At 37.0% G+C, this 53,796-nt stretch overlaps 1 protein-coding gene and 1 pseudogene across 2 annotated transcripts; one reads left to right on the forward strand and one right to left on the reverse strand.

Moving 5' to 3' along the window:
• Positions 1-11,993: 11,993 nt before the first annotated feature.
• On the forward strand, positions 11,994-13,187 carry LOC308355085 (peroxisomal membrane protein PEX13-like; annotated as a pseudogene). Its single transcript has one exon. The product of its transcript is annotated as a peroxisomal membrane protein PEX13-like (transcript).
• Positions 13,188-18,693: 5,506 nt separating this feature from the next.
• On the reverse strand, positions 18,694-31,294 carry TFAM (transcription factor A, mitochondrial). The gene is made up of 7 exons (XM_080822818.1): positions 31,049-31,294; positions 30,412-30,530; positions 28,890-28,960; positions 28,330-28,479; positions 24,893-24,988; positions 22,396-22,452; positions 18,694-21,906 (listed from the first exon to the last, which is right to left on the reverse strand). The coding sequence occupies exons 1-7, from the start codon at positions 31,147-31,149 to the stop codon at positions 21,760-21,762; spliced, it is 741 nt and encodes a 246-aa protein (XP_080678944.1). The 5' UTR covers positions 31,150-31,294; the 3' UTR covers positions 18,694-21,759.
• Between the last annotated feature and the right edge of the window lie 22,502 nt (positions 31,295-53,796).

The raw sequence follows: 53,796 nt of genomic DNA on the forward strand, positions 1-53,796 counted from the left end.
GAGGCAAAGGCAGAGGCTTAACTCACTGAGCCACCCAGGCACCCCTATAAATTGTGTTCTGATAGTAATTATAATGATCCCACAATCCAGATTTAAGTACTTAAAAGCCTGTGGACACAGGAAATTTAAAAGCTCAATCCAAATTTATATCCATATGTTTGTTTCCTTTAAGTATGATAGGGTAATAAAAGACATTTAAGGATGAGAATATATTTACATTAATAGTATAAAATTCTATGGAGGGTGTGGAATGGAAAGGAATAATAGGAAATTTCCCAGTAATGTTATCATATTACACTATGGTTTTTAATCCCCATTATATACATTTAAGAATCATTCCTATGACTTTTATGTTTTTATATATTTTATATATTTATATATTTATATTTTTATTTATTTTTTTAATTTTTTTATTTTAATAAACATATAATGTATTTTTATCCCCAGGGGTACAGGTCTGTGAATTGTCAGGTTTACACATTATTTTTATATTTTTAAATCAGTATTTATGATATGCTAGAAATTTAATACTTCATAGCTCTTTAAAATTATAAAATCCTATATATTAATTTTAAAATGTGAATGTGACAATTAAAAAAATAAAAGTAAACAGTTTGTACACCCTTTCTTTCAGATCCAATTCTTAGAGGTTGCTCATTAATTGGCCTGGGGTGTGCAGGAATACCATGGTTTTTAAAGTTCCCCCGGTTATTCTAGTGTGTAGCCCAAACTGACAATAGTTGTAGTCTAAAAACCGCAGTCTCTCTCAATAGGATAACACTGAACAAGGAGCAGGAAAAATGAAAGTTGCATTGTTTACCACTTGCTTGAGAGTGCGAGTTGTCTGGCAAGTAATGATTTGCAAGGTTTAGAAAAATATCAGATCAATAGTCCTTATAGAACTTGAGCACAAAAATGTTAACTGGTACCTATGGCTGATAACTTTCATGCTTTGCAATGAAGAAATGCTATTATTTGCAAGGGACTGTGCCAACCATTGTAAGTAAATGACATTATCTTACCTGTAGATAATCCCAGGCCTGGAACACTAAATCTTAGCAGGTATGGTGACAAATAAAAACCCCAGACGGTAGTAACTCAATTATACATTAACTGACCATTGCCCCTGGGCTCATCCATTAGCCTTTTCTCATAGCAGTATTTCTTTTTGCTTACTGTCCCAAATCTCAAGTCTGTAATTTAACTGTTTTCTACTTCCCTATTCTCCTCTATTCTTGTTTCTGCCTTATCTATTTCATCTTCTCTCTCTTATTTCTTGTTATGATTTATAGTATAGTGTTAAAAGATAGGACTAGCATTTGGCCTTGGGGGCCAAATTCCACAATTCATTAGCCATGTGACCTAGGAAAATAATGTAAAATGAGGGTCATCATTACATTGTACAGTGAGCTGAATGATACCAACTCCAGAAGAAAATGCTCACATCCTAATCCCTAGGACCTGTGAATATCACCTAACATGGCGATAGATGTGATTAAGTTAAAGATCTTGAGAGTTATCTGAGTGGACCCAGGTTATCTGAGCGGACCTTAAATGCAATCACATGTGTGCCTGTGAGGGAAAGACAGAGGGAATTTTGAGACATACACAGAAGGAAAGGTGATAAGCAGAGAGAGAGACACAACACCACAGGCCAAAGAATGCAACAGCTCCCAGAAGCTGGAAAAAGCAATGAACATATTCTCCCCTTCAGTCTTTGGAGGAATTATAGCCCAGCTAAACCACTGATTTCAAATTTCTGGGTCCCAATACCATTACGGAATAAATTTCTCTTTAAGTCACAGAGGGCAATTTGTTACAGCAGCAATGTTGCTTCCCTCCCAAGCCAAAGAATAAGTTCAAGGATGTACAAATGTTTTGTGAACAGAAGTGCTATACAAATACAAGCTCTTACTGGTCACTTTTACAAGGACCACCAAGACTGTGCAAATAGCCATCATCATGAATGAGTCCTCATGGAACAGGGGTAAGAGTGGTTCCTGGGGCTTTCCTGTGTCTTTGTATGCCCCTCCCCTTAATCCTTCTCTTCCCATAAAGCTTAGTATTTCTTTCGGTGGTTGTGTGGATATTGCTAATAGTAGCAAGTTCCAAAGAAAATGAAGTAGAACCACCTTAGCTATGTCTCTGAAATCTTGCCAGCAATTACTCTTCTCTTTATTCCAAGATCTTATGTTAGCCCAGAATTTAGAGCAGATTTTCTCAATAGCAGCAAGATTGACACTAGGGATAAGACAATTCTTTGTTGTGGGGAATAGCCTGCATATTGTATGTTTAGCAGCAGCCTTGTCCTTTATCCATTAAATGCCTATAGTATTGCCCCATCAAAATCTCTCAGACAAAAAAGGCCAAATATTCTGAGGGCCAAAATGCCAGTCCTCCCACCCATCCCCACCAGGTCAAGAACAACTTATTTAAAGAATGATCAGGGGCGCCTGGGTGGCTCAGTGGGTTAAAGCCTCTGCCTTCAGCTCAGGTCATGATCCCAGGGTCCTGGGATCGAGCCCCGCATTGGCCTCTCTGCTCTGCAGGGAGCCTGCTTCCTCCTCTCTCTCTGCCTGCCTCTCTGCCTACTTGTGATCTCTGTCAAATAAATAAATAAAATCTTAAAAAAAAAAAAAAGAATGATCACACAGATGGGATCTGGTAGGGCTCTACTCCTGGTAGATAACCTGGTAGATAGTCTAAATCTCCGTTCACAATATATAAAATCTCTCCTAGACCTAAAGAAAGGATATATCTCCTGGTAGCCTACTGATTCATCATTAAGTTAGTCTTTTTGATCATTTCATCAGTGTTTTTTAAAGTATGATCAATATTCCATTTGTGGCAGAATCATTTGAGCTTCTTGTTGATCTACTGAGACACCCAGAAATTAGCATTACATGTTTGTTGATGATTCTTTAATTTGTTAAAGACTGGTTTTGATGAACTTCAGAAGCTGAGTGGATGCTGTTCTTTGTTTCTCTATCTTTGTTCTATAATCTGATCCTGGTTCTCCCAACAAAATTCTTCACACATACTGTCAGTTGAACTCCCAATTTTAGATACTACAACCTAGCTTCTGCCTATAGTGACATCTCAGATCCTATATCCTCACTCATAGTACTGATGTATCACCTGTCTGTCCCCAGTAGTACAATCTCCTTAGGTGTACTCTCAGACTTCCTTAGATGCACTCTCAGACTTCCTTAGATGCACATTCAGGTCTCTAGATTGAGAGTTGGCTAAACTACTCCTTAATATTGCTGCCTCAGCAACCTTTTTGTGTGGCCAAGTAACCTCAAGATGGCATTAGCCCTTCTGTTAAGCTCTTGCCCTAGATAGTTAACAGCCCACAGAATCACAAGTAAATATAAGTTCCTGATATGACTCTCTCAGCGACCCTTGTAATAAGCATTCTCCTCCACCTCCCAGGATCTTCCCCTTGTGTGCCGAGCTAAGACTTCAGCTAAGACTCCCAGAATTTTACCAAAATCTACCTTTTTCTGGTTTGAGTTAACCAATCTGAACTTAGCCTGGGAACCCCAAAGCACTCCACCTAAGTATCCAAATAAACGTATATTCTCAGGTTCTGCCTTGCTCTCTCTCTACCTGCACTCTGCCTTCACCTCCCTGCCTGACCCCTCTAGGTATGCAGAGTACTTCCTCCAGGACCTGTGACTAATAAACTTCTATATTTCACTTTCTCTTATAGTCTTTTGTTGAAGTCCCCTGGTCTACCATTTGATACCCCAGAGCTCTACTTAACAAATGCTAATTTAACAAAGTCACAACACTATGATTATACAAATTAACCCTTGACTCTATCACAGTGTAGCAACTCTCAATCCTCCCAACTTTACCATTTTTGTGTATATGCTTACAACCTAAATCCTGGCCTTGTTTTGCCTCTTTAACTCTAGAAAAACAATAGCCTAGACAGGCAAGAAAGCCACTGATCTAGGCAGAGAAATGGCCAAGTTGAAGGAAACAGATCCTCCAGTATTCCCCATCTTGGTTGCCCCAAAAACCTTGGGGATAATATTTGATATCTTTTTCTGCCTTATCTCTCATATTACATGATTTCATTTATATGAAATGTTCAGAATAAACAAATATACTATGTAACATTAATTATCAAATCCTATGGGTTCAACCTTTTAAATATCTCTTTAATCACCCTCATTCTCTCCATCCTATATAGGGCCTTTAGATGTGCTGTTTCTTCTATCTTTCTAGCTACATTGCAGCCACTTCACTGTTAGGTTAACCCATAATCGTACTCCAAAATGCATCAAAAACAAACTTACATATCTGCCAAATGCAATTTAATATATAGATGTCATTGATAAGACAAAACAATGGAAATATCAAAACACACCAATTTTACCACAGATTCAGTGCAATCTTTCAGGATCCCAGCTGACTTCTTTGCATAACTTGACAGACTGATACTAAAATTCACATGGAAATGCAAGGGGATTCAGAGTAGCCAAACCAATCTTGAAAAAACTGAACAAAGTTGAAGAATTCACAATTCACAGTTATAAAACTTACTACAAGGCTACAGTAATTAAGACAGTATGGTACTGCCATAAAGACAGACATACAGATGAATCTAATAGAACTGAGACTTAAAAAAATATATATATGTATCTATATTCAATTGATTTTTCACAAGGATATCAAGACAACTCGATGGGGCTAAAATAGTCTTTTCAACAAATAGATATCCACATGCAAAAGAATGAAGCAGATTGCCACCTTGCAGCATACACAAAAATTAACTCCCTGTGTAATCCTAACATAAAAATTAAAAATGGATTATATAATCTAAATGTAAGAACCAAACTATAAAACACTTAGAAGAAAATGGAGTAAATATTCACAAACTTGGATTTGGCAATTGTTTCTTAGTTATGACACTAAAAGTATAAGAAACAAAAGAAAAAAATAAGCTGGGCATCATCAAAATTAAAACTTGTGCTGCAAAATGATATCATCAATGAAGTAAAAAGACAACTCCCAGAATGGGAGATAATATTTGCAATTCATGTATCTTATAAGGGACCTCTATCTAGACTATATACTCTTTATAGTAAAAAGATAACTAACCCAATTTTATATAGGACAAAAGATCTGAATAGACATTTCTCTAGAGGAAATACACAAATCACTAGTAAACACATGCAAAAAATGCTCAATCATTAGTCATTATGCAAACACAAGTTAACATCACAAGGATGGCTATAGAATAAAAGACATAAAAATAAGTGTTATATAGAGAACAGATTGGTGGTTTCCAGAGGTGGGGGTTGGGGGTACCCTAAGTGGGTAAAAGGTAAAAACTTCTAGTTATAAAATAAATAAGCCCTAGAGATGTAATGTGCAGCATGATGACTATAGTTAATAGTGTATTGTGTATCTGAAAGTTACTGAGAACAGATAGATCTTCATATCACAAGAAAAAATCTTTATAACTATGTGTGATAACAGATGTTAACTAGACTTATTGTGGTAATCATTTTGCAATGTACACACACAACAAATATTATGTTGTACACCTGAAAAAATTTAATATTACATGTCAATTATGTCTCAATTTTTTAAAAGGAGTGTTAAGGATGTGGAGAAATTAGAACTCTCATATATTGCTGGTGGAAATGTAAAGTGGCACAACCACTTTGGATAACAGTCTAGAGTTTGTCACAGGGTTAAAAATAGTTATCAAATGACCCAGCATTTCCTAGGTATATACTCAAGAAAAACAAACATCCACACAACAATTTATACACAAATGTCTGTCATGTGTTACTCATAATAACCCCAAAATGTTATTCGTAATAGTCTAAATAGGTCAGTTGATTAACGAATAAATAAAATGTGGTATACTTATGGAATGGAATAACCAATGGAATGTTATTTGGCCATATACAAGCCAAAACAGGGATGAATCTCGAAAATACCATGCTGAGTGAAAGAAGCCAGTCCCAAAAGACTACATATTACATGATTTCATTTATATGAAATGTTCATACTAGACAAATACACAAAGTAAATTAATGGTTGTGGTAGCCTAGGGCTGAGGGTGGGGGATGGTCATGGTTTCTTTTAAGAATGACAGAAACATTCTAAAATTAGATTGTGATACTTGCATAACTCTGAATATACTAAATAAAAACTCCAGTTGCATGCTTTAAATTGTATAATATGCAGACTATATCTCAGTAAAGCTTAAAATGCATCAACAAAAAAAATAAGATTTAAATTTCAAAAGTGCATCATCTTAAAATGTGAACATTCCTTCAAATATGAATTCCTCCTATATCATATGATAGTTGGATGGTCAACTGTCAGCATCTCAGATGTATATTTGACCTCCCCACCACAGATTAAGTCTCATATTCTCCAGGTTATTTAGCACACTCCAGCCATACTATTCTCCTGTCTATTCCCTAAATGCACCATCCTTTTTTCCTGCCACCATTTTAAGGAATCAGTCATAAGTGTACATGCAGACTTGTGACTATGACAGCAGGGATGAGATCAAAGAGAAACATATTCATATGGTAAAAAGAAAATTGTAGATACCTTTGGGGTATAAAATATTAAAAGTGAGCTCTGAAATAACAGATAAACATACTTGTCTTTTGAAATTTTGTAGCTTTATTTAATCTAATTATTGACTTTTTTGAAATTTTGTTCTTCAGATTTCAAAATGATGGGATAACTAGGAATGAGGGTGCTGGAGTCCCAGTATCTATATATCTAGATTCAAATTGTGGCTCTGCCACTTTATCATCTTCTCTCTTTTTTTTTTTTTTTATGTTCAGTTAGCCACTGGATAGTACAATAGTATATATATGTAGTACATATAGTATCATTAATTTTTGATGTAGTGTTCAATGATTCATTAGTTACATATAGCACCCAGTTTACATCATAACACATGCCCTCCTTAAGACCGATCTTAAGAAAGTTACTCAACATCTGGTAACTCAGTTTTTCTCATCTGCAAAAAATGAAAATGATAGTACCTACCTCATCAGGTTGTATTAAAGACTAAGTAACTTCATATAGAATGCTTACAATACCATATAACAGTAAGCATTCAATAATTAACTAAAATGAAAGACAGTACAATATAATGGTTAAGAGGCAACCCACAGAATGGGAGAAGATATTTGCAAATGACCCTAGACAAAGGGCTGATATCCAAGATCTATAAAGAACTCCTCAAACTCAACACACACAAAACAGGTAACCACATCAAAAAATGGGCAGAAGACAAGAACAGACACTTCTCCAAAGAAGACATACAAATAGCTAACAGACACATGAAAAAATGCTCATCATCATTAGCCATCAGGGAGATTCAAACCAAAACCACATTGAGATACCACCTTACACCAGTCAGAATGGCCAAAATTGACAAGACAGTAACCAACAAGTGGTGGAGAGGATGTGGAGAAAGGGGAAACCTCTTACACTGTTGGTGGGAATGCAAGTTGGTGCAGCCACTTTGGAAAACAGTGTGAAGATTCCTTAAGAAATTAAAAACAGAGCTTCCCTATGACCCTATAATTGCACTATTGGGTATTTACCCCAAAGATTCTGATGTAGTGAAAAGAAGGGCCACCTGTACCCCAATGCTCATAGCAACAATGGCCATAGTTGCCAAACTGTGGAAAGAACCAAGATGCCCTTCAATGGATGAATGGATAAAGAAGATATGGTACATATATACAATGGAGTATTATGCCTCCATCAGAAAGGATGAATACCCAACTTTTGTATCAACATGGACAGGACTGGAGTAGTTTATGCTGAGTGAAATAAGTCAAGCAGGCAGAGTCAAGTATCATATGGTTTCACTTACTTGTGGAGCTTAAGGAATAACATGGAGGACATTGGGAGATGGAAAGGAGAAGTGAGTTGGGGGAAATCAGAGGGGGAGACAAATCATGAGAGACAGTGGACTCTGAGAAGCAAACTGAGGGTTTTTGAGGGGAGGGGGTGGAATTGGGTGAGCCTAGTGGTGGATACTGAGGAGGGAACATATTGCATAGAGCACTGGGTGGGTGTGGTGCATAAACAATGAATGTTGGAACACTGAAAAAAATTAAATAAAGTAGATAAAACTCAGTTGTGAATCTTTTTTTTAAATGAGGAACGAAATTAGGACAAGTTGTATACTTGAAATTAATGTAATATTGTGTGTCAAATACACCAAAACAAACAAAAAAACAGATCATCGTGTGGTTTAATAATCCTCATTCTTTTGCCTTTCTAATACTAAATTTGAGTTTCCATACTTTTTATACCAGTGGTAACATATTTTTTTCATGTAATATTTTCATTAGAATAGTTTAAATTTTATACTTTTTGTGATAATTACTTCTTTGCCCAGTGATTTTAGACATCTTTTTTCTAATTCCCAATGACATGGAGTTTTCTAGGTTTTATTGTTGGTGTTGCTATTGATTTCTAACATAATTGCATTTTGAGGTTTTTTTTTTAAGTTTTTTTTTTTTTTTTTTTGACAGGCAGAGATCACAAGTAGGCGGAGAGGCAGACGGCAAGAGAGAGAGGTGGAAGCAGGCTCCCCGCTGAACAGAGAGCCCGAAGTGGGGCTCGATCTCAGGACACTGGGATCATGACCTGAGCCAAAGGCAGAGGCTTTAACCCACTGAGCCACCCAGGCACCCCCGCGTAATTGCGTTTTGATCGGAAATGTGGCTTATATGAAGCCAATGGCATGTAAATTAGATAAATTATATTATTTGTCTAGTGTGAAGAGAGTTTTCAGAAAATTTTTTAAATAAATGTTCTATTTGTGCTTGAAAAAAAAAGATCAAATAATGTTTGAATCTTGCCCAATTTCTTAAGAGCTCTGGGGATATGAAATCTTTTTCATAGTTTTTTTTTTCCCTTTCCTTAAAATACCTGTGCATATTTCAGTTCTGCACTTAAAAATTATTTAAGGGGAGCCTGGGTGACTCAATTGGTTAAGTGTCTGCCTTTGGCTCAGGTCCTGATCTCAGGGTCCTGGGATGGAGCCTGCTTAGCAGGGAGTCTGTTTCTACCCTTTCCCTTTGCCCCTTCCCACCCCCTGCTTGTGGTTGTTCACACTCTCTCAAATAAATAAAATCTTTTTAAAAATTACTTAAGTAATGTATAGAAATTAAAACATCAGAAAATGGAAACACCCCCATTTCCATCCCTTAGGCTATCTATTCCACTTTTCAGGTTTCAGTTTTGATTATAGCTCTGAATAACAATTGTACCACTTTTATTTACATATAAGTAAAAGATGAAAATTTTAATCACTTATAGTAACGCCACTCCCTTCCTCCAATATTGTAATTTTAATTCTTCTACTGCTGAATAACTTTAAAAGACACTTAAAAATATTTTTCTCAACCAATTTTAGAAAATACCTTCACTTCCTCCTGAATTACCAGTTATACTATTACTTTAATAGTTTTCTTCCTAGAAATTGATCCATTTCACTTGTTGGCATAAAATTGTTCATAATATTTCTCTATAATCCTTTTATTTTCTGTATAGTCATTAGTAAAGTTCCCTCTTTCATTTCAGATTCCAGTCATTTCAATCTTTTTTCATAGGTTGATCCAGCCAAGTTTGTCAATTTTGTTGATCAGTTCAAATAATGACCTTTGGGATTCATTGATTTTTCTCTATTGTTTTTCTATTATCTATTTTAATTTCTGCTCTAAATCTTATTTTATTCCATCCACTTGCTTTGGCTTCTAGTCTTAAGCTGAAAGGTTATGTTGTTGATTTGTGATCTCCTATAATGCAGGCAATAGAAGATAAACATATTATCCCTCTGAAGCATTGCTTTAGCTATATCCCATTACGGTGGGTTGTCTTCATTTTCATTCATCCCAATGTATTTTCTATTTCTCTTGTGATTTATTTTGACACATTGGTTATTTAGGAATGGATGTTTAAATTCCACATATTTATATATTTCCCAAATTACCTTATTTTTCATTGTGATTATTTTGCATGATTTTTAAAATCTTTTTAAATTTACTGAGGTTTGTCTTATGACCTAACATATTGCCTAACCTGAAGAATGATCCATATGCCCTTAAACAGGAAGCAAGTATGTCTGACTATACATGGGATAAAGGAAAAACTCCTCAACTTGATTCTGTGACTTAAACAGCATTAAGCCTACTGGCCAGGATTTGATTTGGGGGTTCAACACCAGTGGAGGGGCTATCTCTTTCACAGGGAATTCACTTCTTACTACATGTGTTTAAAAGTAACCTGTGGTTAGCTAGAAACAGTATTTATCAGCCTCTTTCACATCATGGCATACCAAAAAACGGTTTTATTTATAAGGCATACTGGAGTAAACGGAAGCAGCTCCTTGTACAACCTGGCTTTTCCAACCAACAGCATAACTACACAGAGGTGAAAGGAATACCTAAGCACACTCATAACTAGAGTGACCATATGCTCCAGGCTACTTGTTGTCCAGGTATAACTACTAATTCTTGCTTTTTCAAAAACCCTCCAGCTGGGATAATGGACTATATTTACTCTACCTATAACCTATCCAGGTAATATCAGCCACTACTACCAGGTTGGGTAGCCAAAATACAGCACTACTTCCACCAAATGGTTCTCAACCCCAGCTGCACATTATTTTACCAAGACAACTTATAAAAAGCCAGCACTCAGTTCTACCCTCCAGATTTTGACTCTAGGCATCTGCATGTTTAAAAGTTCTAGGGTTGATTCTTTCGAGTAAGGATTAAGAGTCATAGCACCTAGTTTGGATAGAGCCAACCATGCAGTATCTTATCATTCTACTTTCCTTAACTTAAGCAAAATAAGGAGAAACAAACTCTAGTCTGTCCATTTTATTCCTCTCCTGCTCCAACCCAACCCCAATTTCTCTCCAAACCTTAAGAGATAACCTTTGTTACTAGCCCCCACTACCAGAACTGGTGAGACCTCCATTTATTTTTCACTCACTTTATGTGGTTGGTTTATGTTGGCACCAATGAACACCTTTTGGTCACTACCCATCTCCTATCTTCCAAAAATACCTAGAACTTGCTACTCTATTGATGGTACTGTTTCTTGTTTTCTAATATTGCTATTTTTGTCTACCTGTTTTGCATTACTTTAGCCACTTTAATGGATTTCGGAAAAGGAAAAGGAAAGAAGGCTTCATCTCATCATTTTCAAAACTTTTTTTCATCATTTGGTTTTTATAGGGAGCAATGTCTAGTTCTAATTATTTTCCTAAAGTACACTTTTTTGTTCTTAATACTCAGCAACAAACTTCATCAGCAATCAATTCCCATTTTCCATTAAAAAAAAAGGGACAAATCCCTTCTGAATCCAGATAACACTGTCAATAATAGTATTGGTTAAAAGTTGTGACATGTCTATCTCAACATCCAAATTGTCATTCAGGCTCTTATTACAGAGGACAAGTAGGAGCTTTGCAAAAGTAAAAACTGAGGGTGAGGAGATAGCTTTGGATAAATATCCTGAGTTGTTTAGGTCTAACTTATATCTGATACTAAGTTTACATTACACATAATCAGATGTTGTTAATGTCAAAATTAACAGAAAATGATGCTTTTAACAAATCTCCACTAACCTCATATAAGTACCTTTGTGGTCAGAAAATAAATTCCGAAGTCATAAAAACTACTGGCCTCTACCACCAGTCAAACTAAGTATCTGCCACTAGTAAAATTCTTGCTCACCTTAGTTACACAACTGCTGAGAAACTGTTCTGACTGGTGACAGGGGGAAAAAAAATCCAAAATTGGTACCAAATGCTCATAATGTTTCAACAATTTCTGAAGGATTAATAAACAAATTTGGACCCCTTATCACTTAATCCCACCAAATTCAATGCACAAAATTCCAGTATAAACAAGTAATTTAAATAGAACCTCCCAGCACAGACTGGGAGCTGAGTGGAGGAGGAGGAGATGGCTTCCCAGACTCCTCCCCCGACCCCCAAACCCAGGGAGACCTGCAGAGTTCCTGGAGCTTGGCCAGGATGAAGACCTGGCCCCACTTTCCAATCTGCTGATTTGGGTCCTACTTTACTGATAAGACCTGGACAACCACCACTTACCAGAATGCCCCACCTATTCTTCCAAGGCCATCACAGCAGACAGGAAGCAGCAATGTGAATACTTTCAGACCTGCTTACAGTTTATTTTCTTCAAGATATGGTGCTTGTGGAAATGCATTTTATGGAAGCTATAGCCCTCATAGTTATGGAGATAATGGGCTTGGCTATAACCGCCTCTGTGTGATGATCTGCCACCCAGTAGATTTGTTCAGCAAGCTGAAGAAAGCAGCAGAGGTGTGTTTCAGTCCACTGAAGTATTGTGCATGTATTTTGCCTCTGTGAGTATGATGATGGATGCTACCTTTTCAGCTGTCTGTATGTTTCAGGGCTGTATTGGATATAGCAAATCACTTTTCCCAATTAAAATATATATTTCACAAAGGTTTTTTCAGCTTTTCCATTAGTTAGGACTATAAGGTACCTTTACAAACAGTTGCAGTGGATGGTAGTTTAAGAAGAGGCTCTGAATGAGGACCTTTGGGCAGAAAGTGAAGGAACTGTGGCTTGCCTTGATGATGAGGGCAGAGTAGCTAACTCAGCAAAATCTCGGCCAATGTTCTTATTCTTTGTGATTATTCTTGGTAGTCCTTACCTCATCTGGAAAATGCTGCCTACCCATAATGATGAAGTAACAATACAAACTGGGCAAGTGGTGAGGATGACCACATAGTTGCTAGAGAATATGATTTTGTTGCTATATCTGAAGAAATTTCTTTCCATGCTGGCAATATGCTAAACTTAACCTCTCAAAGAACAGCAACCCAAAGTGCATGGTTGGCTTCTGGCTAGTCTTGATGGTCAAACAAGACTTACACCTTGTAATGATGTCAAAAGTCTTGGTAAAAGAGGTACAGAAGCAGTGGAATCCAGCAAAATTTCCAAGCAGCAACAATCTTTTACCAGTGCAACACTAATTAAAGTAGCCACAGCTGCTGATTCTTTGAATGAACTGGAATCTGCCTTTGAATCTGTTTTTGTTGAAACTAGTAAGGTTCCAGTTGCATCTGATCCCACTGGGAAAGGTGGAGACAAACAAGATCTTTGATATCTTTCATGTTTGCCTGCAACTGAACTATACTTTTGAAAAATTCTTTCAAAGAAATTAATCTACAATCCAAATAACACATTTGTTAATGGCTAGTCCAGGTGTTTTACTGCTAGAAATTATGAAAGTTGAACACTAGTGTGTTGGTCTAGTGACCTGGTTACATTTTACAAGTTGTTTCACCTAGATTTTAAGATTATGGAGACTGCTACCATTTCCATCTTAATTTGAAAGTAAGATTGATGAACTATAGAACACACTGTTTGCTACAGTAGGGGTCTTTAATGCTTTTTAAAATTAGAGCTTAATTGGTTTGGAATCCTTAGAAATCGAGTGATAACATAAACATGAGAACAACAAAAGGCTACTTTTTTTTTTACAACTTTAAACTGAAGAAAAATGTTCTGATCTGTGTTAAATAAATAAATAAACAAACAAACAGAACCTTAGAGATGGCTATAACCAAATCAAGTTTTTTAATGTTAAGGCTGCTGTTTGGCAGCCTTAAATAGGTCACTGTGTCAAACTATAACAAATAAAAGGTCACTGTGTCAAAACTAGTGAGGTCAAAACTATACACTCCCTCCCTTCTTCCCATATTTTATTTTTTTTAAATATTTTATCTAGGGGGAGGAGTCAAGATGGCGGAGAAGTAGCAGGCTGAGACGACATCAGGTAGCAGGAGATCAGCTAGATGTCTTATCAAACCATTGCAAACACCTACAAATCCAACAGGAGATCAAAGAGAAGAAGAACAGCAATTCTAGAAACAGAAAATTGACAACTTTCTGAAAGGTAGGACCGGTGGAAAAGTGAATCCAAAGTGACGGGAAGCGGCAAGCGGTGGAGCAACGGAGCACAAAATCAGGATTTTTAAAAGTCTGCTCCACGGAGGGACATCACTCCAGAGGCTAAACCAGGGGGAAGCCCACGCGGGGTCAGCATAACCCCAGGTCCCGCGGGGTCACAGAAGGACCGGGGGGGTGTCTGAGTGTCGCAGAGCTCGCAGGTATTAGAGCGGGGAAGCTGGCTACAGCGACAAACCGGAGTGAGCTCTCAGCTCCGGGTTACCTTGAGCCGGTCACAGGCTGGGTGGGCTCAGAGCGCGGCTGGAGGCCATGGAGACGGAAGCTACCGGGCGCTTTTCTCCAGGTGAAAGCAATTGAGCGCTTTCCTCCAGGCGTGACTGGAGGCCAGGGAGGCGGGGGCAGTTGGGCGTTTTTTTCTGAGGCGCACTGAGGAGCCGGACTCGGAGCTCTCGGCTCCTCCGGGCGGGAGATTGGGAGGCCGCCATCTTCATTCCCGTCCTCCGGAACTCTACGGAAAGCACTCAGGGAACAAAAGCTCCCAAAAGCAAACCCGAGCAGATTACTTAGCCCGGCCCCTGGTAAAGGTAGTGCAATTCCGCCTGGGGCAAAGACACTTGAGAATCACCACAACAGGCCCCTCCCCCAGAAGATCAACAAGAAACCCAGCCAAGACCAACTTCACTCACCAAGAACATAGGAATTCTATAGGAGGAGAAAGCAAATCTTATCTGGACAAAATGACAAGGCAGAAAAACTCACCATAAAAAAAAGAACAAGAGGCAGTACTGAAGGCTGGAGACCTAATCAATACGGACATTGGTAATATGACAGATCTAGAGTTCAGAATGACGATTCTCAAGGTTCTAGCCGGGCTCGAAAAAGGCATAGAAGATATTAGAGAAACCCTCTCCAGAGAGATAAAAGCCCTTTCTGGAGAAATAAAAGAACTAAAATCTAACCAAGTTGAAATAAAAAAAGCTATTAATGAGGTGCAATCAAAAATGGAAGCTCTCACTGCTAGGATAAATGAGGCAGAAGAAAGAATTAGTGACATAGAAGACCAAATGACAGAGAATAAAGAAGCTGAGCAAAAGAGAGACAAACAAATACTGGACCACGAGGAGAGAATTCGAGAGATAAGCGACACCATAAGACAACACAACGTTAGAATAATTGGGATTCCAGAAGAAGAAGAAAGAGAGAGGGGAGCAGAAGGTATATTGGAGACAATTATTGGAGAGAATTTCCCTAATATGGCCAATATCCTTGATGAACACAGATGTGAAAATTCTCACCAAAATACTGGCCAGTAGGATCCAACAGTACATTAAAAGGATTATTCACCACGACCAAGTGGGATTTATTCCAGGGCTGCAAGGTTGGTTCAACACCCGCAAATCCATCAATGTGATACAATACATTAATAAAAGAAAGAATAAGAACCATATGATACTCTCAATAGATGCCGAAAAAGCATTTGACAAAGTGCAGCATCCCTTCCTGATTAAAACTCTTCAAAGTGTAGGGATAGAAGGCACATACCTCAATATTATCAAAGCCATCTATGAAAAACCCACTGCAAATATCATTCTCAATGGAGAAAAACTGAAAACTTTTCCGCTAAGGTCAGGAACACGGCAGGGATGTCCGTTATCACCACTGCTGTTCAACATAGTACTAGAAGTCCTAGCCTCAGCAATCAGACAACAAAAAGAAATTAAAGGCATCCAAATTGGCAAAGAAGAAGTCAAACTATCACTCTTTGCAGATGATATGATACTATATGTGGAAAACCCAAAAGGCTCCACTCCAAAACTGCTAGAACTTATACAGGAATTCAGTAAAGTGTCAGGATATAAAGTCAATGCACAGAAATCAGTCGCATTTCTTTACACTAACAACAAGACAGAAGAAAGAGAAATTGAGGGGTCAGTCCCATTTACAACTGCACCCAAAACCATAAGATACCTAGGAATAAATCTAACCAAAGAGGCAAAGAATCTGTACTCAGAAAACTATAAAGTACTCATGAAAGAAATTGAGGAAGACACAAAGAAATGGAAAAATATTCCATGCTCATGGATTGGAAGAACAAATATTGTGAAAATGTCTATTCTACCTAAAGCAATCTACACATTTAATGCAATCCCTATCAAAATCCCATCCATTTTTTTTCAAAGAAATAGAACAAATAATCCTAAAATTTATATGGAACCAGAAAAGACCTCAAATAGTGAAAGGAATATTGAAAAAGAAAGCCAAAGTCGGTGGCATCACAATTCCAGACTTCAAGCTCTATTACAAAGCTGTCATCATCAAGACAGTATGGTACTGGCACAAAAACAGACATATAGATCAATGGAACAGAATAGAGAGCCCAGAAATAGACCCTCAACTCTATGGTCAACTAATCTCCGACAAAGCAGGAAAGAATATCCAATGGAAAAAAGACAGCCTCTTCAACAAATGGTGCTGGGAAAATTGGACAGCCACATGCAGAAAAATGAAATTGGACCATTTCCTTATACCACACACGAAAATAGACTCAAAATGAAGAACCTCAATGTGAGAAAGGAATCCATCAAAATCCTTGAGGAGAACGCAGGCAGCAACCTCTTTGACCTCAACCGCAGCAACTTCTTCCTAGGTGCATCGCCAAAGGCAACAGAAGCAAGGGCAAAAATGAACTATTGGGATTTCATCAAGATCAAAAGCTTTTGCACAGCAAAGGAAACAGTGAACAAAACCAAAAGACAACTGACAGAATGGGAGAAGATATTTGCAAACGACGTATCAGATAAAGGGCTAGTATCCAAAATCTATAAAGAGCTTAGCAAACTCAACACCCAAAGAACAAAGAATCCAATCAAGAAATGGGCAGAGGACATGAACAGACATTTCTGCAAAGAAGACATCCAGATGACCAACAGACACATGAAAAAGTGCTCCACATCACTCGGCATCAGGGAAATACAAATCAAAACCACAATGAGATACCACCTCACACCAGTCAGAATGGCTAAAATTAACAAGTCGAGAAATGACAGATGCTGGCGAGGATGCGGAGAGAGGGGAACCCTCCTACACTGTTGGTGGGAATGCAAGCTGGTGCAACCACTCTGGAAAACAGTGTGGAGGTTCCTCAAAAAGTTGAAAATAGAGCTACCCTATGACCCAGCGATTGCACTACTGGGTATATATCCTAAAGATACAAACGTGGTGCTCCGAAGGGGCACGTGCACCCCAATGTTTATAGCAGCAATGTCCATAATAGCCAAACTATGGAAAGAACCTAGATGTCCATCAACAGATGAATGGATAAAGAAGATGTGGTATATATACACAATGGAATACAATGCAGCCATCGAAAGAAATGAAATTTTGCCATTTGCGACGATGTGGATGGAACTAGAGGGTATTATGCTTAGCGAAATAAGTCAGTCGGAGAAAGACAACTATCATATGATCTCCCTGATATGAGGAAGTGGAGATGCAATGTGGGGGGGTTGGGGAGGTAGGAAAAGAAAAAATGAAAGAAGATGGGATTGGGAGGGAGACAAACCATAAAAGACTCAGTCTCAAAAAACAGACTGAGGTTGCTGGGGGGAGGGGGGACGGGAGAGGTGGTGGGGATATGGACATTGGGGAGGGTATGTGCTATGATGAGTGCTGTGAAATGTGTAAACCTGGCTATTCAGACCTGTACCCCTGGGATAAAAATACATTATATGTTTATTAAAATAAATTAATTAAAAAATATTTTATCTATTTGACAGATAGAGGTACAGTGAGAGAGGAAACACAAGCGGGGGTAGCGGGACAGTGAGAAGCAGGCTCCCTGCTGAGCAAGGGGTCTACGGCCATACCACCCTGAACACGCCCAATATCGTCTGATATTGGAAGCTAAGCAGGGTTGGGCCTGGTTAGTACTTGGATCAGAGGCTTTCTACCCATATTTTAAATAGGATTTGTGGGGAAGGTGAAATGAAACTGGATAAATTCTAAATTCAGTCAATACAAGCAAAAAAGAATAAATTCCAATATTTTGTTGCATATCACCTAAGTTAATCAGAAACCATTTTATATAAAGGTGTTTCAAATGATGTTAAAGTGAAAAAAATGTTTAGCTTATTTAAAATTCATGTTTAGGGTCAATTTTAAATATTTAGTTCTTTAGTCAGTAAATTTTTAAAAAAATATTTTAAAGTGTATTAGAAATGGTTTTCTGTTTTATATATTTGCTATTAAATATAATCAGTGATTTAATCAATTACCAAAAGTACTTTGTGAACAATATGAGACTGATGAAAGCAGCTTTGTATAATTATGCTGTTTTATAAATTCAAAGTAATAAGTATGTTCATTTTCTTATTCTTTCCAAAGACTCAATTTAAAAAAATATTTTAAAAATATTTAGCTTTTTTCTTACTGCTTTAAAATTTTAAAACACAGTCTGTGCTTAATAACATTTTCAAAATTGTCTGTAAGACAATTGAAGAAAAGAAGGGAAAGTAGCTGGGGACAGGAAAGAAAGGAAGAGAATATTCTTAAAGTGAATGTTGATAAATGTTGAGAAATAATGGATATCATCAGTTAACTGTATAAAAACTTCCTAGTGTTTCAGCACAACCTGGTGATGATTGTTTTAGGTATAGCAAATGTCAGAAAAATCAATAAAACTTTCTAGCTACTTTAAATCCACTTACAGTAATACCCTTTTAATTCACAAATTTAAATATACACATTCAGAGCAACTATAAAAACATATGCCTTATTTTTAAAGTGGTATTTCCAAAAAAGGAGTTAGCCAAAAACAATAGCAAAATTACATGATCACAATAGGCTGAATGGGCACACAATATTCTTTAAGTAAACATCAGAAAGTAAAATAATCACACAGCCCTCTATTCTGTCATCAAATTATTTCAAAAACCTAATATTGGTACTCCTATGAACAATAGTACAAAAATCTCTTTATGACAAATCACTTATGACGAACAGCATAAACACTGTTTCATTTCTTGAGCATCTCTCTCTAGCATTCTTCTGTACTTCCTACAGCAATTACTCTGTTGGAACAACTTAAACATCTAAAAACCAAGGCTCTACAGGAGTGGCCACTGGTTACTGATGTTAAATTCTTATTCTTTATAATAGAAACTTTGTGTATAATCTAGATGACATTTGGCATATGGCATGCCAGTCTTCAGCATGTATTGAAGTTTATTAAGAAAGGTGTGGAATCAGATTATTCTAATATTTAAAGTATTAACAGTAACATTGTTTTAGAAACAAAGCAAATCCAATACAATTTGGTATTATCAGAATTTAGTTCTGCTCTAGCTCTTTCCACTATTTCATACTTCTTTTTCCTGTATGAGGGTGTAAATACTTGAAAACCTAGTGGATACTGAACCTCCCAATATATTTGGGAAGATTTGATTTGAATGTGTTCAGTGTAAAATAGCATCCATAGGTAAAATGCTAAGAGCTCAGAAGGTAATTGCAAAGATGTGTTTTGTACATTTGTCAGGTATTTACAAAATTCATTTCTCCATCTCATCCATTCTACAATATTTATTACCAACACTGACACCTATATGCTCCCTGGGCTCATCTGAAGCACAGGACACAATAAATTATTTGACTGATGACTTTTGTCATTCTCCTGAAGAAGGTACACAAGGAGTAACATTCTAGATACCACAGAGAGTGAGCGCTTAATTCTCCTGGAAACCCAAATAGACTGGTAACAGTGCACCTCCTCTTCTTCCCCAAAATACTCTAGCCTCAGAACCATGGTGTATCTGTTTTTTTTCATGGTGTATCTAACTAATGGCAGGCTGTCCCGTATTCCTCACCACAGCACAAAGTTGTTTGAAAACACCCAACTTTATACATTTAAATCTTATTCTTCCTCTTAAGTTGTATTTTTTGTCTTCAGTCCCTACCTTTGTCAAGCTCAGTATACCTAAGTCATCTTTTGTGACTTTTTACTGATTTTTCTATCCAGAAACAACAAAAATCTTCTAAGTTTTCTAGAGATTTAGAAACTGCCATTTCTCAATAGTTAGCATAATATAAAGCACATGAAATTTTGAGTTATCCTGTTCCTGTGAACTGATGATGAAAGATGAATTATTTTGATAAAAAATGTGGTATGGACTTGAAAACCTTTGCTTAACTCTCCTAAAGGATAAACAAATGCTAAAAGCTGATAAGGATTTTGTGGTAATGTGCTAACTGGAAAGTTCCTGAAGTTCATTTTACTAAGCCATAGCAAATACTTCAAAAGAATCTCATTCCCCACTATGCGGACCTTTTTTATTACACTGCAACATAATTTGAAACTAAAGATAATTTTCCTGGCTAACACTGTGGAGCAAGATTGCTTAGCTTTTTCAGTAGTCTGACTTCTTTTCTGTTAAAGTAAATGGTGACAAAGATTCTAAAACAAGAACCTTTGAAGAGTTTTAAAGAACTATCCCAACACATTTATATAATGGAACACTAGTCATACTACTCTATAGGCTGACAAACTTTCTTTGTAAGGGGTTAATAGTAAATATTTTAGGCTTTAGTCTCTGAAACATTTACTCAACTGTCACTGTTGCACAAAAGCAACCATAAACCATGAGTAAAAGAGTGTAAGTATAACTTATATAAGAGTATAAAAGTAAAAATATAATTGTGTTCCAATAAAACTTTATGGACACAGAATCTCATATTAATTTTCATGTGTCTTGAAACTTCCTTCTTAATGAGTTAAAATTGTAAACACAATTCTTAGTCCCACAGACTATGAAAAGCAGCCACTAGGCTGGATTTGGCTTACAGGCCAGAGCTGGCTGTGCCTTATATATGGGTTTATAAATGCTGTACAAAACTTTTAAATTCCAGGCCTAAAGAGTTTGGAGACTTGTTTTTTAGATCCCTCATTTTAAAACTTATACCATACAGGTTATCTACTTTATGGATAAATATACTCACATGAGAAAAAGAAAATAATTCAGAATACATACCTCTACTTAAAAAAGAAAACAAAATCTGCAAATGAATGTTTCACCTTAAAACATGTAATTAGGAAACATTTAAAATCTTTATTCTATGCAGTATAAAACAATATGCATAGATTTGGTACATAATTTCTTTGTTTTTACTCTGGGAAAAAGGCAATGAAAATGGTTTATAAATCTCTCCATCCTTTTTATAAAAAAAACTGCAATTGAAATCAGCAATTCCTTGTATGTACAACCATCAACTCTGAATAGGTGAATTACACCTAGGAAGTGGGATTTACCTAGATGAATTATGGGTGCTCTTCTAAAATGTACAATTATATCAGAGGACACGATGACTTCTACAATTTGGGACAGTTTTGAATATGAAACTCCTGACTCCATATACATATAAGGAAACAAAAATACTCCTTCCGGTCATCAAGTATAAAAAAACTTCACAGTCTGATTTACCTTTATCAAAGGTAAAATGATTCACTGCTGCATTTCATGGATTATTTTGATCCTCAGTAGTTCTTCAACACAAAATAAATTTCGCATGAACTTTTTATCTCTTTGGGTTTTCCAAAGCAAGATACTAATACAAAATGTATTGAACTGGCAGAAGCCCATGGGCTAAAGAAAAAGGAATTAAATATAAAATGTTCACCAACTTTATCCTTTCTAATTTTCAATAGCTTCAGGTATTGAGACCTAATTGTTTTCTTGTGTCTATCCATTATGAATGTAACTCAATCTTCTATTTCAATACTCCTCAGTGTCGACTTTTCGTTGGTGCTTTACTGTGCGACGTAGAAGATCATTTCGTCCAACTTCCATCATCTGTTCTTCCCAAGATTTCATTTCATTATAATAACGAATTTTATCATCATTAGCAAGCTGAATATATACCTGAGAAAAAGTGTAAGTGTTAAAATGATTTCTTTAGAAGAGTCTTTTACAATTAATTTCTGGAACACTCCATATATTCTAGAAATCACCTTACTGTTCTACATGTGTAAAAGGGACAGCAGAAGGAGAGTTTTTGAGATAAAAGATGAGAAAAGGGCCAGAAATTAAGATTTTTGTAAGAATTAATAAAGCTGGTATAATTTTAGGGCTTGGGATGTGGGAAAGAAACAGAGGCAAGGAGTGATTATCACTGGATAGAGTGAGCACTCTGAGTTATGAGTGACACTGTTTTAAATACCAGTTTTATTTGCAGTTAAAAACTAACAAAAGAAAAAAACCAAACTGTTTCTAAGGATATGAAAGTAATTTTAAAATACTTTAACTGTGCTATTGGTGATACAAAGTTGTTTTCACATGAATCAAGCCTTGCCCTAATATATTTTCTCACAGATATTTTAACTAGACACTTGAAACTAAAACCATACTTACTTGCTTTTGAGAACTAGAGAGATTTTTCCAGTTTTCATTTATAGTCTTCAGCTTTACCTGTAAAATAGGTATGTTTAAGTACCAGATACACTTCAGTGGTTAAAGATTTTTTATTATTTATTTCAACAATAAAATTTCAGATGTCAAGAATCACAGGCAAAGTCTCCTCAATTCCTACCTTTCTTTCCAAATAAAAACTACTACACTGTTAAAACATATAAAAAGTGAATAGGATGAAGATATTTATCTTTTCATTGAGATATAATCAACATGTAACATTTTATTAGTTTCAGGTGTAAACTTGATTCATTATTTGTATGTACTGCGAAATGATCACCACCATAAGTCTAGTTAACATGTCACAAAAATGCAGTTACAAAAATTTTTAATGAGCTAAGAGTAAATTATCAGTGACTTTAAGGAAAAACAGAATGAGAACAATGAGCTTTACTATTTCAAACTCTAAATTTTTTCCTATCAACAAAAATGGAGGTACCAGATAGTATCTGAGACTATATAACCATTATACTTTGAACATCTTAAAACTTACCTTTATAAACACATCTAATATATTCAGGGACAGTTTCTCACTAAACAACAGCTCTCTTAGTTTTTGCAAGGAATTGCTTTAATGCTCTCAATTCTTTAAGTTTTTTAAACCTTATATTTAATCCATAAAGTTTTGTATTCAATGAGTTCAAAAATAATTTATAAAGTTGCATGCCTAAATAATCTGAGCTTTCACCATTCATTAAAGAAAATTAAAAAGATATAAAGATATTGACTTTTGCTCCCTCCTAAAACCCATTAAACAAAGCCCTTCCACCATGGAGGACACAGTGAGAAGATATGAACCAAGAGGGACCTTTTAATTTCCCAGGATAGGGTACCTCAGCCATTAAGCTTTCTAGGTGATTCCAAGACACAGTCTGAGTTGAGAACCACTGATTTAGGAGGATTCTCATATAGCATACAATTTTCTTATACTGATAAAATCCAAAGTAAGTTACTAACTGAGCAAATTTCAACTAAAAAAAAAACCAGATATGCATTTCAGTAATGTAAAGACATAGAAACAGAATTTTTAAATCCCAAGGAGTGGGGCGCCTGGGTGGCTCAGTCGGTTAAGCATCTGGCTCTTGATCTGGGCTCAGGTCATGATCTCAGGATCCTGGGATCAAGCCCTGCGTCAGGCTCCCCACTCAGCAGGGAGTCTGCTTGTCTCTCTCTCTCCCTTCGTCCCTCTCCTTGCGCTCCAGCTCTTGCACTCTCTCTAAAATAAATAAATCTTTAAGAACATAAGGTAAAATAAAATCTCAACGAGTAAATCAGTGAAAAGTATACAGCTAGGGAAGACTACATCACATATACATTATTTAATCATACATTAAAGAGATTTCTGAAATGAACTACAGATCCAAATAACCCAAAATGTGGCAGAATGGCAAAAAACCTTCATCTCCAGATTGACAACAGTGAGGGATCTGAACGCTTATCTTACCATATCATATTATGAAAGGAAAAATACAATTCCCCATTTGGAGCTTCTAAGAAGGAAATAAAGGAAAGAATAAGCCACAGCAGGAATGATAAGCTTCTTTCTTTGACACGTTCATATGATGATATTCCTATGTATGATACATTCCCACGGACAGAACCAAAATTTTATTAAAGGATATAACATGAAGCAATAGGTTATACTCAAATCCCAGTACAAAATATTGTAATTCTACTCTCATTCTTTCCCAGTAATTACAAAACAGTTAAGAATTGCCAGATAAGGGGCGCCTTGGTGGCTTGGTGGGTTGGGTATCTGCCTTTGGCCCAGGTCATGATCTCAGGGTCCTGGGATTGAGCCCCGCGCCAGGCTCTCTGCTCAGCAGGGAGTCTGCTTCCCCTTCTCTCTGCCTGCTGCTCTGCCTACTTGTGATCTCTCTCCCTCTGTTAAATAAATAAAATCTTTAAAAAAAAAAAGAATTGCCAGATAACGGACGCCTGGGTGGCTCAGTGGGTTAAAGCCTCTGCCTTTGGCTCAGGTCATGATCCCAGGGTCCTAGGATCGAGAACTGCTTCAGGCTCTCTGCTCTCTCTCTCTCTCTCTGCCTGCCTCTCTGCCTACCTGTGATCTCTGTCAAATAAATAAATAAAATCTTTAAAAAATAATAATAATAAACATAACAATAAAAATATAAAAAGAATTGCCAGATAAGAAGTCTCCAAAACTTTGAAATACCTATGAATTTGAACATGTTATTTTTTTAAATAAAAAAAATTGAATATACATTACTAGCCACTAATTACTCAAATTAATTTTATGTGGTAAGAAAAAGGGTTTTCTTTTAAAGATATATAAGAAAGAGAATCTTATTTGTATACTTATTTATAATAATTTACTTTTCTTTATCTCCTAACATGGCACCCCTACAACTTTCTGTCTAAATATTTTAAAATTAAAATAAATAAAAATTTAAAAAACAAATGCTGTTTTCTGTTTTACCTGTGATGTACCATCCTTAGTTTCCTGGAACCTTTCAGCTATAAAAATGTTATAAGCTGAGCGAGGTCTTTTCGGTTTTCCAAGCATTGTTAACTCCTGAGTAACAAAAATGAAGAATTAGATACAGTTTTAACTTGTGTGAGACTAAACTTTACCTACAGAAACTTTATTCACTATTATGCACTGTGGAAAGTTCCTGTGAGTGAATGCTATAATTCTCATACAAAATGATTATTCATTCTGGAGATGACAATTTTTTTGATAGCACTAAGTTTTCAAAATTATAATAGATTTTATGAGTTATTTTCCATACAGAAACATTTCCTTTACATATGATTTTCATAGTCTCCACAAACTGAATAACTGAGCACATATGCACAAAATCTTTTTTAAAGGTTAAAACAATCTCAGCTTCATCTTTACAGGACACTACCATCTCCCAGTCACTACATGGATCCACCACAACTCATGAACACTAGACTATCTGTGTAACAATCTCATTTCCTTCTCTGATATCTCTCAACTTTTAAACCTCAACAATGTGTTAAATTCAATTCTTTTAATTGGGTACCAAAGAGCAGGGGAGGCAGGAGATGGAAAAGAATACACATATTCCTTGCTGTTTAAATCAGTTTAGTTTCTGAGTTTCAGAGAATAAGAGATACTGCATTATCCTACTTAGTTTCTGAATTCGGACAGTAGTACTTGTAATTTATAAAAGTATATGGCTTTTAATGGTAATTTGGTTAAAGTCAATAACCCAATTTTTATTCATAAGTAAAAGTAGGACCCCTGTGATTTATTATCTTCTCCCTGAACTTCGCAGTCATAAAACTACTGTAGACTCCAGGCACTTCATAACTTAACTACTTCCCCCTTTTGTTTCTAGAACTACTGTTAGAGATTTCTCTCCCAGGTGCTCTACTTGTAACTTCCTGATCCCCACACTTCTCACCTGATCTCTACTAGTCAGCACCGGGAATCTTCAACAGAAGGAAAAATTCCAACAGAGAGTGAAAATGGAAGTCTGAGAGAAAAAAACCTTCAGGCCTCAGGTTTCTGGTTCTACATGCCAGGAGCTTGGAAGTCATCACTTCCTAGCAGTAAATATAAAGCTGAACAGACTGAAAAATCTACAACCTTCTTTGGATCCAAGAAAGGAGGAAACAGGGCAAACTGATGCCCCCTAGACTGGAGACATACAAGGGAATACAGGGAGTCGAGGCAAACCCTGCTGAAACCAGTGCTGGGGTAGGAAAACCTCTACTGTAACAAATGAATTGCTGGATGTGCTCTGTGGACAACTCTTAGAGCTTAAAAACTACAGGGGGACCCAATCATAGGAGAGTCCTCACAGGATTGTGAGACCTACCTCTAGGAGCTAGACCAGATTTCCACAATAAATACCAGAAAAAAAATGCCCTCCTGCTTCTATGAGAAGAGGGGAGAGGAAAAGAAACTATTTTGAAATGCCTGAGTACTCAATTATGAAGGCCTGCCTCAGGCCTTAACAGCTAACCCAGAACCTAACTGACCTAACTGACTCTAACCATCCTGTCCCACACCTAAGGGTGAGGCAGTGTGTCCAGGAGTGAACTGAAAAACTTCTGAAGTTCACAGACCAATGGCACAGGCTCACTGAAAGATCAGGACCTAATCCTAGGACTACAGAATGCTTTTCTTGCCCCCACACCTATCATATTACTAAGGCCTATTTACAGCAGTTCCTTCTACCCAGCATCTCATGTCCATCTATCAAGAAAAAACTTCCAAGGCATACTAAAAGGCAAAAAAACCATAATTTGAAGAGACAAAGTAAGCATCAGAACCAGATATGGGGGGATGTTGAAATTATCAGACCAGGAATTTAAAACAACTAGGTAAATATGCTGAGGACTCTAGACTACATGCAAGAACAGACTAGCAATAAAAAACAGAGATGGAAATCCCAAGGATGAACCAAAAAAGAAAAAAAGTTAGGTATCAAAAATGCTGTAATAGAAATGAAGAATGTTTTTGATAGAATTATTAGACTGGACACAGCTAAAGAATGAATCTCTGAACTAAAGGACATATTAACAGAATCCTCAAAAATCCAAAAGCAAAGAGAATGAAGACCGAAAAAACAACTGAACCAACTATCCAAGGTCTATGGGACAACTTGCAACAGGTGTAGCAAACGTGTAACGGGAATACAAGGGGCACCTGGGTGGCACAGTCAGTTAAGAGTCTGCCCTCAGCTCAGTTCGTGATCTCAGGGTCCTGGGATCAAACCCTATGTTGGGCTCCCGGCTCAGCCAGAAGTCTGCTTCTACCTCTCCTTCTGCTCCCTCCCGTGCTCATGCTCACGTGCATGCGTGCTCTCTCTCAAAAAAATAAAATCTTTAAAAAAAAAAAATATTGGGGACACGAGGAGAAAGAGTAGGGAACAAAAGAAATGTGTGAAAGGGAAATCCTCTATCACTGCCCAATCCTCATTTCTGGTCCTCTCCACTCTTAACACTGGATGGCTGCATTAAAGAAGAAGGGAGAATAAAAAAGGGAGAATAAACTTTGGTAATCACACCTCCAGATCCTATCCCTAAGCAGACACCGTATTTCTCTTATTATCTTTTCTGGTTTCCTTTTACTAACTGGATCAGAAGACTAGATTACTATCTAGATTACTGACTTCAAAATGGATGAATCCTCAACACTGGTGCTAGGAGGACTTAACATTAGGTCCAGGGAGAGAAATGTTCGTATCTCAGATCAAAGTCTCAAATTTACTTTTCCAAATCAATAGTTTTAGTTCTGGTGACCATTTTCTATAGTATATGTACTGGACCAGCAAGCTGACTACCTCATACCTAACACTGGTTCTACAGAAAAATGTAGTCTTTCAAGCAACAGAATTTATGTGAATTAATAACCTTAAGCTGGGGACTACAAACTTTGAACCATGTGGGGTTTTTAATAAGGAAAAACTGAATTTCATCCTATGGGCACTTCTTACTTGACTAAATACAATAAGTCACTTCTTCCTGATGTGTTAATAGATTCAGTCTATTCAGCAACATTCAGCATCAAACTCACCATTACTTATAAAACAATTCAAATCAGCAGGTTATTCTAGCTAAGACCCAGAAGCAAAGATCCTTGTTATTCCTGATTTGGCTGTTTCATAACTCTGTTCCTACAGCTTTCATGCTAGTCCTAACTACGTATCTTAAATACAGATACATCCAAAAGTAGTAACAAGGGTTTCCAAGACAGACTCAATGCCAAGTGGTACTAGTGGCAGAATAGAGCGATCTCATTATTTCCTAAATGGGATACCCCTGATGACACTCCACCATTTAGCCACACGTATCAAAATAAGAAAAGCTCCCTATATTCATAGTTACATAAATTTCAGTCCTTTGCCAAAGGAAAAGAAATATTTCATTGATACTCACTCTTTTTTTTATTAATGCTTTCCTTTTTAAACGTTTTTGCTGGATTTCTTTTTCCAAAGATACAATCTGACTTGGAGTTAACTGTTCTTGAATTCTGTTTATCTCTTCTTTGTATGCCTGCCAGTCTGCCCTGTAAGCATCTTCATATATCTATAAATAAAAAACACAGATAAGAAGTCAATAAAGTTCCCCTGGTAAATCAAACATAGCACACCTGCAGGGAAAGACAACTGCATGACTTCAGATAAAGACAGACTGAACTACCAAATGAAAAATGTGCTCTGGAATCACATGTGTGTGGATTAAAAACCTGTATTTTTCATATACATGCTAACCAAGGTGAGAGTCTAACAATTAGTCTTCAACTTCAGATTGCTGCCAACCCTTCATCACCACTGCCGTACGATCATATTCTAATCGTTTATGTGAATCAGAATGTATGAAATTCCTTTACAGATAATGGGTATTAAATAAATTTTTTTTGGTACCTTAAAGGACATGACTACTGTTTTTAACTGCAGAATAACTGGCCAGCAATAGTGAAAAACCAATATGCTTACTTTTTTCTCTGAATCAGGAAGTTCCCTCCATAGTTGGGCGATTTTTCTAATTAGTTCTGAATTTTTTGCATCTATAGATTGGAATAAAACAAAAAAAGTCACAATTTTATGTCTCAGGATTAATTTCTAAAGACTTCTAGGAAAGCATAATCCATCAGCTCTAAGTTTTATTACAGATATCTCTATACCACACACCACTCAAAACAATGATGTAGGTTTTCTTTAGTCAGCTAATTTAAATTTGATACATAATCTCATTATTTTATTCAACACTGTTAAAAATCTGTTATCTAAAAGTTAAGAAGTATATAACATATCCCTAAGTAGTCCTCAGAAATTATTAGCTTAAGCAGTTGGGTAATCAACTTCTTCAAGCTTTTTACCTATTTTTCAGACAAAACTTTTTTCCCAGTCTTTCATGAATTATTAAGTTCATAAACCTGACTAAACAATAAAATATAGTCTTGATTCATGTAACATCAATTGTATTTTAATTAAAGAAGTACTATACGCAAGCAAACTCTTCCAAAATCAATTCATCATTCCCCATTTCCTTCCTCATCTTAACTGGAACAACCGGGATGTATGGAAATACTTTAACAAACCACTTAGTTTGAACTACCATATTTTAAAGATGTGAGTACTTCTGAAACATGTTTCTTAAACCAATTCTTTATAATGTAAGAATTTTCATTAAAGCTCATTTGGTTTTCACAAATGCCCTCTGAAAGGGCTTTAGAAATCATAAACAAAGTTAACTGTTATTTAGTTATTACATTTCTGCCACTATAACCCCAAATGAAGGTCCATAGCCTTTCTAGGAAGTCAACAAATATCCTACCTGGAGAACTCTTTTTTAAGGAATTCAACCAATTTCCAGTGAAAAAGCTCTTGAAATTAGCAGTAATTTGTATAGAGCTTTCCAGTTTATAGAACAAATCCATGTAAGTTATTATTTCATTGCAACTTCCCTGAAGTAGGAACTAAGTAAAAGATAAGATGATTTATCAATGGTGCTCCAGGCCAATGGCAACTATATCCCCCCAATTCAGCTTTTTCATCCTCTTCCCTGGATGCTTTCCACTCCACACGCTGCTATTTTTAAAATACCTTTCATTAAATTAGTAAGTCAGGAGGATAAAGTCAATGATATCCTAACAGCACTGTTTGGTGACTGCTGATAGCTACACTTGCAGTGAGCATGGCATAACCCAGAGTTATGGATAGGAATCACTAGAATCACTACGTTGTACACCTGAAACTAGTAACACTGCGCATCAACCATGCATCAAAAAATACATATATTGTAAGAAAGTAAAATAATACTTTTCATTAACTTATTTTTAAGGCATTTCGACTTAGTAAAAAATACGTCATACTTCCTATTTTACAGACCACTAAATATAATGGTTATGTTCGCACAGTCCATGGATGCCTTGAAATGCAAATCAAGTTTGAAGTTTAACCGTTTAGTGTCCTCTTTATTACTTCAGAAAAGAATAAATGCTCCAAAACTCCTTACCTGGGTTCTGAGCTTTAAATATGGGTAGCTGTTCTTTAGAAAATCGAACATATGAAGTCAGAGGCTTCTTTGGGTAACTATTCGCGGTGGATGAAAAACATCTCGGTACATACGCAAAACTACGTATAAAGAAAATAACCAATATAAAGTATTTAAGTGACAACATTCCTTTGTATATGACAGAGATATCAAATGAGATGTCAAGATGCTACAGATGACACCACGTTAATGACATTTAAAACCCTGTCCTAACCGGAAGGAAGAGCTGCAAAACTGAAGTCTCAAAACTCTACCTATGCCTCCTAGGAAGAGCAAGGTGGAGGAAAGGTCCTGGCCGCTGCCTCCCTAACGCCTATACTGATGGCGGGAGGCTCGTGGCGCGACTTCCCAGAGAACTCGGAACCGGTGCTACAAGAGTGGACAGTGTGGTGGGGCGGGAAGGAAGAGGAAAGGTGGAGGGTGGCCGGAAAGACAACTGGCGTCTAGGCCTGGTCTCAAAGCCACCTAGGCAAAGACGAGGTCTGAATCAGAGCGCCATAGTGGCCCGCACCTCCTAGGAAGGACGAAAAGTATACAATCCAACCCTAGAGCCTCCTGGGCCGTGCCACCTCCCGCGATAGCAGGTGAGCGGTCCCACCTGAAAGGAGAGCGCAGTCGACTTCCACAGCCCGCGCAGAGGTCCGATCCGGACTTTCCCAGGGCACTCAGCACGCTCCACACGCACCGGAAAAGTGCCATTGCACCAGCCAAGTAAGCGACCGGGCGCCAATCTCGTCGAAGCCCTGCGGCACAAGAGAACAACTCCAACAATGACTAGAACCCGCTGGCGACCTTCCGCAGTTTACTCTCATGCCCGCCACTCGCGAGGCACCATGGGAAATCCGCTAGCATCCGGTTGGTAGTAGGGGGCGGGGCTAGGCAGAATTGACGCAGGCGCTGTAATGGCTTCCCGGTGGGCGGGGCTGCAAAGTAGGAGGAGCTCGGGGGCGGAGAAGGGAAACCGCAGCCCGGCTAGCCTGCGGAGGGTCCTGGCCTTAAGGGGGCGCAGCTGAGCCACCTCGGCCCCCGGCCCCCGGCCCCCTCCGCAGTCTTTTACTCCGCGGGGCCAGAAGGCTGGTGGAGGCACTGCGGTGGTCTCAGCTTGCTTGGGCAGTGCTGGCTGGCGTCTGGCTGTGACTACCGAAAGGGCTAGTACGTAACAAACAAGTTTACTACGAGGACGCGGGATAACTGTGCCGCACCCGCTGCTCCGAGGTGAAGCTGGCGGGTGCCGCGCGAGGAGCGGAGCCGCTCAGTTCAAGCCGGAGCTGGAGCTCTAGAGCCCAAAAATACTGCGGGGGCGGGGGTGGGGGAGTGGAAGGTAGGGAGTGTTTTCAAACCTAAAAATGCAGATGTCCTGGCCTTGCCGCAGTGCCTGATTAAGTATGTCTGTGTGAGGCCAGTGAATCTCTGTTTTCAACAAGTTCCTCGCGGTTTAAAAAGTTCTGATGCCAGTGATCATGGGACCACATTTAAAGCAGTACTGATCTAGACGGTCCTCCCATCCACTGCAACTATCCCAGACCTGGTCTTCGAGCCTGACATCCAATCCTGCTTAATTTCTAGGAAGGAGACTTTGGCTAATTAGTTGTGCAGAGGCACTACCTAGTCCCAGCGTTCATGTTAGAGTCTTGATCCGGAAATGTTGCATCCCCTAAGATTCAGTTTCCCCCACTGCAGATGAGGATGTTGGACTAGATTAGTTTTCCCCAAGTCCTGAGAACATGTGGCAAATATTCCTTGAGATATTGATTGATATGCTGTACAACCATTTTCTGTGCAGACAATGGCATGAAAAAGATTGGGAAGACCTAAACTGAAAATATCTAAGGATCAGCTTTTACATTTCGAATCATTTCCAAGATAGCCACGTCCTGAAACAACCTCTGTTGGGTAGCTATAATTGTTAATTCTTAATTGAATAATTGAAAATTTGTACCACTGTAATTAAGCTGAGAGTCAACTGCCTTTCTGTAGCTTTGAAACATTGGCCCTTTGGTGTTACAAAGGACTAAGCCCACTTCTTTTAAGTGGTAAGTATGCAACTATTACTTTTTCTATCTATATTTTTCTATCTCCTCTATTTTTATCATCTATTCTTAGACTGTCAGGGTTGAAAGGACCTTCCCAGGTCATCTGTTCAAACTTCCCATCTTGTCATGAAAAAAAACAGTTTTTTTCTGATTATATAACTATATACAAGGCCCCAAATGTGGGTAAAAGACATGACATTCCTTCACTCTCAGTAAAGTCTAATGAGAGAAGCAAAGAAATAAACAATCAAAATACATTGCCAAGATAGAGTAAGTATAGAATACACTTCCTTATAATTACATTTTAGCTGAATTCTCAATTTTTCTCTGTGCTTTCTAGAATGTTTTTCTTCTTTCAGATGTTTGATAAAAGTTAAACTTCTTTTGGATATTTAAAAAATCTTTTTGCTGTTTTAAAGTGTCATTTGAGGGGTGCCTGGGTGGTATAGTTGGTTAAGCCTCCGACTCTTGTTTTCAGCTCCGGTCATTTCCAGGGATCTTTTGAGCCGCGTAACGGGCTCCATGCTCAGCATGGAGTCTGCTTGTGATCCTCTCTCTCTCTCTCTCTCTGCCTCTCCCACTCATGCTGTCTCTCTCTAAAATGAATAAATAAAATCTTAAATATTAAAGTGTCATTTTGATAAATCTTCCTATACAGATCTTACAAATCTGATCTATATTTGTTTTCATCAGATACCAACATTCCTTTACATTCATTTACATGCAGTATAATTTTATTCTGAATGCAGCATTTATAAAAATAATCCTACCTACTTACTGAAATTGCTTTAAACAAAAAGGCATATGATTTCATTTATATTTACTTTATGAAATGTGAAGACTTGCCACAGCCTTTCCCAGGGCTCTGTTACTTTGTTTTGTTTTAAATGTTTATCTACCCCCGTGACTTCAACTATCAGTTATATCTTCATGATTCCCATATTTTATATTGAATCCAGACCTCGTTTTAGTTCCAAATCTATATAACCACTGTCTTGTGGACATCTTTACCATCATGTCTCACAGATACTTCAATTTTCCCTGAAGAGAATTCACTATCTTTCTCCCATTTTGAACTCCTTGTCCTGGTAAGAGACACCAGTATCCCATTTGAATTATCCAAGCTAATAATTTGATAAATCATTTTATAATCTTTCCCACTGACACTGTAACTGAGCTACTATGAGTTTGCTTTTTGGTAAGTCACAGAGACTACTATACAGGTGGAGTTGTCACACAAAGTAAATTTTATTCGCAGCAAATAAAGAGATCATGGGGAATAAACTTCAAAGACCTGACTCTATGAGCAAGGCTGAATGGGTTCCTTTTATTTGCGTTAGGATGAATATTTAGATAGGGAAGCCTTGTCATTGTAGGTAGGACTGGGCATAAGGTCACACATGCAGCTTAATAAAACTTGCCTTACCAGTGTAATGTAAATGAGGCTCAAATGAGGCTTGTGTTCCTCCTTGGGTGGAGATTTTACTATTATAATGAGGTGAAGGTCAGTCATTCCACAGGTCACTCCATGGTCCACCTCTGTAGGTGTGAGTTGGGGTTAATCTCAGATTGGTCTGGGTGGTCTGGACCAGTGGATCTCTACCCAGGCAGATGTTATTGCTTAAGGGGTAGTTTTGTTTTCCTTCTGGGGATGCTATGCCCCTAGGGTCTTTTGCCTGAGTTATGGGATAAGCTGAAAGGAAAAAGGTGGGAAAAGGCCTATAGGTACAGGCAGGCAAGCAGTAAAGGTCGGGTCTTGGGGTCTAGCTGGTAGCAACACTTCTCCCCCATCAATCAGCTAGTGGTAAGTATTGCTGATCTTACCTCATTAACCTCTCTGGTAAGTATTCCTTCTCCAGTCCAATTGCTGTTGCTTTTGTTTGGCCAGTAATATGTTGGCAAATCAGCTCTCCAACGAGAAAGCCCTAGTTTGTAGTGTTTGCTGAGATCTGTGGTATAAATTCTCCTGCAGTGGCTCATTTCCAACTACTGTGATGTCACCACACCTGGAGTTGGGAAGAGTTATATATATACATTTGGATATATATATATAAACACACACACACACACACACACACACACACAATTGGCTCTCCAGACCAATACCAGCCTGCTCCTATATGTCACTGGCTCAGGCTCTGACATCTTTTCCCAAACTCTTACAGGAGTTTTTCTACTTTCATCTTATTTCCCTCCTAACCATATTGCGCCCAGTCACCAACTCATTCTAAAAGACAAATCTCATCCCTTCACCTGTTTATTGAGACAGACTCTATGTTAATGAAGGATAGTTGAAGAAAGGTAGACAGGGATGACCCCCCTCCCCCCACTCCCATCCCACCCTAAGAGGACTCAACCCTTAAAAGGATTTTACACCACCCTGGAAGGAGCCCTCTGCCCTTTCCCCTATGATAGGTAGATGACAAAAACTTGATTGGGTGACAGGCACATTGAGGGTTAATCAGATTAAACAGCTGCCATTAAGCCCCCCAAAACCCCTAGTCTTAGAAACTCATAGTGGCAACCCTCTCAGGCTCCCTCCTTTGGGAGCTTTGTACTATTGCTCAATAAACTGCTTTGCTATCATTCAATAAACTTTGCTTTGCTGCCTAACACTCTTCCTCTGGTCTTACCTCTTCATTCTTCAGAGCAGTGTGACCAAGAACCACGGGCAGTAAAGGAAAAGAAATCCTGCCACAATGCCAGGTAGGCGATTTTCACATATCTATATTTGAAACCTTTAGTGGTTCCTGATTACTTACAGAATCAAGTTTAAATTCTCATACATGGCATAGAAATCCTCCACGAACTGGCTTTTCTGTTTCCCCTATAGTTTCTCACTTCACCTTGCTTAAAAATAATTTATTATTTAAATACCTGGTTCTTTTTCTGATTTAATAAATACATCAAACCACTTCACTTGGCTCTGGGTTGCATTTTGCGTGATATACCGAAGTTACGGAAATTACCGGATAAGAATATAGACTCAGAAGTTAGACACATCGGATTTGAATCCTGTTCTTGTTACTTACTAGCTGTGTGACCCTGCCAAATGATAATTTCTCTGACCCAGAGTTTTCCCTTCTGTGAAAATGGGAATAATAATGGCTGATTCTTAAGATTGTTGTGAGGATTAAATTAGGAAATGTACAAGAAGTTCCTAACAGAGTCCCTGTCACATCGTAAAGACTCGACAGATAATGGCTATAATTATCTTTATATTATTTGTAACAATTATTATTAGCTTCTAAATAATTACAGGTGTAACATGAATTTTCCCCAATGTGAGATTTGCATCACAGACCTGCCATTACTCTGTCATTTCCTGCCCCTTTTAAATTACATGCATGATGTAGGGAAGATGTTGGGGTTCAAAGCTGACAGTCAAGAAGTAATTCTTGAGACATCTTTGGTGCAAAAAGGTGATTTTATTAAAGTACAGGGACAGGACCTGTGGTTAGAAAGAGATGCAATGGGTCATGAGGAGTGGTTCATTATATACAAGTTGGGAGTGGTTAGGGTTAACATAAGTCTCTAAAGAATTTTGGAAACAAGATTTTCAGGACCTTGAGGGGGCTAGTTATTGTTGGGAAAGGTCATTTATTAACATCTAATGAAAGCTTAGTCATGAGGCCCTACAGGTGTATATTGGTGGGCCATAGGCTTGGGGAATGATTACCAAGTTTCTTGGGGGTTTAGAGATAAAGGAAGTTTCCAAAGGAATTTTTATATGTTAAAGTAGATTTACAGGATCCTGGAGGTGGTGAGTCAGGCTAGGATTGCCTTTTGCCCTTAGCAAAGTAATCAAGGCAGTTGAGTCCCTAGAGGAATGTCACTCTGCCTTGTTTCAAGGACTTGTCAATGGGCTGTAGGTAGTAAGGAAATTTAATAATTTTTCTACTGCCTTTGTTTCCCACATCAATACATACATACACATATATTATATATTGGCATTGCTCTTCTATTCCTATTGAACTTTTAACATCTCTTAAATTAGTGATATTTGAGCATAAAACTATAGTAGGTGATGAAAAAAATAACACACCTTTAGGTTGGAGTTATACTTTAATATGTTAGAACATTTTTATATAACTTTATTTTATTATGTTATTCAGAAATTAAAGTAGCAGACAGAGATGGTATCATTATTTATAGATGAGGAAAATTAAGTTCAGAAAGCACAATACACAAAAGGTTACACTGATTAGTAGGTTGTGGAGGTGAAAACCTGGTCTTCCAATTCAATCTCGTAATGCTTTCTCCATTATATCAAACTATCCCTCAGACTCATTCAACACACCGTATCATTCCAGCCCAAAATATATTCTTGGATTTTTCTTTAGTGTGTGAGCTTGTATTATTTACTTGGAACATATCATAGACTTCTCTGGTGTTTAATCTTTTGTTATATGTGCATATTTTTTTTTTCCTCAATAGATGGCAAGCTCTTGAAGACAGGACCAAGTCTTATGCTTCTTTCTATCCCCTTTAGTACCTAGCATACTGTATTCAGTATGACAGATAGGTAGAGGGAGGGAGGAAGAGAGACACAGAAAATGTGAAAAGGTTCATATCTGCACAAATTATTTATATACAAATTTGGCCCCATAGAAAATAGCAACACCTGTTAGAAGTATTATTCACCAATAAAAAGTTAATGTGTGGAGATGGGGACTATGTAAAATTTTGGGAAACACAAATGAAAATAATGGTAATGGTTTATTGATACTTGCACACTGGTAAAATTGAATATAGCACCAATAAGTAGCAGCAGCAGCCAGAGACCAAGATAATTCACTACTAAATAATGGAGTTACATACATTGATATCACCCAAAGAAAAAATATCCAAGAAAGTAGTCTTGCTTTTGTAATTATAATGGACAAATAATTCCCTAAAATAAGAGCAATCACCTAATAGGTTTAGCACAAGGAATAGATGCATTCTAAACTCATAAGTAAAATGTATTTCTAGAAATAAGATTTTATTTCAACACCACATTTAAAGACAATTTACTCATTAAAAACTAAATAGCACTCTAACAGGTATTAAGTAGCACAAAAAGAATTAAGACATCGTTTCTGTCCCAAATAGTTTATACTCTGATTAGGAAAACAAAGTAACAACACATGAAAATTACAAAATTTATTGCAGCAAGGGGGGAGGGAATTATAATCTGAATTTCTCCTAGTGTATCTTTTCTATAAATCAATATTTTAATAAATTATACACATAGAAAACTATGTATATAATTTTTTCCTCCAAAATATTTTCATTTACTAAGGTTTTATTATGACTACACTTGAGTTTGCCTTAACATACTATACAGAAGAATGGAAGGGAGAAAAAAATTAGAAAGTAAGATCTATTGCATGCTAACAATTCCCAGTTATTCAAATTGGTTTATGAATTATTTCCCAACTAGAACAAAGTCGAGATGCAACCTTAATTATTAAGAGCACACCAAAGTTATTTTTAGCTATTGCTGTAGCAACATTACGCAATATAAATATAACCTTTCTATTTTAAAGTTAATTCTATGAGTCAGCAGGAGGTAGGACAAGCAAAAAGGATAGATGTAATTTTATGCAAATTATAAAACTCAAATTCATACTGCTGGATATTCCTGAAAGCTGACTTAAGGGTTGAAGAAATCCAGAATGGTAAAGTTGATAGAATAATGTTAATAAACAGGATAACTTTATAGTATTTGCCCTTGCATTATTGTAAAATAACCGATCAATTAAAATTATAATTTATTGCTCAGTTATGTGCCAAACATTTAATTTCTTAGCTATTTACATATTTTTTAATTTTTATTTTAATTCCAGTTAACATATAGTGTTATATTAGTTTTAGGAGTACAGTATAGTGATCCAACACTTCCATACAACACCCATTTCTCATCACAAGGGCACTCCTTAATCCCCATCACTTATTTAACCCATACCCTACCCCTCTCCCCTCTGGCATGTGCCAAACATTTAGTATATTATCTCTAATTTCAAAATCCTACAAGGTGAAATTCTTTGTATTGTACTGGTATGAAAAGTGGTATTCAGAGATATATATATAGGAGGGATTATCTTTATTGTTTCATCTTGTTATAAATTTCCACCTATGAATCCAGTTTGCAGCTTTGAAATTATATTTGATTGTATGTAAGGACAACATAGACAAATGAGTCATGAAATTTTAGTGGTTTTTTTTTTCAATACTCACATTCTATTGTTCCTTTTCTATCTCTATAAAGACTCTTTCTTAACTTCTTTAACTAATGAATATTGTTAAAATAACATCTTAAGTTCTTTTATTCACTCATTCAGTCATTCAAAAACATTAGGCTTGAATTTTTCAAAATTCAAAACTACACATATGTAGTTTTACACAATGTGTGAATGCATAAAAAGTGTGTAAAATAATACACACAAAATTGGGTTTAATGGTGATTATATCTGAGTATTGCAGGAGTGTGTACATGGTACTCACTTTTTACTTTATAAAAGTCTGTTTCTTTTCCATTTTTCCCAAAATATAACGGTGATATTCATCTTTCATAATATATATATTTTTTGAAATTAAGTTCCTAGTAGAAACCAGTACTATGCTAGATGCTGCAACAACTTCTAAAAATACAAACATGACTAAGGAATGATCCATCTGTTTAAATCTGCCTGGGGGAGGAGGGGTTGGCTTCATAAAGCAGGTGACATTTGAACTGTTTTTTTCAAGTAGAGAAGGGTGGAGGTACATTTCAGAAAAAGGAAACAGTATGTGCAAGTGGCAGATAAACATGAGAACATGGTGTACTTTAAATATATATATATATATGGAGATGAGTGATATGACACAAATCCAAAAATATGGGCAGCATTAGGTTGTGAAGGGCTGTGTGTAATATGCTAAAGAGTTTGCTAGCAAAAGATGGATGATTTTTTAGGGAGGTTAAACTTGTTTTTAGAAAAATCTCTTTGGTAGGAGTATAGAAAGTGATGGGAGTGAGGAAACTGTAAAGAAGGAGAGGAGTGAAGAGGCTATTGCTAAAATCCAGGAAAGAGACTGTGATCAAACTAGCAGCATAGTGCTACAGCTCACACTCCAAAGACATTTCTCAGTACCACCAGCAGGATTTCATTGACCAGTTTAGCCTATGGAAGCCAAGAATGCCTTTGAGGATTCTAGTATGACAGACTATTCCTATTCAAATTCTATTCTGCACTAAATAAATATCCCTAAACAAATGTTTTTATTACATCAGTTTGCCAGTGAAAAACTTACCCTGACTTCTTACAGGCTATCAAATAGGCCTTTTCCATGTAACCTTTTCTCTAATTAACTGCACACAGACCTACCAATGCTGTTATTTATTTCTTATTTCTACTTACTTCTATTTATTATGTTTGTTAGGTTTCACTTATCTTAATTAATCCCTTCCCCAATTAAACATGCCATTTAAAATTCCAAGTATCTTCTGATGACTAATTCATTCACTTATTCAATAAATATTTGAGTTCTTCTGTGCCAGATACTGTGCTAAGTGCCAGGGGGTAAAAAATGATCCCAAGTTAAGGATCCCGTGGTTAATTACACTGATAATAGAGCATGGTAAGGGCAATTATAAAGATACACAGTGGGGGTGGAGTGCTGTCAGCATTATAGCTAAATAAGACATCCCTCATCTGTGCCTCCCACCAACAATAATTTGACATCCATCCATAAACAAAAGTACCTAGGTGGGAGCTGTGGGATCTAGCACTATTTGTCAAGGAACTGGGAGGAGTTCCACCACTTGTATAATGGGTAATAATAGGCTTACAGGCCTCAGTCTCAGCTATGTACACTGTAGTGGCCTGTGAGCCACTCCAGCCCCTCTCAACCATAGTCTAGGAGTGCCTGCAAAACACTGTCTCAGACAATCAAGGCCAAAAGAGCATTGTAGAAGTCCAGGTTCCCAGAAAATTCCCAGGACAATATTGAAGAAAAAAAAGAAAGAAAGAAAAGAGAAAACAGATGAATGGATAAAGAAGATGTGGTATATATATACAATGGAATACTATGCAGCCATCAAAAGAAATGAAATCTTGCCATTTGTGATGACATGGATGGAACTAGAGGGTATTATGCTTAGTGAAATAAGTCAATCGGAGAAAGACAACTATCATATGATCTCCCTGATATGAAGAAGTCAAGAAGCAACATGGGGTGTTTGGGAGGGTAGGAAAAGAATAAAACAAGATGGGATGGGGAGGGAGACAAACCATAAGAGACTCTTAATCTCACAAAACAAACTGAGGGTGGCTGGGGGAGGGGGGTAGGGAGAGGGTGGTTGGGTTATGGACATTGGGTAAGGTATGTGCTATGCTGAGTGCTGTGAAGTGTGTAAATCTGGCGATTCACAGACCTGTACCCCTGGGGCTAATAATACATTATATGTTAAAAATAAATAAAAATTAAAAAGAAAAAAGAAAAGGAAAGAAAAGAAAAAAAATCGAAAAGAAAAAGAAAAAAGGAGTTGTGATACATTGGAAAAGGAAGAGGAACAGAGTCATCACCTTTCCCCTAAGAGAGCACAGCTTAAGTCCAAGAGAAATCTGAGCCCATGATTTCTCCTGTTAACAAGGGAAAGTGAGAAAAAAGTGTAGAACACTGTGAAAGGAGCTCATTTTTCTCTCAGCTATCCAGAGAGTACTGAATCATAAACATAAGGACTGGAGAATGGGAAGAGGCTGAGAGAGCACCAGAGAGGATTCTCAGAGGGTATTAAAAAGATGTGGATCTTACTAACTCTGTTGTGGACTGTATCAGGAAACTGAACCACTAACTGCAGGGGACCCCTCACCCACAGATATTCCCACCAGGCCCATAGGCTCACCAATCCTGAATGCAACACACACACACACACACACACACACACACACATTCATACCCTGTATCCAACTTGCTGTGTGCACTTTCTGATGACAGCGATGAAATCCATCTTTGACATATGGCTAGTGAACATTCACAGAGAGCCAGTTGGAATCTGCAGGCCAGAAAGAGACCACAAATTTGAACTTTAATGCCACCTTTGGGAAAACAAAAAGGAAGCTGTCAGCATTCAACTTGGTGCATTAAAGGATCAAGAGAAGGCATTTAAGCTTAAGAGTTCTGCCACAAGAGGGAGCAAGAAGCATGGAACAGCTGTAGAAAGGAGCTGAGAAAGCCTCAGAATCCCTAGCAGTGATGATGGAAGTTATTTCTCTACTGAAGGTAGCTAGTAAAGATTGGAGGAGGTGGCTCTGTCAGATGTGAAGACCACAATGCAAAACTTCGAGGAACATAAAAAGGCAAGAAAAATGACACCACCAAAGAATCACAGTAATCTTCCAGAAACTGATGCCCAAAACAGAGATCTGCAATGGACCTGGTAAAGAATTCAAAAGAGCTGTTTTAAGGAAACTGAATGAGCTACAAAAAGACCCCCAAAACCGAAACAAAACCAAAGCATACACGCACAGGAAGATAATTCAACAAAATCAGGGAAACAATACATGGGGAAATAAAAAACCCAGAAGCTTAACAAAGAGATACAAGTCATAAAAGAATAAAACAAATTCTGGAGCTGAAGAATTCAAAGAACAAAATGCAAAATGCCTTAGAGAACATCATCATCATGATGGAACAAGCAGAAGAAAGAACCTACGAATCAGAAAACAGGAACTTTGATGTTATTTAGTCAGAGAACAACAATGAGAAGAATAAAAAAGAATGAAGAAAACCTGCATAATCTAGGGAATAACATATTAAGAATTTGAAAATTATTGAAGTTCCAAAAGGAGATAAAAAGGAGAAGGGAAGGGGGAAGAAATCTTAAAGAACGAATTACTGAGAGTTCTCTAAATCTGGGGAGTGATTTGGATATCCAAGTTCATGAAGCTCATAGATCACCAAACTCTCCCAGGCACATTAAATAAAGCCGTCAAAGATAAAAGGCAAATAGAGAACCTTAAAAACACAAAAAGAAAAGAAGCATATAACTTACAAGGGACCCCCATAAAGAATTAACGTATATCTGGCAGAAATCTTGCAGGCCAGGAGAAAGAGGTGATATTTTCAAAGTGCTGAAAGAAAAAAAGTGCCAACCAAAAATACTCTAACTGGCAAAGCTGTCCTTCAGAAATGGAGAAATGGACTTTCCCAGACAAACAAAAGCTGAGGGAGTTTATCACCAATAGAACAGGTTTTTGTTTTTTTTTTTTTTAAGTTTTTATTTAAGTTGCAGTTAGTTAGCATACAGTGTAATATTAGTTTCAGGTGTACAATATAGTGATTCAACGCTTCTGTACAACCCTCAGTGCTCATCACAACAAGTGCACTCCTTAATCCCCATCACCTATTTTACCCATCCCCCAATCCAACTCCCCTCTTGTAATTCATCAGTTTGTTCCCTATAGCTAGTAGTCTATTTCTTGGTTTGCTTTTCTTTTTTCCCCTTTGCTCATTTGTTTTGTTTCCGAAATTCCACATATGAGTGAAATTATATGGTATTTGCCTTTCTCTGACACTTATTTCACTTAGCATCCCAATAGAACTGTCTTATAAGAAACACTGAAATGAGTTCTTCAAGCAGAAATAATAAGATACCAATTAATCTGAAACTATACAATATACTGGTAAAGGTAAATATATGGCAAATTCAGAATACCTAGTACCATAATATGGAGATATGTTAACCACTTAACTCCAGCATAAAGGTTAAAAGATGACAATATTAAAAATAACTATAGCTATAATAATTTTTAAGTGAATACTAATATAAGAGAGGTAATGATGATATAAAAAACATAAACGGTAGGAGAGTAAAAAGGGCAGAACTTTTGTATGCAGTTTAAGTTGTTACCAGCATAAAATAGACTGTTATATCTATAAGACATTTCATGTAAGCCTCATGGTAACCATAAGCAAAAACTTACAACTCATTACAAAAAATAAAGAGAAGGAAATCAAAGCATACTGCTACAGAAAATCATCAGGTCACAGAAAGGCAACAAGAGAAAGGAAAGAAGGAAATACAAAACAGCTAGAAATTAATAAGATGGCATGAATATGTCCCTACCTATAAATAACTAATCTAAATATAAATGGATTGAATTCTCCAAAAGAAAGGCATAGAGTGGCTGGATATATTTAAAAAAAAAAAAAAGAAGAAGACTCAACTATATGCTGCCTACAAAACACTTGCTTTAGCTTAAGGATGCATAGGCTTAAAGGGAAGGAATGGAATAAGATAGTGCATGCAAGTAGAAGTCCAGGGAGCAGTGGTAACCATACCTATATCAGACAGAATAAATTTTAAACCAAAAACTATAAGAGACAAAGAAAGTCATTATATAATGATAAGTCAATTCATCAAGAAGTCATGATAATTTTAAATATATATGCACCCTACATTGAACACCTAAATATATTAAGCAAATATAGATATGAAGGGAGAAACAGACAATAATACAGTAATAGTAGGGGACCTCTGGGGCGCCTGGGTGGCTCAGTGGTTAAAGCCTCTGCCTTCGGCTCAGGTCATGATCCCAGGGTCCTGGGATCGAGCCCCGCATCAGGCTCTCTGCTCAGCAGGGAGCCTGCTTCCTCCTCTCTCTCTGCCTGCCTCTCTGCCTACTTGTGTCTGTCAAATAAATAAATAAAATCTTTAAAAAAAAAAATAGTAGGGGACCTCAATATACCTCTTTCAAAAATAGATTGCCAGGCAGAAAATCCATAAGGAAACTGGGATTTGAACTATATTTTATGACCAAATAGATCTAAAAGACATATATAGAACATTCCATCCAACCACACTAGAATACACAATCTTCTTCTTCTTTTTTTTTTTTTTATTTTTATTGTGGTGGTGCCTGCGTGGCTCAGTGATTAAGCCTCTGCCTTCAACTCAGGTCATGATCTCAGAGTCCTGGGATCAAGCCCCACATCATCAGCCTGCTTTCCTCCCCTCCCTTTGCCTCTCTGCCTATTTGTGGTCTCTGTCAAATAAATAAAATATTTTTAAAAATAAATAAAAATAAATTTTTATTGTGTTATGTTAGTCACCATGCATCATTAGCTTTTGATGTAGTGTTCCAAGATTCATCGTTCACACATAACACCCAGTGCTCCATGAAATATGTGCCCTCCTTAATACCCACCACCAGGCTCACCCATCCCCACACCCCCCAAAACCCTCAGTTTGTTAGAATACACAATCTTCTTAAAAGCACTCAGAACATTCTCCAGGACAGACTATATGGTACATCACAAAACAAATCTTAGCAAATTTAGGGAAACTGAAATCACACCAGGTTTGTTTTCAGGTCACAATGTTAGGAAACTAGAGATAAATAGCAGGAAGAAGGCTGCAAGATTCACAAATTTGTAGAAATTAACCCAGTCCTGAACAAACAATGGATCAAGAAGAAAACAAAAAGGAAATTTTAAAAATCTTGAAGCAAATAAAAATGGAAACACAACATACTAAAACCTGTTGGAAACAGTAAGAGCAGCTCTAGGAAAGAAGTTGATAGGGATAAACACCTACACAAAGAAAACAGAAAGATATTAAATAATCAACCTAACTTTACACCTCAGGGAACTACAAAAAGAGGAACAAACTAAAGAAGGAAAGAAATAACAAAGATCAGACCAGAAATTATAGAGACCAGAAAAGAAACAGAAATAGAAAATATCAATGAAACTCAGAGCTGATTTTTTTAAAAGATAACAGAATCGACAAACTTTTAGCTAGACTAAGAGAAAAAGACTCAAATAAATAAAATCAGATATGAGAGAGGAGAGTTTGTAACTGCAACCACACAATTACAAAGGATCATGAGACTACTATGAACAATTATGCACCAATAAATTGGATAATCTAGAAGAAATTTAGTAGTGTACAACCTGCCAAGACTGAATCATGAAGAAATAGAAAATATACCAATAATAAGGAGATTGAATCAATAATCAAAAATCCCCCACCAAAGAAAAGTCTAGAGTTTCCTTGGTGAATTCTTCCAAACATTTGAAGAATTGATAGAAATCCATCTCAAATTCTTCTAATCCTTCTGAAACTCTTCCAGAAGTTGAAGAAGAGGGAACATTTGAAAGCCCATTTAATGAGGCCAGCATTATCGTTTACCAACACCAAACAAGGAAACTACAACAAAAGAAAACTACAAGCCAATTTCCCTGATGAATATAGATGCAAAGATCCTAAAGAAAATATTAGCAAACTGAATTCAACAGCACGTTAAAAGGATCATATACCACAATCAAGTGGAATTTATTCCTGGGATAAAAGGATAGTTCAACTACCCAAGTCAATACATGTCTTACAACATGTTTGTAGAGTAAAAGATGAAAATCATATTTCATCTTGATTGATGCAGAAAAAGCATTTGGTGAAATACAATGTCCTTTCAGAATAAAAGCTATCAACAAGTTGATCAAAGAAAGAATATGCATCAACATAAATGCCATATATGACAAAACTTCAGCTAACATCATAGTCAATGGTGAAAGGTTGAAAGTGTTTCCTCTAATATCAGGAAAAAGACAAGTGTGCCCACAATTACCACTCCTATCCAACACAGTACTGGAGTCCTAGCCAGAACAATTAGGCAAGAAAAAGAAATAAAAGGCATCCAAATTGAAAAGGAAGAAGTAAAATTATCTTTGCAGATTATATGATCTTATATATAGAAAATCCTAAAGACCAATCAAAAACTGTTAGAGTAGTCAACAAATTAAAGTTGCAGGCTGCAAAATCAACATACAGAAATCAGTTGCATTTCTATATGCTAACAATAAAATATCTGAAAAACAAAATATCTCATTCGTGATAGCATCAAAACCATTAAAACACTCATTTAACCAAGACAGTGAAAATCTGTAAGCTGAAAACTTTAGAACCTAGGTGAAAAAAATACAAAAATAAATGGAAACCCACTCTCACTACTCTTGTTCAACATAGTATTAGAAGTCCTAGCAACAGCAATCAGACAACAAAGAGAAATAAAATGTATTCAAATTGGCAATGAAGAAGTCAAACTCTCTCTCTTTGCAGATGACATGATACTTTATATGGAAAACCCAAAGACTCCACCCCCAAACTACTAGAACTCATACAGCAACTCAGTAATGTGGCAGGATACAAAGTCAATGTACAGAAATCAGTTGCTTTCCCATACACTAACAAAGAAAACACAGAAGGGGAAATTAGAGAATCGATTCCATTTACTATAGCACCAAGAACCATAAGATACCTGGGAATAAACCTAACCAAAGAGGTAAAGGATCTGTACTCGAGGAACTACAGAACACTCATGAAAGAAATTGAAGAAGACACAAAAAGATGGAAGACCATTCCATGCTCTTGGATTGGAAGAAAAAACATTGTTAAAATGTCTATACTGCCTAGAGCAATCTATACTTTTAATGCCATTCCAATCAAAATTCCACCGGTATTTTTCAAAGAGCTGGAGCAAATAATACTAAAATTTGTATGGAATCAGAAGAGACCCCAAATTGCTAAGGAAATGTTGAAAAAGAAAAACAAAACTGGTGGCATCACATTGCCTGATTTCAAGCTTTACTACAAAGCTGTGATCACCAAGACAGCATGGTACTGGCATAAAAACAGACACATAGACCAGTGGAACAGAGTAGAGAGCTCAGCTATGGACCCTCAACTCTATGGTTAAATAATCTTTGACAAAGCAGGAAAAAATATACAGTGCTAAAAATACAGTCTCTTCAATAAATGGCGCTGGGAAAATTGGACAGCTATATGTAGAAGAATGGAACTCGACCATTCTCTTACACCGTACACAAGGATAAACTCGAAATGGATAAAAGACCTCAATGTGAGACAGGAATCCATCAGAATCCTAGAGGAGAACATAGGCAGTAACCTCTTCGATATCAGCCACAGCAGCTTCTTTCAAGATATGTCTCCAAAGGCAAAGGAAACAAAAGTGAAAATGAACTTTTGGGACTTCATCAAGATCAAAAGCTTCTGCACAGCAAAGGAAACAGTCAACAAAACGAAGAGGCAACCCACAGAATGGGAGAAGATATTCGCAAATGACACTACAGACAAAGGGATGATAATCCAAGATCTATAAAGAACTTCTCAAACTCAACACACACAAAACAGATAATCATGTCAAAAAATGGGCAGAAGACAGGAACAGACACTTCTCCAATGAAGACATACAAATGGCTACCAGACACATGAAAAAATGTTCATCATTACTAGCCATCAGGGAGATTCAAATTAAAACCACATTGAGATACCACCTTACACCAGTCAGAATGGCCAAAATTAGCAAGACAGGAAACAACGTGTGTTGGAGAGGATGTGGAGAAAGGGGAACCCTCTTACACTGTTGGTAGGAGTACAAGTTGGTGCAGCCAATTTGGAGAACAGCATGGAGATTCCTTAAGAAATTAAAAATAGAGCTTCCCTATAACCCTGCAATTGCACTACTGGGTATTTACCCCAAAGATACTGATGTAGTGAAAAGAAGGGCCATCTGTACCCCAATGTTCATAGCAGCAATGGCCAAAGTCACCAAACTGTGGAAAGAACCAAGATGCCCTTCAACAGATGAATGGATAAGGAAGATGTGGTCCATATACACTATGGAGTATTATGCCTCCATCAGAAAGGATGAATACCCAATTTTTGTATCAACATGGATGGGACTGGAAGAGATTATGCTGAGTGAAATAAGTCAAGCAGAGAGGGTCAATTATCATATGGTTTCACTTATTTGTGGAGCATAAGAAATAACACAAAGGACATTGGGAGATGGAGAGGAGAAGGGAGTTGAGGGAAATTGGAGGGGGAGATGAACCATGAGAGACTATGGACTCTGAAAAACAATATGAGGGTTTTGGAGAGGTGGGGGATGGGAGGTTGGGGGCGCCTGGTGGTGGGTATTATGGAGGGCATGTATTGCATGGAGCACTGGGTGTGGTGCATAAACAATGAATTCTGTTACACTGAAAAGAAATTAAATAATAAATAAATAAATAAATGGAAAGATATCCCGTGTTCATGGGTTGGAAGAATTAATATTGTTAAAATGTCCATACTACCCAAAACCATCTATATACTGAATGCAATCCCTATCAAAATTCCAAAGCATTTTCACAGAAACTTAAAAAAAAAAAAAATCCTAAGATTCCTATGGAATCACAAAGGACCCTGAATAGTCAAAGCAATTCTGAGAAAGAACAAAGCTAGAGGCATTACACTTCCTGATTTCAAACTATACCAGAAGGCACCTGGGTGGCTCAGTCTTTAAGCATCTGCCTTTGGCTTCAGTCATGATCCTGGGGTCCTGGGACTGAGTCCCATGTTGGGCTCCTTGCTCAGCAGGAAACCTGCTTCTCCCTTTCCCACTTACCCCTGCTTGTGTTCCCTCTCTCACTGTGTCTCTCTCTGTCAAATAAATAAATAAAATCTTAAAAAAACTATACTACAAAGCTACATTAACCAAAACAGTATGGTACTGGTATAAAAATATAAACATGGACCAATGGAATAGCATCAAGAACCCATAAGTGAACTCTTGCATATACAGTCAATTAATATTTGACAAGGGATTCAAGAATATTCAATGAGGAAGTGATAGTCTCTTCAAAAAATGGTACTGGAAAAACTGGATAATCATATACAGATGGATGAAATTGGACCCCTATCTTACACCACTCACAAAAATTAACTCAACATGGATTAAGGACTTGAGTGTAAAACTTAAAAACATAAAACTCCTAAAGAAAACGAAAAACATTCCTTGACATTGGTCTTGGCAATAGTTTTTTGGATATGACATCAAAAGCACAAGCAATGAAAACAAAAATAAATAAGTGGGACCACATTAAACTAAAAGGCTTCTGCTCATCAAAAGAAACAATTAACAAAATAGAAAGGAAATATATGGAATAGAAAAAAGTATTTGCAAATAATAAGTTGGATAAGGAGTTAACATTTAAATATATAAGGAAACCATGCAAATCAATAGCAAAAAACAAACAACCCACTTTAAAAATGGGCAGAGGAACTGAAGAGATTTTTTCTTTCCCAAAGAAGACATACAAATGGTCAATTGGTATATGAAAAGATGCTCAACATCATTAATCATCAGAGAAATGTAAATGAAAATCATAAAGAGATTTTGGGGTGCCTGGGCGGCTCGGTTGGGTGACTGTCTTCAGCTCAGGTCATGATCCTGGAGTCCTGGGATTGAGTCCCGCATTAGGCTCCCTGCTCAGCGGGGAGTCTGCTTCTCCCTCTGACCTCCCCTCTCATGCTCTCTCTCTCTCAAATAAATAAATATTTTTTTTAAAAAATCATAAAGAGATTTTGCACCTATTAGAATAGCTATCATCAAAAACCAAACCAAAACAAAACAAAAAAAAAAACAAAATCTTTGCAATGACGTGGATGGAACTAGAGGGTATTATGCTGAGCAAAGTAAGTCAATCAGAGAAAGACAATTATCATATGATCTCTCTGATATGGGGACTTTGAGAGGCAGGATGGGAGGTCATGGGGGGTAGGGAGGGAAAAAATGAAGCAAGATGGGATCAGGAGGGAGACAAACTGTAAGAGACTCTTAATCTCATGAAACAAATGAGGGTTGCTGAGGGGTGGGGGAGAGGGGTAGGGTGCTTGGGTTATGGACACTGGGGAGGGTATGTACTATGGTGAGTGCTGTGAAATGTGTAAGTCTGATGATTCACAGACCTGTACCCCGGGAGCAAATAATACATTATAGGTTAACTTTTTTTAAAAAGTTGTTTATAGTAAAAAAAAAGAGAGAGAGAGAGAGAGAGAAAGAAAGAGAGAGAGAAAGAAAGCAAAGAGGTAAAAAGTGTTGACAAACATGAATTCTTGTCCATTGTCCATGGGAATGTAAACTGGTGTAGCCAGTATGGAAAACAATATGGAGGTTCCTCCTAAAATTAAAAATAGAGCTATTATGATCCAGCAATTCCACTTTTGGGTATCCGTCCAAAGGAAATGAAAACAAGATATCCAAGAAATATGTGCACTCCAATATTCATTGCAGCATCACTCATAATAGCAAAGATATGGAAACAGCCTAAGGGTCTATCAATGGATGAATAGGTAAAGAAGATGTGGTGTATATATACACAGTAGAATATTATTCAGCCATGAGAAAGAAGGAAATCCTGCAATTTGCAACAAAATGGATGAACCTTGAGGACATTATGCTAAGTGAGATAAATCAGAGAAAGACAAACACTGTATATAACTTATATGTGGAATTTGAGAAAGCCAGACTCATAGAGCAGAATAAAATGATGGTACCAGAAGGGATATGTGTGTGTGTGTGTGTGTGTGTGTGTAGTGGGGGTGCAATGGCATTGGGAAATGGGGTGAGGTTGGCCAAAGGGTATGAACTACCATTTATAAAATGAATACGTTCGGGGGATCTAGTGTACAGCATGGTTATTATAGTTAATAATATTGTACTATATAGTGGGAAGTTGCTAAGAGAGTAAATCTTGAATGTTCTCAATACTAAAAATGGTGGTAATTATATAAGCTGATGGAGGTGTTAACTAACCCTACTGTGGCAATCATTTTATGATATATAAGTGTATCAAATCAACATGTCGTACACCCTAAACTTATACAGTGTTATAGGTTAATTGTATCTCAATAAAGCTGGGGGAGGCAGAAATGATGCACACTAAGTGTCATGAAGCACCAATGAGGATTACTCATTTACTCAACAAATAAGGAAGGAAGAAGTAACAGAGAATTAGAGATTTAAAGGATTGGAAAATAGGACATTTTCAGCAGAATGAACAATCTGACCAAAGTTTGAGAATGAAAAGCACTGCTCTATACTCAATTGAGAAAGGCTGGGAGCCACTGGAACTGCAGGAAGTTTTGTGGGAGGCAGGCAGTGGGAGATGAGTCTGGAAGTGCAGCACAGGTCAGATCATAGTACTTTATTCTGCTGTTTGATGATTTAAACAAAAGGAACAAATGTGAGAACCCACAGGATGGGTATATAAATCAGCTTCAGTCTTTGAAGTAGCAGTGTAGGATCTAAAGGCTAACCCATTAACCTCTTCCTTCTTTTTTTCCCAGGCTCCTCTGCGAAACCACTACTGAGGCTGTGGGAGCTATTGAAACATTTTAAAGCTAATAACCCACAAGAACAGATTCAGATTAGATAGACTACTTTGACATCTCTGTGGTTGAGGAATTCGAAGGCAGTCTGAGGATAGAGAGAGATAGGACGTTATGGAAGTAGAACATTTTTAAAAAAGAGTGATAGGGATTTTTATTTCCAGATAGGCTGATCTACTGAGAATCAGAAGAACTGGTTGAAATACAAAAATTATAACAGTGGGTGTAGAGATTACTTAAAAATGAAGTCTTTTAAAAATATAATTGAAAAATATGAGATTGTTGCAGCAACCATGAGACTCTCAAAGATAAGCTCTTGAGTATTTGCAACCATTCTTCTGTAGTACAGACTAGAGGGTGAGAATTTGGGTTTAACACGGATAGTGTTAAAGGCAGAGGCAGAGAAACTAACAGAACTTGCTGTGGTTCAACAGTGCTGTAGGGACAGAACTGGAGACTTAAGGGACGTACATGCAGCTAGCTTTCTCCTCAGGATAAATACCAGAGTCTTAAACTGTGCTGGTTGGGGAGCTAAAGAACTAAACTTTTGAAACCATACTGCAATTTTTTGCAGTCTTGTACCGTGGAGAGACAGAGGAAAGGGAGAGCTTTAAAAAAGTGGATCTGCAGTCCTTTTTCTCTGTGGAGTACGTGTTAATTTGGTTGTGGTGAAAGGCTGAGAATTCAGGTTGGATCTCTGGCAAAGGGCAACTGCTTACAACAGAAAAACCAATTGTACTTTTGGTGGTTTCCAGCAGATCTGGAAGTCTTCAAAAATATGATTATTTCCCCTCAAAAAATTTCTGCCAAATTCTGAAGCTCTAAGAAGCAAAATGCTGAAACTGGGAATCAAAAATATTGAAAAGCAGAGTGGAATTTCCCGCAGTCTCTGCTCTGAGGAAACAACGACAGTCCTAGAACATTGTGCACTCCAAACAAAAGTAAGTTAGACATAGATTGAATTAGATAAAACTACAAACCAGCCTCAAATAAGTGCAGACCTTGAGTGCCTCAAGATGATCATCTTCACATGCTATTTGTCTGGCAGAGGAATGGGTGAGCCCTTTTTTATGTAAGATAACATCATCTAGAGTCTCTAACAGTTTTTATATACAATTTCTGGCTTTTGATAAAAGCACAGCTACAGATGATTCAGTTAACTGAAACTAGCAGACAGACTTTAAAATAACTGTGATTAAGGACTTAAAAAATAGGGGAAAACATGGAGAAAATAATTTAGGGACTCAATAGAAAATTGAAATATGTAAAAAAAAAAAGAGTTCTAGAACTGAAAAATAAAATCTGAAATTAGCTACAATATTTGAAATTGAGTAGGTGGGTTTAAGAACAGATTACACACTCAGAACATAGAATTAGTGAACTGGAAAAAAAGATGAATACAAAATCTCCAAACTAAAGCACAATGGAAAAAATAAAAGAAAACACAGAAGACATGCGGGGGAACATGTGGGTTATAGTAAAAAATTCTAATATACTTTATACTGGAGTCTTATAGGGGAGAAATAAAAAGAGGCAGAGGCAATATTTGATGAATATTTGAGATTTTTCCAAAACTGATGAAATGTATCAACCTACAATTCAAGAAGTTCTGTGAACCTCAAGGAAGATAAGACAAAGCTACTCTTTGTAACGCTGTAGCGAACCTGCTAAAGATTAAAAAAAAAAAAAGAATAATCTTAAAAGCTGTCATAGAAAAAAGACATCTTATTTTTCAAGCAGCAACAATAAAACTAACAGTTCATTTATCAATAGAACTGTGGAATCAAAAGACAATGAAATGTCTTTAAGAGCTGAAAGAAATAATAAGCTAGAATTCTATTCCCAGTGAAAATATCCTATAAAAATGATAGCAAAATAAAAACATTTCAGGAAAAAAAGTTGTATTTGTCACAAGCATAGTTGCATTTAAATTTATCAAAATTTACCATATGCTGGCTCATAAAGCAAGCTTCAAAAACTTCTGAAAATTAAAATCATTCAGACTATGTTTTCTGACCATGGAGAAATTAAATAGAAATCAATTGCAAAAGCATAACTAAAAAAACAAAAATCCAACTGCTGAGAAATTAAATAATACATTTCTATAAC

This window comes from Martes martes (genome assembly GCF_963455335.1).
Source record: "Martes martes genome assembly, chromosome: 14".
In the NCBI taxonomy this organism is placed as follows: domain Eukaryota; kingdom Metazoa; phylum Chordata; class Mammalia; order Carnivora; family Mustelidae; genus Martes; species Martes martes.

What these genes read in the sequence shown, in the direction of transcription:
- TFAM (XM_080822818.1), bottom strand. Translation starts at nt 31,149, where the DNA reads ATGGCACTTTTCCGGTGCGTGTGGAGCGTGCTGAGTGCCCTGGGAAAG. An exon ending in CGACTGCGCTCTCCTTTCAG is followed by an intron (nt 30,531 to 31,048) that starts GTGGGACCGCTC and finishes CTTTATACGTAG; the next exon opens with TTTTGCGTATGTACCGAGAT. An exon ending in ATTTAAAGCTCAGAACCCAG is followed by an intron (nt 28,961 to 30,411) that starts GTAAGGAGTTTT and finishes TCCAATCTATAG; the next exon opens with ATGCAAAAAATTCAGAACTA.